The following is a 72,089-nucleotide window of genomic DNA, read 5'->3' on the forward strand; positions in this document are numbered from 1 at the left end:
TCCCCACTCTACACACTAATCACAAGTCCCAGGCTTCCCGTACTTCTGATTTGGGGGATTCCCCAAATCTTCTCCTTGGGTTTGATAATTTGCTAGAACAGCTTACAAAACTCAGGAAACACAGTTTACTTACTCTTGCCAGTTTATTATAAAGTATACAAGTTGGGAATAGCCCAATGGAGGAGATGCATAGGGCAAGTGACAGGGGAAGGGGACCGGAGCATCCATTCGTTCTCCAGGTGCACCACTTTCACAGCACTTCAATGTGTTCACCAGTGTGGAAGCTCTCTGAAACCCTTTGTTTAGGATTTTCATGAAGATTCTATTACATAAGCATGATTGATTAAATCATTGGCCATTGGTGATTTAGTATATCTTTAACCTCTTCCTCCTCCCCAGAGGTTGGGAGTTGAGCTGAAAGTTCCAAGTCTCTAAGCTTTGTCCCTCTGATGAGCAGCTCCATTCTGAAGCTATCTACAGGCCCCCCCGCCACCAGGCATTCTATTAGCATACAAAAGGACACTCGCCTCCTAGGACAGTCCAAAAGTTTTGGAGGTTTCTGCGTCAGGAACCAGGGATTAAGATCAAATATTATAACAAGAGATGCTTCTTTTACCCCATCACTCAAAAATTACAAGGGTTTTAGGAACCCTGTGACAGGAATATCTCCATTTGGGGATGAAGACTAAATATATATTCCTTATTATATACAGTGTTTTACCCAGCAGCACACTGAATCATGTTAAGTTAATTTAAACTTGCTAATTTGTAATTAAAATTACTTGCTTTTTTTTTCGTAATGTGTTTTTGAGTATTTTGATAGTTTGATAACTGTGTAATATTGTCAAATCATGACTAGGTAGAGAACAAAATTTCCATTGGGACATAAATTATTTTCTTACATGTTTGGTAAACATGATTTCTACCAAAATAGAGTGAGGCTCCCTGGGAAATAATTTATGTGTATAAATACATGTAAATATATTTATATCTATATATACCTAGACATACATATAGGAAAACACAAAGTGTATTTTGTGTGTGTGCTTTTGTGTGTGATAAGATATGTGACTAATAGCTGTCTTTCCCCTGTGTGATTACACAAATAACTAATTGATAATTTTCCACTCTAAAAGGATTCATAAGGAATATGTCCCAATATCTTTGATTGATTTTCTTAGCCATTGTGCTAAAACCAAGTTCAGTAATGACTTAAAATACCAGAAGAAAATCATTTCAACAAAACCCAAGGTAAACTATTCCAAACCAGATGAACTTATCCTATTATTATGTACTTAAGGGATCCCTGGAAACACAAAATGTTGTAAGTATGTCATTAAATATTTTGTAACAATTGCTTAAGCCTTCATAGTATAATTTCATTAAAACATTTTTTAATAGAGAGTTATTGTTATGAGTTGTGTTTCATGGAATAACTTCATGATTATAAATAATCTGTAGAAATGAACTTTTACTGTTTTCTTTATTTCCTTCCTTTCAGGTCAGAGCTGTTTTCTTTCTGAGTTTGAGGACGATCTCTACACCCTTGATTAGAAGAAAAAGAAATTTTTAAATAAAAGAATGCAGTGTACCTTCAACTAAAACAAACTACACAAATTTGGTTGAACTAATTATAGGTAAATGGCTAAATGTATCAGTTAGTTACTGCTACAGAATTGCTGCAAAACCAAAATTTCCCTACAATTCAGAAGCTTAGTATCACGAAACAATAACTCTTTATTTCTCAGCATCTGAGTTGGACTGGGGAGTGTAGGCTCTCAGGCTCTGGACTGAGCTCGTTTGCTTTTTTGGAAGTCACGTTGCTCTTAGCTGATTTAGGTTAGCCTCCCTTATTAGGACTGAGTGAGGCAACTCCTTCTCCCTGTCTCTTATTCTCCAGCAGGTTAGCCTGGGTATGTTCTGAAGGTGACAACAGAGGAACAAGAGTGAGCAAGCCTACCTGGGCAATCATTTTTGAAAAAATCTTCTTGTGTCATCCCAGCTAATATCCATTGTCTACAGCAAGTCACTTGGCTAAGCCCAGATTCATGGAAATGGGAAGGCCCCAGAAAGTTACACGATGAAAAGATGTATAGACAGAGGAATGAAAAATTGGAATCATACTACTCCAATTTATCATGGGACGGATTGTCTTTATTGTTTTATTTTTATTTTGCTCAAATTATTGACTTTATCCCATGTCTTTACTCTTTGTTTCTGTACCCAGAGACTATCAAATACTCACATAAGGGTTGCTTGTCATACTTACTTTTTACTTGATCATCAAAATCTCATTTATTTTATACTCTTTAAAGTGCTTTAAACAACATGTCTTATAATGTCATTATTCCTCTCAAACTGGTCTACTAAGCCCTCCTAAAATAACAGTATGTAGGAAATACATGAAAACTGGCAGAAAATAAACAAAATAAAATATGGTCATTGTTATTCAATTGCCAAGATTGCTCAAAGATTTAAAGGTAAAAACACTATTTTATATTAAAACTAATCAATGTATTATGAAGTAAATTGCAAGTGTCATACAGATTTGTAAAAAAATAAAATCTCAAAGAAAATTAGTTGTTGCTTCTAGGTATGCCCTTAGATCCCTGTAAGTCCATGCTGACTTTCTTCTACCTTCAGGATTTCATCAGAAAGGAAGAAAGAAAAGAAGATAAAAAGATATTAACATTTTGGCTATATTTGTTGATATCTTGTCCTTTAAATTATCCTTCAATTTTACTTATTTGGGACTTTTTATAATTAAATTTACCTTTTCGTAGAATCCTCCTCCCCTGCCTATAACAGTCTTTGTTCACTATTTCCAAACAAATTTTTCTCTATGTGATTTCATCCTTTATTTTGAAAAATTGGTGATAGTCACAGATTGGTTTAAGAGATGAAGAAAGAAGAGAAAGTAAAGGAGGAAGGGAAGAGGATATGGAGGAGGAAGACAGGAGGAGGAAAGTCCGACCTGCTCCATTCTTGTCTTGCAAGACTATAATGTCCTTCCTAAGATGCTGTAAAATAATAACCTTGATCTTAGCTTGTCCCTTGTATGTTTTTTTCCTTGTTTTTAAAATTACATGCAACTTTCTAGTTGAAACTGTTGAACAAATCTCAATCTAATACACTCTCTTACTCAAGTTTTATGTATATTTTTCAGGCCATGATTCATGTACCTATTCAATGAATATTCGTTGATAATTATCTATATATCAGTTCAAACATCTACCTAAGGTAGTTATCTCAACACATACCCACTATTTGCCTAATTATTCATCACTCTCTTTTTAAGAGTCCTCTATGGCTATTCTACATGAGCTTATTAAATATGGTTAATTATATAACTTATGATGATTCTGCTAGGAAATGTAGCCAAAATATTGGCATCTGCTTCTTTGTAATATGGGGATTTTGAAAATTTGAATGAAGTATGTTTTAGAAATAATTCATAATATTAGACTACATTCTTATTTTTACACAAAACTAAATGTATTCATTAATTCATAACACAATTTTAACAAAAAAGTGACATATTAGTATCATATGGACTAGTAAATGAGCTGCTTCTTTCAATATTTACACAAAAAAATCTTTCAATCACTCACTAAACAAATATTTATTTACTGCTTGCCTGAAACTGAGCTAGGTAATAGAGCCAACAGACAGAAGATTAAAATATGCTCCACACCTTAGAGAACTTCACAGAATGGCAGAGTGCACTAGAATAAATGATTTTCAGGAGCTTTCATCCCCCAGGTATACAAGGATACTAGTATTATTTATTTTCTGTGCCAGTGTCTTACAATTAATCATAAAAAATATCATGTATGGGACAATATTGGTGAAACTATTGTATAATCAATCAGTCATGTCTGAGAATCTCCTGGGCTGAGTAAGTATGTGTGAGAGTGACAAGGAAATTACAAAATTTGGGTTGAAGAGATATGAGAAGGTCTAGGAAATTTGTAATAATGGATTGTGAGTAAACTGATTTCCTCTTTCTGCAATGACCAGGCAGGAGCTAATTCACCAGAGAATATTCCATCTGTGACTTTCAGAAGTTAAATATTGAAGGCAGAAGCAATTTACCTAGATAGGAGAGTTTGATAGCTGCAGTGGTGACTCTCCAGTGAAAAGTGACTGAGGAGTTTTATTCCAATTTATTTGTGATTTTTGTTTCATACTGTTTTTTAGGAGGTGTCACAATCCTTCTGAAGGAGAGTGTAGACTTCTGATGGGAGTGGTTTCCCATTCTTAGAACCAAGAGGTGGAGGCAGATTTTGAGTGTTCTACTATGTAACCTATTAGCACTGCACCGCAGAAAAATGTTATGCTAAATGAACCAGAGTGCCAAGAATATTTGATTTGATCAACTTGAATTATTGAGAAAAGATAATATCAGAAGAAATGATAAAATCATTAAGTTTTTCTTTGTGGTGACAGGGGTAATATAAATATTAAGATATACTATTATGTAAAGTGAATAGCACTGTGTTATAGAAATATTTTAAGAACTGTAAGAGGTGAAAGATTAATCAATGATGCCTTGGTATATTTCCCCTGTGTCTCATTTCCTTCAATTTTCCCTCAGTTCAACTCAGCCCAGGTGGTTTACCACTACATCCATGAACGCCTTCCCAATGAGTTTACCTGGAAAAGTGTTATCACCCACTTCTGTGTTTTTATATTTTGCACTTTCTTATTTACTGCACTTATTACATCTGTCTATATATTATACATATGTTAATATTTTTACCTTACAAAAAGACATAAGAGAAAGAGCTCAGAACAACTGCCTCATAATTCCTTCTTTATTACTCATTTTCTGATTGTATTTCGTCATGTACCTTTACTTTGCTTAACCTTGCAATGGGCTTTTGGTTTGGTGTGCTTTCTTAAGGAAAGTTACTATCACTTATTCCTCAAAACCCAGAAAAATTTTTTCACACAAATTTCAAAGTAGTCGGATTTATATCAAGGAACAATGAACACTCATTTTTCTCTCTGTTTTCAGTCATCCAGCCAATGAACTCCTTCTAATGTAATAATGAGGATGTCCAATAACAATGTCCACAGAAAGAATTGATACATAAATGCAGCATCCAGCTTTTTAAAGGTGATTTTAAAACTCACTGTTAGAGAAGGTTAGGGTTTATTTTGCAGAAGTACCTCACAGACTACTGTGGAGGATATGGATGGGTGAGATTTGGTGTGGAGACAGAAAAATAAGACTACTTTTCACACCAACTTCAACCAGTGCAGCTCGATTTTTAATATGCTTTAATTTGGCCCTATCTCATGCTTCAGTAGAAATTTCATCTATTAAAAATGACAACAGTTGTGTCTGATCAGTCTCAGTTTTAATCCTGGCTCTGCCACATGGAAGCCTTGTGACCTTGAAATAGATATACTCTCTTTTCTTCTTTGAGGATCAGGTGATTTATCTTATCTGCAGACACATCCCATGGATAACTCCCACTCTTTCAAAGAAAATTTCTAGTCCTGAGGTTGACCAGCTGAAGATTGAAAATACTCATATATATTTCTGCATCATTGTACCTGATGGTGGTGTGGGCAGGAATATAATAAGCTTAAGCTAATTCCAAGTTTTCATGATTTCTTATAAAACATCATTTTACCAAGTGTGCTAATGCTGCAGTTAGTTGGTAAACTCCAAGATTCATTTCTTCTGTGATTTCTTAGTTAGATTTTTCCCCTAAGACACAATTATCAAGCCAGGTTCTCAGCATCCCTCTGCCCACAGAACATATTATTATTTATTTGGCTACTTGATGTGAAAGCTTGGTCTCTTACTCACAAAGATAATGCTTTGGAAAAGCTCCATAGGGTCACTTTCATTGAGGGGGCAGGGATATAAGACGATTTGTGTCATAAATGCACCAGATGCTTGATTTCATGTGAAAAGTTATAAATTGATACAAAGTCATGATTTTGACACATAGCTTAGAAGAAATTCTCATTCTGTATGAATTAGATTCAAATTTTAAGAGTAATGGCATTTGCATTTCTTTATGACAATTTAACTAGATATTTTAGATCTAAGACAAACAATGACTTTAACTCAAAAATTTAAACAAATAATAAAATAAATATCAATGCTTTCGTTTAACTAATGGAAAAAATCTAAAGAGATATATAAATGTCCATATTTTCTTTTAAAGTCAGAATGAATACAATATTTACTATTTCATGTTTAAAACATTTTGGCATTAAGACTTAGCTTAGGCAGTAGTAGTTCTTGTGAACACTGTAAATGCAGAGGAAACAGTCATGCTGTGAAAATGATGCTGTTATGACAATATGCTATAGTCATAGTAAATTTAATAAACAAATATTCATCTGTATCATCTAGTGATAGAAATGAAAATATAATGAAAAAGTATGTTATAAATAGAAATGTTATGATAGACTCATTAAGACCAGTTATTTTTTAAATATTTGAAAATATAATAAGTATTTGTACACATTTTTTCTAGTAATAAAGCGAAGACATAAATTATTTCTGGTAGAAACCAGTTATATATCAGGTGTAGCATTCTTAAATCGTGCTTCTTGTTCGTATATCATTTCACCATTATCTTCCAATTCCTCAAACTCCTTTTCATAATGGGCTTGAACCAAATTAACAAAGTTGTTAAAATTGTGTGGACTCCATAATTTCTTTTGGCAGACCTCACTGATTTTCAAAGTTATATGATCATTAGTTGCCAATAATATATTCTAATCCAGGTAAAACTGATTTTAGTTCAAGCTGTTTTTCTGTATTGTTTGAGAGACCACCGATTCCAGTCTAGAGGCTGATACATTATTAATTTTTCTCTGCTACTCTCTGGACAATTAATAATCAATTTTCTTCCTGCTCCTTTTAATTTATTTCATAACAAAGACAAAATGATATGTTTTGTATGACAGAAATATACTACAAGTGATAATTTTAGTGTTGATGGAAAACTTTTGTTTATGCCTTTGTATCTTCAAAATTCAAAAGTAAAGATCATGCAGTTTTAAATCAGTTTTAAAATCAATTATGTAGGCTGTGCCAAGTGCCCTTTCATTCTGGGTACACGTTCATTGCAACTCTATTGATTGCATCTGCTATAATTGTCTATAAACCAAAGGCATGCCAGAGGCTAACCTTCACATTTGGCCCAGTGTGTCTGGTAAGGTTAAGGGCAGTTTTCTGCAAGACAAAGGCTGTTTATTCCTGCTCTCTGATTCGATTGCATTGAGAGTGGATTTAAGTTTGAACCTGCATAACTATATCATGTTTTCTTTAAAACTTTAATGGCCTCATGAAGGTAAATGGCATACTGTCTTCATTTCACTCTGAAAGTCTACCACTGGCATTGCTTTCAAAGCCATAATGTTATTGATAATATATATGAATTGTGGATTGATGAAAGAGGAAAATAATACATTATTCTTAATTTTACTGTTTCTTTATGCCTTAATGACATAGACAATAATGTTTATGAAAGTTTGTAATAATAAGAGAACTTCAAATTTTATATCTGGACTAATAAGAGAGAAACATGGACAGACAGACAGAGACAGACAGAGGGACAGAAACAGAGCAAGGAGTAACATTCTACCTGCTGCTGCCAGGAGATAAGTTCATAACATATGCTCCCTCTCTTGCACCTAAGGGATTTTATCTGCACTATAATTCTCTAATTCTCTTCAGCAAATATTTATTGTCTGCTTTCTCAAATTCAATCAATTGATGCTTAACACAGAGTCTGCGTTTTCCTCCACCCAACTACCATAGAGAGAGGTATTACTAGACTAAATTACAGTAGTTTCCCCTCATTGGTGGTTTTGGTTTCCATGGTTTCAGCTACGCTTGATCAACCACAGTCTAAAAATATTGATACTCTGAGAAACAGAGAGAGAAACAACAGTCATATAAATTTTATTATAGTATATTGTTATAACTGTTCTAGTTTATTATTCTTTATTACAGTTAATCTCTCACTGTGCCTAACTTATAAATTAAACTTTATCATAGGTTTGTATGTATAAGAATAAATATAGCATCTATAGTATGTATGTATGTTGGTGCCCACAGCCACAACACTATGGGTGAAAAGAAGGGTTATTGGTACCAATAGTGGGAGTTCTCACCCCTCTGGTAGGATACATGCCAATTTGCCATCCTGAGAAAGAATGGTTGCAGGAATAGGTATCTTACCTGGCTTATGATACCATACTTTATCTGCTATCACTGTTGGATCTGTAGGTTCTACATGTAACAGTATAGGGGAACTCATAATTGGCCATAATAATACAAATGTGCTCTTTATTTTGAAATAGAGAGCTTATCTATTCCAGACCACATTACCTTTACTCGGGGAGGCCAGGTACTTGTCACCCAAGGTGAAACTTGCAAGCCTTCCTCTAATCCTTTCCCCCAAGGCCTTTTTAGGCCTACCCAGCATATATGGGAGGCTTCTATTCTCCAAGACCACTCCCATTGTACTGTCTGTCTCTGTTGCAAACAGGTTGGGCCGGTAAGAGAATATTTCCATTCTTGCCATATCCTGGCTTCAAAAGCTTATCTTTAGTAGTGACTTGCAGTCTTATAGGGGCTGTGGCCCTGTGTAACACAGCCTCCACTGGATAGGGTCTTCCCTTGTGGGGTCTCTCATTTACAATCCTGACTGCCAACCATAACCACCATGTCCACCCCTTCAGGGATAGGGGTTGGGCAGATAGCTTAGTCCCTTGACCGTTGTACCATTCAATCATTCCTGCTATTCGGGGATGATACAGCACGTGTAATTTCCACTGAATAGACAACTGGGAAGCCCACTTCAGTACTTCCTGTCCCGTAAAGTGGGTTCTATTATCATTCTCTATGACAAGCAGCTGATCCATACATGGCAATAGGCCATTTAACACCTTAATAGTGCTTACCTGGTCTGGGGCCTTACTAGACCATCCAAACTGAAGACCAGTAGCTGTATCAACCATTGTGAAGATATACCTGTAGTTCTCTGACTTTGGCAGTGATCCCACAAGATCCACCTGCCACCATGTTAGGAGCATCCTCCTCTTGGGTTTTCTGCCTATCTGCATAAGGCACCTGGTGAGACATCAAGGGTACATCTGTCCATCAGGGGCATTCTTTCTTGGGTTTAGGCAGCACCCAGCAAGCCATTGACCACACAGTCTTGCAGCCAGCATGCTGCATTCTCCAGTGCAGCCACCCAGCTACATCAGCTGCTGGTGCTCTCTCTAGTCATCTTACCTTAGCCAGTGCATCAGCTTCATCATTACCTGGACTGGCTAAGGGAAAATTTCCTGTGACATGGAAAAAGAGTTACTTTCTTTCCATATCCTAATTCCCATAACTCTTACCACATGGCTTGTGTCAGGAGTCAGTGGCCTACCAGCCATTGCTGATATTTCCAAGTACATATCCAAAGAGTAAGACCCTTATATAAGGCCCACTCATATTATTCCAAATGACCTAGCAGCATGGGAGCTGCCTTGGTTAAATCTGCAAGAGAATCAGAGGTTAGTAAGACATCACCCATGTAATAATGAAACATTGTAACTGTGCTGGGCCTAGTCCCTAGGCTGGGTACCCATCCACTAAACCATGACAGATGTTTGGGCTAGTCAGGTAGCCTTGGGGCAACACTAGAAAAGTCCATTGCCTTCTTTCCCAGGTGAAGGCACATTGATCTTGGGTATCAGCTGATATTGTAATAGAGAAAAAAGCATTTGCAAGTTCCAGTACATAATGATAAGTTCCTAGCCGAGTCATCAGCTGATCCATCAAGTCATGAACCAAAGACACAGCTACATGCAAAGGAGGCACTACTTTGTTCAGTTCTTGATAGCCCACAGTCATCCTCCAGGTACCATTTGGCTTTTTTCAATGACCTTACCAGGGCATTAAAGGGACTGTGTGTGGGATGAATGATGCTGACCTTTTCTCACTCCAATATAGTGGTGCCTATCTCTGCACATCCTCCCAGCAAGTGACACCATTTCACATTGACCACACACCTTGGCTTGGGTAACACCTGTGGATCATGCTTGACATGTCCCCACAGCACAGGCTTTACTGTCCATATTTGCAGCTGGAATTCTCCAACTGTCATGTGCAGGTGTAGCCTATAAAGTACATCTATGTTCAAGATGTATTCAGCTACAGGGGATACAGAGTATATACATGAGGGGGCAATCGCACAATGCTCAGCGGCAAAGACACAGCTTTGACTGTAACAGAATGTCCTCCATAGCTATCAACAGTCACTGTGGCCCCTGAAAACTTATCTGGGTTGCCATGTATCAGGCTACATTCTGTGCCAGTGTCCACCAACACCAATACGTGCTGCACATTTATCCCTGACCAAGGTATTATCAGTTCAACGTGAGGCCTCTGGTCCTCATCTGCCCCCAAAAGATGAGCACGTCAGCCTGGTTCCTAGCCAAGAGAAAACAGTCCATCTGCCTCCACAGAAGTAGCCATAAAAATCCCTCAAATACCCTGGGCACACCTTGCCGCCTGTTTCCGTATGTTTAATGAAATGCTGTTTGGGGTGCAATTGTTGCACAAGGCAAGCAAGACCGTATTTGGTTGCTGGTCAATTTTTTCCCTATCAACTCCTGCTGTAAGCAAGTCAAACCACATCTGCATACAGCTGGTCTTGCTCAGTTCTTTCATGGTAAAATCCCAAGCATTTCTTAGGGATTTAGTCTTACCACTTTTCAGACCCCTCCCCTCTGCTTCAACCAGACTGCCCATCATTGCTGTCACTTCATGTATGGGGCACCCAACATATGGGGCCAATATAGCCACCAGCAACCCAAAGGACATCGATGGAGCATTCTGTAGCACTATGTCCCTCATGGTGCCTGTGAAGTGTTCATCATCTGGGCCATGGGTGTTCACATTAAACATGGACTGTCGCATCCCTATCTCCTGAATTATTTGAACTAACTCGGCATATGTTTGTCATTTACTCACTATTTTGAGCAGTTCTCCAGGGTTTACCCACACAGTTTGAGTAGCTGCATTCACCCATTTTATTAAGGAGTGATTACCTGGCCCTTGTGCATATCTGTGGCTATTCTGTAGCCACTGCCTCAGGGATGGGTGCATGGTACTGGAGGCCAACTTTTCCATCTCCTCACCAGAGCACATCACACTGTCCACCTCCAGATCCCATAGCCGCAGCAGCCAGGCAGCCAGGGGCTCTCCCTGTTTACACTGGAACTGTCTGCCCAAGTCAACTAATTTGACCTGGGTATATGGGACATAGGCTGTGAATTGGGTCACCTGTGGATTGCCCACTGGTTGTCTGCCTGGTCCTATAGGCTGCTTGTGCTTCATTTTCTGATGCACAACATGTCGTGCCTGGAGATGCACAGTCTCCCCTAACTTACCACTGGGTTTGTCATCTTCCCTGGTGTGAGATGCAGGGATAACCCATCACTGCATGTCAGCCTCCAGGATAAGTATCTGTGCTTCAACAACTCTGCTTTCTGCTGCAAATCTCAATTGGCTTGTAGTATGGTGAGCAGCAACCAGATCCCGGTCAACAGGAAAGTGGCCACTGGGCACCACAGTCGGGAGTAGCCACATTTCCTCCTCCTCCCAAGGGGCAATTGGCTCCCATACCTGCTCAGAATCCTGCCACAGACTATGCCAATTGTTGGGCTGCATCACAGACCTTTCTACCCAGTCCTGTGCAGACTGGGTCACAAACCCTTCACATGCAGGTCCATGAGCTAGGTAATAGGAAAAGATCCTAGGAGCCATTGGTAAAAAATTAATAGGCTTTATTCAGAGCTAGGAGCAGCTACTCTTGTGGCCTCCCAGAGCATCCCAATAAGTGCCATGTATCAGAGCCATTAGTCCTTTATACTTAGGTCCGTAACCCAGGACACCTGGGTACCCATACGCAATTACATTAGATAGTAACCAGGAAACACTTGGGTGCATGTGGATATTTACAGCAAATGCTTGGCAAGATTCTGAACATCTGAAGGGCCCTGACCATTTTCGTATATTTTCCCTACAACAGTAAATGAACAAACTATATAATATATTAGAAACTAATAAGTGCTATGGAACAAAGGAAAGAAAGAGTAGTGAAGGGGAGATCTGGAGTGCTGAAGGGTAGGAAGGGTAGTTTGCAATTTTAAATAGAGTGGTCAGGACAGGCTACGTTGAAAAGACTTGAAGAAGCTGAGTAGTTGCCCATGCAGATATTTGGTGGAAGATATTTTCAAACACAGTTAAAAATGTGCAATTATGTCTGGCATATTCTAGGATTGGATGGAGACCAGAGTGGCTGTAGAGGAGTGAGGTAAAAGACGAAGTCAAAGACGTAACAGGAATTGGCAGATTTCAGAGGATCATATAAATATTGCAATGTCTTTAGGTTTTGCTCTGAGTAAAATAGGGATCTAGAGGAAAGACATGATCTGACTCACATTTTTAAAGGTTCACTATGTATGCTAGATTGACGAGACTATAGGGGAGCAAGGTTGCAAACAAGAATAGCAATCAACAGACTACTGCAGTTATACGTGTGAGGGAAGAGTGTTGGTAATTTGTCCAGAAAAGTTAATAGTAGAGATGGTGAGATGTTGTCTTATGTTGGATATATCCCTTCTACCTGAGATATGGGGGGGGAAACGTAGAATCAAGAAAGACATCAAATACTTTGATACCCAATACCAATATGGGGAAGGCTGTGAGTAGAGCAGATTTGAAAAAGATCAGACCACTTTTTAGAAATGATATATCAAATAGATAATTATGTCATGAATCAGGTATTTTAGAGAGATCTGGACTGAAGATTTGAATTTTGGGGGGTTGATATGTGGATGGAGTTTAAAACCAGGAGACTGCATGAGATCCCTGAGAGACTGAGTGTTGACAGAGAAAGAAGAGAAATGAGAATTGATTGACCAGGCCATTACACCATAGGTGAACGCTGGAAAGAATGAAATCTTGAAAATCAAGTAAAGCAGTTATGTCAAGGGAGTGAGGAAGAACAGCCATGCCAAATGCAGTTGATTGTCTGATTAAATGAGGAATGAAAATTATCCATTAGATTAGCCAAAATGGGAAAAATTGAAAAACTATAGAAATCACTTTGTTTTTTGTGTGTGTTTTACTTCGGTGACTTTTTAATGAAATAGGGACTGAAGACCAGGGGAGAAATGGGAGAAACTGTGTATAGTCAATTGTTTAGGGAATTTTGCTGCAAAGAGAGAAATATGTCTTTAAAAGTCATGTCCCCAATGAGAAAGCAGTATAATTTGTCTAAAAAAGATTATGCTAAAATTTTAATCTTGTCATTCTGAAAAAATAGATAAAAAAGGATGAAAAAAGTGATAAATAATATCTGGAAGTTGATAAGTAAGTAGTAGCATGTTATTAAACTCTATTTTTTTTCACTGAAATCTTTAAAACTAATATATTTGCATATATTTCTTACTCAGATTTTTAAAATAAAGCAACTCCTTTCACTTTTTTAAAAATATTGCACAATGTCAGAATTGTTAGGTATAAATATGGTTTCACTGTAGAAATATGACAAAAGTTTAAAAACACACAAAGGAAGTAATGTATGTCTCCAAAGGTAAAGTAACTTTCACATTCACAAAGATATAAGGCCATCAAAACTGCAAGAAGTGTTTACGTATTTCTAATTCATTCTTATATTGTAGTCATTAAATAAAACTTTATAGATACCACTGTTATTTTAATTCAGAGCTCATTTTCACCTTTTTTTCTAATAAATGACTAATCTTTTTTGTCATTATATCCCCAATTTAGAAATATTTTGGTGTTACAAAGACTTAATTGTTATAGATTAACTGGTGCATGAAATAGGATATGTTTGAAATATTTTTAAACAATGGAATAAATTTAGACTATTTTTAAGAAACCACCATTATAATTTTCAAATGATCAATACACACAATTGCCAATAGTTGTAGCATATTCTGTCAAATTTTAGCTGTGTAATAATCATAACTGTGCCATTTTCATCATGTCTTTTAGTCATGATAACACTTGTTCTGTTATAAATTCAGCTGTCATCTTGTTTATGTTTCGAAAATATTTCTTTCTAAATTTACAAAAAGGGAAAATAGAAAAGAAAAAGCAAGGAAAAGGTGCCAGCACATGTGATGATTACTTTTTCAGGAATTAAAAATTAGAAGGGAAAAATAATATCATACTAAAACATTACATTGTTATGTACTGCTATTTTGTTTTATTATTCCTGGAAGGTCAACTGGTTTGGAAATTACCTGATATTATACAAATAAACAAACAACTGTTACAAGTTCTAGAACTGCATCCAGAAGTTTAAAATATGAAATAATATTTAACTTTCTACTATCTTGAATAAATGAAGTGTGTCATGTTATTTTTTGACTACCATGGAGTTACTATTTTGTGACAATAATCAGATCAACAATTTTTAAAGACACAGAACATAATATAATGAAGTTAAAGTTTAAAATATGAGGGTACTTCAAAAAGTTTGTGGAAAAATAGAATTAAAAGATAATACAAATTTTTCCATGAACTTTGTGAAGCAACAGAAATAGTTGATCATATTTATAGTTCAAAATGCACACAGTGAACTTGCAGTTTATAACAGTCATCAATATAACATTAGCTAGTTATTCTTCAAACATATAAGATATGAGTTATTAGTTTATTTTAATTTAATGTAGGATAAATCAAGTTTACTACAACTCAAACAGCTCTACATTTCTATTATTTTATAACTATACACAAAAGCATCCCAATAATTTATCTTTATGAGAAATTTTCCTGGGTGTTAGACATTGAAAGATCAATTTACTTACAAATATTAAATGCCAACAATAATGAGAACATTAATACATAAATCAGCTTTGTTTCAAGTAATTCTGTTTTTATTTTTTGTAATCAATCATAAGAGAAAATATGATTCATAACTCATTCCTGAATGCATGCTTTCCCAAAATGACATTATTGTGACCTTTAGATACTAATTTAATTACTCTAATTCTGAAAAGTACATAAGAGTTTAAAAATTACTTTCCATTAAGTTATATTAATTATGCTGCATATTATTTAAGACAGTTTACTAATTACCTGAACTCAGGCAATCTTAAGGCAATCACATTTAGCTCTGAGAAATTTTAATACCTTGAATACTATAAAATATGAAATACATTAAAAATATGAATTTAATTTTTAAAAATAAAGAAAAATATTAAAGACATAAAATGATTAATTTGGGGGACATGGGGTAAGCAGCTCTTCAAAAAAGTTCCTTTATAATATATATGGTGCTAAAATGATAATTTTATTTTATTGTTTTACTTGTGGCCATACCATATTAATAGAGATAGTCAAATAAAAAGCAAATTACTTAGGCATATATATTTGATTATGATGTTGTTAGTGGCAACAAATTCCAGTTTCACAGTAAGAAAAACTGGGTTTGATCCAAAATTCTGTAACTTTCTAATGGTGTAAAATTGAGAAAGTTTATAAATATCTCTAAGACTAAATTTGCTCTGATATAAAATGGGTATAATATCCACCTGTTGCAATTGGGTAATACTTGGAAAACACTGAAATATTGTATGTGAATGAAACAGTCAATGATGATAATTCAGAAATGAATGTAAATAGAAGTTAAACTTAACTTAGAGAAATGCTTTGTTCTGCTGATAAATTTTAACTACTACCCCTTTCCTCAAATTTACTTAAATTCATCCAATTTGTATCAAATATGAGCTATATGCAGAGAAACGACATTATTTGGAGCCTCTACATTTCAAAAAATATGAAAAAGTTGACATTTTAAAAAATCCTTGAAACACAAAAATACTCATACAAGAACCAAACCTAAGACTGTAAAACAGACAATAGAAAAAGGTTTATATCTGATACATATTTTGGTGTTAGCGACCAAAATCTTTAAATCAATAATATAAAAAATTGAAAAAAAAATCTCATTAGAGAGTTAGAATCAATTTTTCAAAAAGTTAAATGTAAGTATCATAACTATAAAATATACAGAGAGCTACTTAAAAAGAACATTTTCTTGAAAAGTAAAAACCACACTCTTAAGATGTACTTCATTTTGTATTAAAATATGACTTTTAAAATATTCTGGTATTATTTATATCATAATAATTTTTCAGAAATTAGATTGAGATTTCTAATGTGGTCCAATTCTCTAAGCTTTACTCTGATTCAAAGGTATCGATGAAGACAACCATGATATTGCTTTGATAAAGACAGAATTGGGCAAATAAATTGGGACATAAACTTTTCTCATAAACTCTCAAACATGTTTAAGACATTTGAACACAACATATTTCAAGTGGGTCACCTCCACTCATGACAAAGCTTTCTTTGCACTGATAGTGGCTTCTGTGTGTCATAATTATCATTAGCAACTTTATTGACATTGTTATGAATAAAATACAGCATATTTTATTAAACAAATACACACTTTCTTTCAAAACTGAAAAATGAGATCAAGTGAAAATTTCAACTGAACCATTAGAATTGCTATTTACTTGCACTTTACCAAGAAGCTGTTAAAGTAACCTCCATCTCAGTACTTGCATGAACTGATAGTCTTAATCAATCATATTTTATGGCTCCTTACAAGTTTATGAAGTATTTTTACATAATTATAATTTATTCAATCCCTGCCAGGTATCATGCTGTTTTATAATCTTTAATGACATAGGTCCTATTAGTCCCATTTTTGCAGTGAGAATATTGAGGCCTTGGGAACTTGGGAAGATCACACGTGTAGTAAGGGCACTCAGTAAGACTGAGATTTGGTTTCAGTCTTGATAATTCCAAGGTCCTCCTTCTTAAGCACCATAAAACACCAGCATACACAGTATCCATTTGATCCTAACAACACTGAGAGATAATTTGAGTTTTTTTCTGCTGTTTTATAAGCATAAAAGGAATCATGAAAACAGTAAGTGATAATTAAGACATATTGTGGAGAAAATGTTTGCCCAAGTCAATTGACTGCAAATCTATTTTTCTCTTTTCTGAAAATAATTATAGCCTTTAAAATTGATTTTTACTTAGCCCTTATTGACCCTTAGCTAAATTAGGTCTGAGTTTCACACAGTAAAGTATCTCTTGGTTGAATGTTTGAGGCCAGAATCACAAGAAATCTTAAAAATTACATTCAGTATCAGAGTTGTGAAGGAGTACTTATTCAAACTGGATCCCTGCAACTGAAGGGCTTGAAGCATATCTTCATAGAAATATGACATTATGCTTTGCCTCCAAACTAAAAATTCAAACACAAAATATAATGGAATACAAAAATAAAGTATTTTTCTATTTTCAATGGCTAGAAACAGGTTAAAATTTTTCAAAATGAGAAAAATATAATTATACAAGTTATAGTTGGAAAGCATAATTTAAAAATCAGTAGAAATACTCTTGATTGACATGAGGGAGTATCACTCTTTAGATGAGAATGTTAATTCATCTTTTCTATTTTAAGGAGATCTTAGATAGTTTCCTTTCCAGGATAATTTAATTGTAGTTTAGTGCAAAATATTGATCAGATGGCATATTCAGAAACTTGTCTATAAGTTCCTATTAAAAATAGAAATATAAATACTTTTAGACCTTGGCATTGTCAATAAGACTAAATCTGAATTATCTATATATTCAAGGTTGTGAGCAATAGTCACCAACCAAACATAAAGAGCAAATAGATTGTTTCACAGAAATTAAAAAATATATATATATGAGGATTTTCCTAAAATGTTCTGCTATTTGAATAAAATGTGATAAATAATTTTTAAAGTACTCAAAATGCATACCCAATATTCTATAATGAAATTGAGAAACAGTAGAAAAGATAATACAACCTGGTATACTTTACAAATATAATCTGATTTGGATTTTGTATATGATAGTACTTGATTGACCAGAATTTCAGTTCCAACAATTACTAGGATCATACTAGCCTGGGCAATTTATTTATTGATTTGGATCAACCCTCACCATTTAAAGGAACTTACCAAACTCAGTCAGTAGGAAATTCATTTAAGTTATTCTTTTGGGAACTGATTGACAGGTCTCATTGGCCTACATAGGACCGGTGCTGGTGAGCAAGGGACCATGTTGTGCTTGTACTTGCTTCATGCACCAGGTTTCATGGGTGATTACTGTTGCTTTGGACTGTTAACTGATGGTGCAATGTGGCTCATAATTAAGAAAAGGCACAAAATACAGACAGGCCTCCTTCTGCTATACAATAAACAGATTGGAGACAGGCAGGCAAATTTTTACAGTGACAACAATTTTATGTTTTGAATTCCATACTAAGGTCTTGAAAATCAAAAAATACCAAAAAATATATGAAACTTATTGCAAATGTTATAGCAAAAAATAGAATATAATAATGGAGAGAAAAGGTAAATAATCTTGTTTCTGATCCCTAGACAAGGATCAGAATCTTGGATTAAGATTTTAAAAGATTAAGAAGATAGAATAAAAACTGAGGGAATACTGGGAAAGAGGTAGTCAGCCAAATTACTTTAATGTCAAATTGGCTAGTGCCAGATACTTGGGGAAGGTAAGACAATTCTATATTGTCCAGATTAAATAAAATGAGATGCAAGTTTGATTTTTGTATTACTGAAACTTTGCATTTTTAGACCAACATCTTCACATTCTTCCCACCCCCAGCCCTTGGCAACCACCATTCTACTCTCTGCTTCTATAAGTTCAACTTTTGTAGATTTCATATATAAGTGAGATCATGCAGTATTTGTCTTTCTGTGCTTGGATTTTTTCAGTTGACCTAAAGTCTTCAGGTTCATTCATGCTGTCCCAAATGGCTGGATTTCCTTCTTTTTAAAGGCTGAATATTATTTCATTACACATGGGCAGATGAATGAGGAGAGAAAAATGTGTATATATACCCGTGGAAACATACGTTTATTCCATACCTTGTCTATTGTGACCAATGCTGCAATAAACATGGGATGCAGATTTTTCTTTGACATAGTGTTGTTGGTTATATGAATCATATATAAGTGGGATTGCTGAATCATATAGCAGTTCTATATTTAATTTTTGAGGAACCTCCACACTGTTTTCCATAAAGGCTGTACCAATTTACATTCTCACCATTAATGTATACGAATTCTCTTTTCTACACATCTTCACCATCAATTGTTACTTTTTAACTTTTTGATAATAGACATACTATAAAGTGTAAGATAATATCTCATTGTGGTTTTGATTCCCATTTCCCTGATGATTAGTGATGTTGAGAACCTTTTCATAAATCCATTGGCCATTTGTATGTCTTCTGAGAATATCTATTCACATCCTTTGCCATTTTTTAATAGGGTTATTTGTTTTCTTGCTAGTGAGTGTCATATATTTTGAATATCAACCTTTTATAAGATGTATAGTTTACAAATATATTCTCCCATTCTGTAGGTTGTCTCTTCACTCTGTTGATTACATCTTTTGCTGTGAAGCGTTTCATTTTGATGAAATCCTGTTTGTCTATTTTTTACTTTATTGCCTGTGCTTCTGAAGTCGTATACAAAAAATCATTGCCCAGACCAACATCAAGAAGCTTTTTTCCCCTATGTTTTCTTCCAGTAGTTTTACCATTTCAGGTCTTATGTTTAAGACCTTAGTCCATAAGTTTTAGTAGATTTTAATTTTTAGGGCAGTTTTAGGTTCACAGCAAAATTGAGCAGAACGTACAGAGATTTCCCATACGCTCCCTGCCCCCGCACATGCACAGCCTCCCTGCCTCATTGTTAACATCCCTCAACAGAGTGGTACATTTCTTATAGTTGATGAAACTATATTGCTATGTCATTATCACTCAAAGGTTATAGTTTAATTAGTTCACTCAGTGTTGTACATTTCATGGGTTTGGACAAATTTATAGTGGCATGTATTGGCCATTATACCCTTAGCATCATACACAATATTTGTACCTTACTAAAAATCCTCTGTGCTCTGCCTATTCGTGCTCCCCCACCACCCTACAAATTTTATTTGATTTTTAATTGAAAATTTTAATAATTTTATATTTATGGGGTAAATGTGATGTTTTGATACATGTATACATTGTGAAAAGATCAAATTAGGCTAATTATCTTTCACCTCACACATTTACCATTTCTTTGTAGTGAGAACATTTAAAACCCACTTTTTTAGTAATTTTGAAATATACACTACACTGTGATTAACTATAGTCACAATGCTGTGCAGTAGATCTCCAGAACTTATTTCTCCTAACTGAAACTTTGTACCTTTTGACCAATATTTCTCCTTTCCTCCACCCTCACCCTCCAATAACCTATTTCTCCGAAACTGACTTTTTTAGATTCTCCGTTTACATGAGATCATTTGGTATTTTTCTTTCTATGCCTGGCTTATTTCACTTAGTATATCATCCTCTTGATCTGTCACAAATAACAGAATTTCCTTCTTTTTAATGATGAATCATATTCCATGGTGCATACATACTATGCTTTTTAAAAAAATCCATTTATCCTATGATAAGCACTGTAGTTTCTGTATCTTGGCTACTGTGAATAATGCTACAATGAATATGATGTGTGTGAAGACATCTCATTAACATGCTGATTTTAATTCTCCTGGATATATATCCAGTAGGGGGTTGCTGGATTATACAGGAATGCCACTTTCAGTTTTTTAAGGAACCTGTACAATGATTTCTATAATGGCTGTACTACTTTACATTCCCACCAACAGTGTTCAAGGGTTTTCTGTTCTCCACATACTCTCCATCACTTATTTTCATTAATCTTTTTGTTTATAGATATTCCAGCATGTGTGAAGTAATAAGTCATTGTGGTTTTGATTTGTATTTCTCTGTAGGCTAGTGATGTTGAACAGTTTTTTTTATTTACCTGCAGGCTATTTGCATATCTTCTTCTGAGAAACGTCTATTCAGGTTCTTTGCCCATTTTTTAGTTGGGGTATTTGTTTTCTTGTTATTGAGTTGAGTTCTCATGATTTTGGATATTAACGCCTTATCAGATTTTTGGTTTGTAAATACATTCTGCTAATTCATAGGCAGTCTCTTCACTCTGTTGTTTCCTTTGCTGTGCAGAAGCTTTTTAGTTTCATACAATTCCATTTATCTATTTTTGCTTCTCTGACTGTACTTTTGGTGATATGCCTAAGAATCATTGCCAAGATCAATGTTACAGAGCTTTTCTCCTAAGCTTTCTCCTAGTAGTTTTACAGTTGCAGGTCTTAAGTTTACGACTTACATCCATTTTGAGTTGATTTTTGTATGTGGAGTGAGACAAAGGTCTAATTTCATCCTTCTGTATGTGGATATCCAGTTTTTCAAATGCCATTTATTGAAGAGGCCATCCTTTTCCCATTGCGTTTCTTTTCACCTTTGTCAAAAATCAATTTATTCTGGCCAGTTAGCTCAGCTGATTAGAGTGTGACATGGAGAACACCAGTGTCCAGGTTTTGATCCCTATCCCAGCCAGCCAAAAAAAAAAAATCAATTGATGATAAATGTATGGATTTATTTCCTGGCTCTCCATTATGTTCTATTTGTCTATATGTATGTTTTTATTCCCATAGTTTATTATTTGTGTTATTATAGCTTTGCAGTATATTTTGAAATCAGACAGTGTGATGCCTATAGTTTTTTTTCTTCTTGCTGAAAATACCTTTGAATATTCTGGTTTATTTGTAATTTCAATGAATTTCAGATTTTTTTTTCTATTTCCTTAAAAATTGACACTAAAATTTTGATAGGAATTGCATTGATTCTGTAGATTGCTTTGGATAGTATGCACATTTTCACAATACCAACTTTTTTCAGTTCATGAGCACAGGATATCTTTTAATTTATCTGTGACATTTTCAATTTTTTCATGATTTCTTAAAAACTTTTCACATGTAGAGATTGTTCATCTCCTTGGTTAAATTTATTCTCCTTTATTAATTTATTGCTGTTAAAAATGGAATTGTATTCTTAATTTCTTTTTTGGATAGTTCATTGCTAGTGTATAGAAACACAACTGATTGTCATATGTAGATTTTTGTTTCCTGAAATTTTACTAAATTGCATTAGTTCACACACTTTTATGGTGAATATTTAGTGTTTTCTTTATATTAGGTCATGCTGTTGCAGTGAGTTACTGTGAACTTGCAGGGAGAGGCAGGAAACACCAAGGCTTAAAATGGGAAACAGAGTTTATTGATATGCTGGCATTGTCTCAGCGGACTCTTTCCAAAGGCTGAGCCCCGAATGCAGCAGGGCTGTTATTTTTATATTTTAGCATTTCTGGGTTTTTATAACAGGGCAAGAGAAGTGATCTTATGATCTTATGTGGTTATGACTCTGTCTCAGGGTGGAAGAATACAGCAAGAAAGAAGTGGAAGCGCGGTGGCAAAATTCTGTTACAGCAGCCTGTGGTAACTGCAGTGTGGGAAAAGGTGAAGCTGCATTTGCAGCTGGGCCTGTATGACATCTGGGTGGGGGTCCTGGCTAGAACATAGCATGGCACAGCATGGATGCCAAACAGCCATAGCCAGGAAGGACACCGCCGGGTAAGTACAAGTGCCTCATTCCGTCCTTTGATGCATGACCAAGACCTTAGATGGCCTGGTCAAACAGCATCACCTTTAGCTGGCTTTCGGTCTAGGGGCTGGTACTGTCACAGTGAGAATATTTTGGTTGTGTTTTTTTTCTTTTCATTTTATTATGGCCTCTAGGGAGGATGTGACTGTGTGTATTATCAGAGGCAGCAGGCAAGGGAGGATGAGATAGGTGTCTATTAAGAATTAATAAGGGTTTTGAACCCTCTAAACATGTTAAACCAGGGTTTAAACATGAAGAGGGTTTTGGGGTTTTAGTTTGACCACTTTTGGACCAGGACATGAATTAGGTTTTTTATTTCTTGTCTGGGGGATCCTCAGGCTTCTGCCATGTGTGGACTAGTCAGCCCTTGGAGTAACGAGACCAGCGCTGTTGTCATCCAAGGTCTTCATGGTGGTTTCTGGTCCTCTCTTTGGAGAGTTAACTTGCAGGGTGAAGTGGGGTGAGAAATGCAGTCCCAAGAGGTCATGGCTGGTTTGAGTTTGCTGTGATGTATCCACAGAGAGCTCAGCTACTTTGACTGCAGTAGGGTTAGACAACAAGACAGGAAAGGGGCCCCCCACAAGGGTTTTAGGGGCTGTACATTTCATTTTTTTCTCCAAACAGAGGTATCTGACTTGTGGAGGTATACAGAGGGGTTAAGACTAACAGGGAGTTGTTTTTTACCCACTGGTGAATGGCATGCATGGTTTATTTTATTTTATTTTATTTAGAGCCAGGAGTTGCTGTTGCAAAGTTACATGTCCAACCTCCATCAGATTATCTTGAATAGCATTGATGAGAGGGGGAAGGTCTTTCATACAGAAATTCAAAAAGGGAGAAGCCCATGTCCAGAATAAAACCATGGGAAGGATTTCATTCCAGTGGAGGTGGGGTTTTTCGTCATAGAGTTAACTTGTCAGTTTTGGCTACCAGAAGTGCTGTGGCCTCTACTGCCTGGAGACATGGTGGTCAGTCTTGGGCTACTGCTTCCAGCTGTTTTGAAAGATATGCCATTGAACAATGCCAGGACCTCAGAAGCTGAGTTAGAACTCACAACGTAAAGTCCTGTCTTTTATGGACATGTAGAAAGAAGGGTATTTTTAAGTTAGGCAGTCCCAGTCCTGGAGCACTTGTAAGTGCGCTTTTTATGTCTATGAAGGCCTTTTGTTGAGCTGTTTTTCAGATCAGAGGTTTTGCTAGCATTGAAAAGTTAGGGATCCAGAGCCTGCAGAAACCCAGTGGCCCAGGAACTCACAAACCTGTTTTCGGGTGTTGGGGGTCAGGATGGAACAGACAGCCTAGGATGGAACAGACAGACTATTTGTGCTCCAGTCCTAGTTAATGTTGTCTTTGGGAGATATGGTATCTCAAATATTTGACTTTTTTGTGTCATATTTGGGCCTTTTTTTAGATACCTTGTATCCTTTTTTAAAAAAAAAAGTAGGCTGAGGGGGAGTTCAGTCCCTTTTACATATTTTTGGTGGGTCCTTTTGGCCAGCAACAGGTTATCCAGGTATTGGAGCAGAGTACCTCCATTTTGTTTGACTGGGAAAGTCTGTGGATCAGAATCCAGGCTTGTGCCAAAAATAGAGAGTTTTTGAATTAATTGAGGCAATTACATTCATGCTAATTGTCCTAGAGTCCCCTCAGGAATGTCCCATTGGAAAGCAAAAATGGGTTGACTCTGGGGAGCCAGTCTGATGCAGAAGAAGGCATCTTTAAGGTCCAGACAAATGAAGTAAGCAGCATCAGCAGGGATTAAGCTCAGGTTAGAACAGCAGGGTGCAGGGTGACGGTTGATTGGTTGACTGCCCTGAGGTCTTATTCTGGTCGGAAGTTCTTAGTCCCTGGTTTCTGAACTGGCAGGAGAGGTGTGTTCCGGGTAGACTGGCACGGCCTTAGAAATCCATATTTGAGGAGTCTATCCACATGTTTTTGTACCCCCTGTTGAGCCCCTCAGGGGTATGGTATTGCTTTTGTAAGACTGGCATCGCCCTCTGGTTTCACTTCCACGGGACTGGGGGAATGTCTTTGGCCAGACCTGGTGGGCTGTCTTTAGCTGACACTCTGCGCACTCAGAAGGAAAGCTCCAGCAATGTTGGTGTTGTGGCCTCTAGGCTGAACAATTCCATTTCCCCCCTAGGGAACAGTGAGGGACAGGATCTGAGCTCCTGCATCTCCCAGAGTTAGGGACATCTCTCCAGTCTCTGAAAAAGTTATATGGCCCTGTAACATACTTAGCAGATCTTTTCCAAGTAGAGGTACTGAACAGTCAAGCAGGTAGAGAAACTCATGAATGATCTCTCTTTTCTCTATGTTGCACATTCTGGGCAGCAAGAAGGAGAGTCTCTGTCGGTTTTCTGTGACTCCGACTATGGTGGTTTGCTTCAGAGAAAGAGGTCCAAGAGGCTGTGTGACTATTGAGTGCTCGGCTCCAGTGTTCACCGTGAAGTTTCTGGGTTGGCCCCATACCATCATTTGGACAAAGGGCTCCTGGGGGTCCAGGGAAAGGGAGCCCAGTCAGTCCTATTTACTTGTATTGTTTAAGCTTAATCAAGCCAATAAAACCTTGCTGGGGTGCCTTGGTAGCCAGTTTGCCTCTGTTGCGGTTTCCACAGAAGGCTTGACTCTTTCTCGGGGGCTGGAATTTGCTCTTAGCAGTGGCCAAGAGTTGGGCACATTTATTTCCTTGAATGACCATTTTTATGACAGTAGGCATATTTGTTGGTTCTTAGAGTAGTCTGGAACTGGGTGCGTCCTGTGGCTGTCCTCTGGTCTGCTTTTGGCCTCAGCCCTGGGGACCATTCAGAGGTTCTGACTTCTTGGCTAGTGCAGCAGCTAGGAGGTCCACCTGTTTTTTAATATTTTTGTTTGCCTTGCAGCAGGCCTCCAGGTCCAGGTTGAACATCTTGGTTGTAAATTCTAGGAGCTGGGTAATATTCATGACAGCAAACTCTTCCAGTTTTTGTAGCTTGTAGTGTATGTCCCCCTTTGCCTGTCCCACAAAATTGATATTGACCATTCTCTGGCTTTCAGGCTGTTTGGGGTCAAAGGGCGAGTAGAGGCAGAATGCCTTGCATAGCCTCTCATAAAACTGACTGGGGCTTTCATCTGGCTTCTGGAGGACTTCAGAGATCCTACTTATATTGGTCGTCTTTTTCTCTCCTGTCTTTAAGCCTCCCAGAAGAGCTTCTTGATACTGTTCCAGCATCCGTAGGCCCTGATCTGTGTTAAGGTCCAATTGTGGATCCTCATCCAGGAAAATGGGTCTGGGCATACACTTGGGCATTCAGCATCCTGACTGGGGCATGGTCTCAGAGCCACTTTAGAGCCACCTGGCTGACACAGTGTCTCTCTTCTGTATTGGAGAGAGTCATTAGGTGCTGCCTGCAGTCCATCCAGGTGGGTCGGTGAATCTAGATTATGGAATGGACCAGACCAAACATAGCCTGGGGCTTTTCAGTATACATGGGCATATGATGTTTCCAATTCAGAAGGTCAGTCATTGTGAATGGCTGATAGATGAAGGTGGGGTGTCCTCCCTGCAGGTGCTCATTCTGATCATAATATAAGGGATCCTGAGTCTCTCTGAGAAGCATCTGGAGAGCCATTCCCTGTGGTGACACAGTTGAAGGCTGGGTCTGGCTTAGACCATATCATGTCAGGATAGGTGGTGGTGGGGTCTCTGGAGAGTTGGGAGCCAAAGTGGTCCCTTCTGATGGGCCAGGAGAAGACATAGGGGTCACCATTGGAGTAGGAGGCAGCGACAGACGCCATAGGGGTGGCAGAGCAGCTGGCTCAGTCAAGTAGAGAGGTGGCAGATTCTCTGCAGCTGAGGGCAGAATAGCTGGCTTGGGGGCTGCTTGGAGCAGTCACCTCCAGGTATGAGTCTGTCACTGACATTTCTCTGGCCAGGAGAATTTGGCAGTGTTTTTCCATGCATGCCTTTAACCAGGAGGGTGGAGAAAGAATTAAGTCTTCCTAAGAATTAATGTAGGAATATCGGTCAGGGTGGCCCTGAGGGTCATTTCCATGTTGGCCAATAATAACTCACCTGACTTGATGGATAAGGGAAAGGTCAAAAGACCCCTCAGAGGGCCATCCTATGTTGAAAGGCGGCCAATCCACCTCACAGAATGCCCTGACTTTATCAGGAGGTAACTTGACACCGTAGTCACCAGAAAAACTCTTTTTAAAAGTTTCTTAGCGTACAGGCAAGGGGAGTTTGTTTGCTAGGTGTTTCTCCCATGTTTGCCACCCGTGATTGGTGCCACAACAGACACTCAATTCTAATTGTTTCATCTGTCTCCAGCCACTCACCTCACAGTGATATTTCAGTACCTTTTGGCTTTGGTGAGATGGTATATATCCCAGGCCAGGACATCTCTTGCGGGAGTCACCCTTAGCTGTATGAGGTTGCACGGATCAGATCGGGACTCTACACTCACTTCATATCCAGGGTACGTCTCAGCCACACACATTCACACGCTTTCATTCACCACCCCAAAATTCCAAAAGTCCTGACCTGAGAGTGTGGTTTCTCCCATGAAATGGAGTTCACCACCCCAAAATTACTGAAATCCTGACTTGACTGGGGAATGTGGTTTCCTCCGTGAAATGGAGTACTGAGACATTCCCCCCTTTGGGAGTTAATGAGGATCCCCTTCTACTCTCATAGGAGTAGAAACCTAGTGGGACCTGGGTCCTTACCTAGTCCGATGAGTAGAGCTCCCCTGGTCTGGTTCCTGCACCTCCTTGGGTTCCTTTGTGCTCAGGGTCCAACCTCCAGGTCCACCTGGCAAAGTCTGTCTCACTCATGGAAAGCTCTCTGTTGGCACCTGAGTGTGGTCCACATTGTTGGGTGTCCCAGAGGCTGAGACTGAGAGACAAGGGAGGTAGTCAAGGTACCATTTCCACCATCCCAGATGAGCCCCCAAGAAATGTTGCAATGAGTTACTGTGAATGCATAGGGAGAGGCAGGAAACACCAAGGCTTAAAACAGGAAACAGAGTTTATTGATATGCCGGCCTTGTCTCAGTGGACTCTTGTCCAAAGACTGATCCCTGACTGCAGTGGGCTGTTATTTTTAATACATAATATTAAAATTATATATTAATATATATAATATATAATAATAGCATTTCCAGGTTTTTGTAACAGGGCAAGAGAGGTGATCTTACGATCTTATGTGGTTATGACTCTGTCTCAGGGTGGAAAAATACAGCAAGGAAGAAGCAGAAGCAGGGTGGCAAAATCTGTTACAGCAGTCTGTGGTAACCACAGTGTGGAAAAAGGTGGGGCTGCATCTACAGCTGGGTCTGTATGACATCCAGGTGGGGAGGTCCTGGCTACAGCATAGTATGGCACAGCATGGGTGCCTAATGGCTATAACCAGGCAAAACACAGCCAAGTAAGTATGAGTGCCTCAATGTCATCTACAAACAAAAACATTTGCTCCTTTCTTTCTAATTGGTATGAATTTTATTTCTTTTTCTTGCCTAATTGCTGTGGCTAGAACTTTCAGTACTACATTGAATAAAAGTGGGCATCCTCCTCTTGTTTCTGATGTTAGAGAAAATGCTTTCAGTGTTTCACTATTGAGTATGATGTTTGCTGTGGGCTTGTCATACATGACCTTTATTATGTTGAGATACATTCATTTCATGCATAATTTGTTGAGAGTTTTTATCATAAAAGCATACCAAATTTTTTCAAATGTTTTTTCTGCATCTATCAAGATGATCATATAATTCTTATCAGTTCTGTTAATGTGTAGTATTGCATTTCTTGATTTGCATTTGTTGAACCATACTTTGATTCCAGAAATACATCCCACTGGGTCATGGCACTTGATTTTATTAATGTATCATTGAATTTAGTTTGCTTGTACTTCATTGAGGATATTTGCATCTGTGTTCATTAGGGATATTGGTCTGTAGCTTTCATTACTTATAGTGTCTTTGTCTTACTCTGGTATCAGGGTAATGCTGTCTTTGTAAAATAAGTTTGAAAGCATTTCTTTCTCTTTAATTTTTTAGGAAGAATTTGAATAGGATTGGTGTTCTTTGTTCTTTAAATGTTTGGTAGAATTAACCAGTCAAGCTACCAAGTCCTGGTCTTTTGATTAATGGGAAGTTTTTAACTACTGGTTTGATCTCCTTACTTGCAGTTTGTCAGTTCAGATTTTCCATCTCTTCATGATTCTGTCTCAATAGGTTTGACATTCCTAGTAATTTATACATTTCTTTCTAGATTATCTAATTTATTGGTATATAATTATTTAGAGTATTCTCTTATGATTATTTTTATTTCTGTAGTATCAGTTGTAATGTCTCTTTTATTTCTGATTTCTTTGAGTCTTAGCTCCTTTTTTCTTAGTTTAGTTCAAAATTTGTCACTTTTGCTTATCTTTTCAAAAACCAATTTTAAATTTCATTGATCTTTTCTATTATTATTCTAGTCTCTGTTTCTTTAATTTGTGCTAAGATTTTTATTATTTCCTTCTTTTTGTTAACTTTGAGTTCAGTTTGTCCTTCATTTTCTAGTGCCTTGAAATGTAAAGTTAGGTTGTTCATTTGAGGTCTTTCTTTTTTCTTAATGTATGTGCATGTCACTATAAAATTCCCTCTTATAAGTGTCTTTGTTGCATCCCACAAGTTTTGGTATGTTATGTTTACATTTTTGTTTGTCTCAAGATGCTTTTTAATTTCCTTGTTGTTTTCTACTTTGACCCATTGGTTGTTCAATGGGATGTTCATTAATTTCTACATATAATGTGAATTTTCAGAAATTTCCCTTGTTATTGATTTCTGGTTTCATAACATGTGATCAGAAAGGATATTCAGTCTTCTTAAATTTGTTAAGAGTTATTTTGTAGCCTAAAATAATCTAGTCTGAAGAATGTTCTGTTTGTTCTTCCAAAGAATATCTATTCTTCTGCTATTGAATGAAATGTTCTCTATAAGTCTGTTAGGTCTATTTGATCTTTAGTATTGATCAAGTCTGCTCTTTGTTTGTTTGTTTGTTTGTTTGTTTGTTTCTTTGTTTGTTTGTTTTTCTGTCTGGATGATCTACCCATTGTTGAAAGCAGAGTATTTAAGCCCCCCACTTTTATTGTATAATTGTATATTTTCTCTTTTGTTCTGTTAATATTTGCTATATTCATACATATATATATATAATATATGTATATAATATATACAAATATATATTTATTCCAATGTTGGATACATACATATTAACAATTGTTATATGCCCTTGATGAATTGACCCTTTTATTATTATATAATAAATCACTTTGCCTTTTTGCCTGGAGACAGGGTCTACTGGAGTGGGTCCATGGTGCTTGACATGGTGGTGGGCCATTCCTTAGGTCTGAGTCTGAGGGGGACTAGCCTGGCTAGGTGCAGACCTGCCACCAGGATCCACAGGGAAGGGCCTGTTATTGCATCTGTGAGGGCTGACCCTGTGTTAAGTTCCTATAGGTAAGATTTATACCTGGGACCATGGGAGTCGGCTCGGAGCCTGGATCCAGAGGCGTTAGCCTGGCTCTGGGGTGGATCTTGGAGCTTGAGTTTTCAAGTCTGTTTCGTTTTCAAGAAAACCAACCTGAATCCTGGGGCCACAAAGGTACCAAGCTGGGTGCTGGGACTGTGGGTGATGGTCAGGCTCTGGGGTAGGCCTGGAGCTCAGGTTCTCAGGACTGGGTCTAAAGCCTGGGTCCATAGGCCAGCCTGATTCTGGGGCAAGCCTAGGTCCTGGGTCCAATGGCCAGTCATGAAATCTGTGATCATGGGGGCTGACCTGATGCTGGGGCTGGCCTACAGCCTGGGGCTGCAGGGGCTGGCTGGGTCCTGGGTTTTACTGGAGCAGGTCTGGTGCTGACGTCAGTTATTAAGTTGGCTGATCACTTCACTCTCCTTCCCCCATTCAAAAGGTATTTCTTTCCTTGAAATGCAGCCTTGAAGAAATGGTAATAAGAGAACATGAAACTGTTTTTCTACCCTCTTCAATGTGTCTTTTCTTATTTCTGTGCTCCACAAAGATGCCAAAATCTCTCACTTGGATTTCTTAGTTCTTGTAAAGGTACTCTTGTTCATAAATTGTTGTTAGAATTGATGTTTTTGTGAGGGGATGAGCCCTGGAAACTGCCATCTTATTGACATCACTCCCTTTTTGGTTTGTTGTTATTTGGTTTTATTCTTCCAAATTTTATTTTATTTTGTCAATATACAATGTGTTGATTATTGTGGCCAATTACTGAAACTTCCCTCCCTCCTCCCTCTCCCCCCTCCCTCGCAACAATGTCCTTTCTGTTGGCTTGTTGTATCAACTTAAAGGAATTGTAATTGTTATGTCTTCTTCCCTCCCCCCCCTCTGGTTTTTTGTGTATTTATTGATTTATTTTTAGCTCCCACAAATAAGTGAGAACATGTGATATTTCTTTCTCTGTGCCTGACTTGTTTCACTTAATATAATTCTCTCTAGGTCCATCCAGGTCGTTGCCAATGGCAGTATTTCATTCTTTTTTATAGCAGAGTAGTATTCCATTGTGTAGATATACTATATTTTACATATCCACTCATCTGATGATGGGCATTTGGGCTGGTTCCAACTCTTAGCTATTGTAAAGAGTACTGCAATGAACATTGGGGAGCAAGTATAACTTTGACTTGATGATTTCCATTCCTCTGGGTATATTCCCAGCAGTGGGATAGCTGGGTTGTATGGTAGATCTATCTGCAATTGTTTGAGGAACCTCCATACCATTTTCCATAGAGGCAGCACTATTTTGCAGTCTCACGAACAATGTATGAGAGTTCCTTTTACTCTGCAACCTCACCAGCATTTATCATTCACAGTCTTTTTGATATTAGCCATCCTAACTGGGGTGACAGGGTATCTCAGTGTGGTTTTGATTTGCATTTCCCGGATGCTGAGTGATGTTGAGCATTTTTTCATGTGTCTGTTGGTCATTCATATATCTTCCTTTGAGAAATGCCTATTTAGCTCTTTTGCCCATTATTTAATTGTGTTACTTGTTTTTTTTCTTGTAAAGTTGTTTCCGTTCCTTGTATATTCTGGATATTAATCCTTTGTCAGATGTATATTTTGCAAATATTTTCTTCCACTCTGTTGGTTGTCTTTTAACTCTGTTAATTGTTTATTTTGCTCTGCAAAAGCTTTTTAGTTTGATATAGTGTCATTTGTTTATTTTTCATTTGATTGCTCATGCTTTTGGGGTCATATTCATGAAGTCTGTGTCCAGTCCTACTTCCTGAAGTGTTTCTCCTATGTTTTCTTTAAGTAGTTTTATTGTTTCAGGGTGTATATTTAATTCTTTAATCCATTTTGAGTTGATTTTAGTATATGGTGAGAGGTATGGGTCTAGTATCATTCTTCAGCATATTGATATCCAGTTATCCCAGCACTATTTGCTGAAGAGGCAGTCTCTTCCCCAGTGTATAGGCCTGGTGCCTTTCTCAAAGATCAGATGGCTGTAGGTGTGTGGGTTGATTTCTGGATTCTCTATTGTATTCCACTGGTCAGTGTGCCTGTTTTTATGCCAGTACCATGCTTTTTTGGTTATTACACCTTTGTAGTATCATTTAAAGTCAGGTAGTGTTATGCCTCCAGCTTTATTTTTATTTATTTTTTCTTTTTGCTCAGCATTGCTATGGCTATGCATGGTCTTTTTTTATTCCATATAAATGTCTGGATAGTGTTTTTTCCAGTTCTGAGAATGTCTGGAATTCCAATTCTGAAGAAGGTCATTGGAATTTTGATGGGGATTGCATTGAATTTGTATATCATTTTGGTTAGTAGGGACATTTTCACTATGTTGATTCTTCCAATCCAAGAGCATGGGATATCTTTCCATCTTCTTGTATCCTCTCTAATTTCTCTCAGCATTGGTTTGTAGTTCTCATTATAGAGATTTTTCACATCCTTGGTTAACTAAATTCCTAAGTATTTTATTTTTTTGGTGGCTACTGTAAAGGGGCAAGCTTTCTTGATTTCTCTTTCTGCATGTTCACTATTGGAAAATAGAAATGTTACTGATTTTTGTGTTTTGATTTTGTTTCCTGCTACTTTGCTGAAATCATTTATCAACTCCAAGAATTTTTTTGTAGAGGCTTTAGGCTGTTTGATATATAGGATCATGTCATCTGCAAAGAGGGACAATTTGACTTCATCTTTTCCAATCTGGATGCCCTTTATTTCCTTCTCTTCTCTGATTGCTCTGTCTAGTACTTCCAAAACTATGTTGAATAGGAGTGGTGAGAGTGGGCATCCTTGTCTAGTTCCTGTTCTTAAAGGAAAAGCTTTCAGCTTTTCCCCATTCAGGATGATATTGGCAGTGGGTTTATCATATGTGGCTTTAATTATGTTAAGATACTTTCCATCTATACCTAACTTGTAGACAGTCTTTATCATGAATGAATGTTAAATTTTATCAAATGCTTGTTCAGCATCTATAGAGAAGATGATATGGTCCTTGTGTTTGATTTTATTGATATGGTGTATCACATTTATTGATTTGCATATGTTAAACCAACCTTGCATCCCTGGGATGAATCCCACTTGATTGTGCTGTTTAATTTTGTGTATGTGTTGCTGTATTCTGTTAGTTAGTATTTTATTGAGGTATTTTCCATCTATATTCATTAAGGATATCAGCCTGTAGTTTTCTTTTTTAGTTGTATCTTTACCTGGTTTTGGTATCAGGGTGATGTTTGCTTCATAGAAGGAGTTTGGGAGATTTGCCTCTATTTCAATCTTTTGGAATAGTTTGTAAAGAATTGGTGTCAATTCCTTTTTGAATGTTTGGTAAAATTCTGCTGTGAATCCATTTGGTCCTGGGCTTTTCTTTGCTGGGGGTCTTCTGACAACAGCTTCAATCTCCTTTATTGTTATTGGTCTGTTCAGATTTTCTACATCTTCTTGGCTCAGTTTTGGTAGCTTGTGTGTGTCCTGAAATTTATCCATTTCCTCCAGATTTTCAAATTTGTTGGCATATAGTTGTTTATAGTATTCTCGAATGATTCCTTGTATTTCAGATGTATCAGTTGTAATATCACCTTTTTCATTTCTAACTTTTGTTATTTGGGTCTCTTCTCTTCTTTTTTTAGTTGGCCATGCGAATGGTTTGTCAATTTTATTTATCTTTTCAAAAAACAATTTTTTGATTCATTGATCTTTTGTATTGTTTTTTGAGTTTTAATTTCATTAAGTTCTGCTCTGATCTTAATGATTTCTTTCGATCAGATAACTTTGGGTTTGGATTGTTCTTGTGTCTCTAGTTCTTTAGGTTGAAGTGTTAGGTTATTCACTTGCCATCTTTCCGTTCTTCTGAAGTAAGCATTTAATGCAATAAATTTTCCCCTTAGTTTGGAGTTTGCAGTATCCCACAGGTTTTGGTATGATGGATCACTATTTTCATTAGTTTCAGTAAATTTTTTGATATCCTGTTTGACTTCTTCTTGGACCCATATGTCATTAAGTAGAATGCTGTTTAATTTCCATGTGTTTGTATAGTTTCCAGAATTTAATTTGTTATTGATTTCTAATTTTAATCCATTGTAGTAGGAAAAAATACATGGGATAATTCCAATTTTTTGAATTTGTTGAGACTTCTTTTATGACCTAACATGTGATCTATCCTGGAGAATGATCCATGTATTGATGAGAAGAATGAATATTCTGAGGTTGTTGGATGGAATGTTCTGTAGATATCTGCCAAATCCCATTGGTCTAGTATGTTGTTTAGATCTTGTGTTTCTGTGCTGATTCTTTACCTAGATGATCTGTCCAATATTGACATGGGGGTGTTCATGTTCCCTGCTATTATGGTATTAGTGTCTATTTCCTTCTTTAGGTCTAATAGAGTTTGTTTTATAAATCTGGCTGCTCTGACATTGAGTGCATATATATTTATGATCGTTATGTCTTCTTGATGGATCAATTCTTTTATCATTATGTAGTGGTGACCCTCATTATCTCTTTTTATGTTTTTTAGTTGAACATCTCTTTTATCAGATATAAGAATAGCTACTCCAGCTCATTTTTCTTTTCTGTTTGCATGGTAAATCTTTTTCCATCCTTTCACTCTTAGTCTATGTGAGTCTTTATAGGTGAGGTGGGTCTCTTGAAGGCAGCATATAGTTGGGTCCTCCTTTTAATCCAGTCAGCCAGTCTGTGTCTTTTGATTGGGGGAATTTTAGCCTTTTACTTTAAGTGTTGTTATTGAAAAGTGTTGATTTACTACTAGCATTTTATTAATTTTTGTTTGGATGTCTTTAGTGTCTTTTTTTCTTTTCTCTCTGATTTACTGTTTGTCTTCTGTATTTGTTGGTTCCTTGGGTTGTAGATAAACTTTTCTTTTCTCTCTATTCATTGTTGGCATTTTTATTTTACTAGTGGGTTTTGATTTTTCTTGAGTTCTTATGGCAGTGGTAGTTATTTTTCAGGTACCAAACCCAGTACTCCCTTGAGAATTTCTTGTAAGTGTGGTCGTGTGGTAGTGAACTCCCACAGTTTTTGTTTGTTTGAGAAATATACTATTTGCCCTTCATTTTGGAAGGATAGCCTTGCAGGGTAGGGTATTCTTGAGTGGCAATCTCTGGCTTTTAGTATTTTGCATATATCATACCATTCCATTCTGGCTTTTAGGGTTTATGATGGAAAGCCTGATGTTAGTCTAATTGGGGCTCCCTTATAGGTGATTTGATGCTTCTCTCTTGCAGCTTTTAAGATTCTCTCTTTGTCTTTGAGTTTTGCAAGTTTGAGTATAACATGTCTTGGAGAAGAGTATTTGGGTTGAATATAGTTGGGGATCTTTGAGCTTCCTTAATCTGAAGATCTGTGTCTTTTCCAATAACTGGGAAGTTTTCTGCGACTATTTTGTTAAATATGTTTTCAATGCAATCTCCTTTTTCTTCCCCTTCTGGAATACCTATGACTTGGATATTTAAGCGCTTAAGGTTGTCTGATATCTCTCTTAGATTTTCTTCAATGCTTTTAATTCTTTTTTCTTTCTTTCTTTCTTTCTTTCTTGTTTTTTTTTTTTTTTTTGTCTGCCCTTGTTATTTCAAATAGCCCATCTTCAAGATCAGAAGTTCTCTCTTCTACTTCTGCAACCCTGCTGGTTAAACTCACTGTTGTGTTTTTTATTTCACTGAATGGATTCTTCAGCTTGGCAAGCTCTGCTACATTCTTCTTCAGGGCATTGATTTCCTTGTACATTTATTCTTCCAGATCCTGTATACTTTTCCTCATTTCATCATGTTGTCTGGCTGAGTTTTCTTGTATCTTATCCAGTTTCCTTAGAATTATTACTCAAAATTCCATGTCAGACATTTCAAGTGCTTCTTGTTCTATAGGATCTAGAGCTTGAGAGTTATTACCCTTTGGTGGTGTACTTTCTTGATTTTTCAAATTTCGGTATCTTTCCTTTGATGTTTAGTCATTGTGGCAGGGGGTTTTACAGTACCCTGTTTGACACTATTGTCTGGCTAAGATGTTGCTGGGTTGCCAATTTGGTATGGCTACCTCAGTGTCTGCTCAGTTGGCCACTAGTGCCTTGTGTGTGGTTGCCTCAGTTCTTGGGCCTCTTGGGCCTCTCTGGTCAGCATGCACTCAACCGAGCTGGGCACGGAGTCGAGTGGTGGTGGTGTGACCTACCTGCTGGGTCATGTGCCAGCACTGCAGGGCATGTGGTCTCTCCCTTTTTTGTATTCTTTAAAAGATATATATTCTCTATGACTGTCCATTTCTTCGGAAGAGCTTTGGTTTTAGGTTGTAATTGAAATACATTTTTATGGGTACTTAATTTCTTTTTGATATAGTCAATAAAACATTGTATCAAATGTTGCCTTATTCATAAGTAGTACAGGTATAAAGTACATTTTCTTGATGGTTATTTTTAGTCACAAAAGGAAGAAAAGAAAAATCAAATGAGTATATAGAAAATCATCATTTGATGTTTCACTTTTTTCAAACTAAATTGCAAATGCTTATAAGCATAAAAAGAGAAATCAGATATAAATTCAAGGAGAAAGACAAGTATGGAGAAAAAGAGTATAAAGACAGAAATTGGAAAAAATTTAGAAGTCACTGCAATTAATTATATAGAGGAGTATTTGAGTATTTTAGCCTGTTGCTTTTTGACATTTGGAAGGTCCTTAGGTGCATAGTAATTTGTCTAAATATGTCAGCATTTATTCTCATATTAAACTTTATTTCTAAGTATATATTCATATTTCTTACTAACACATTTACTTATAAACAATGAATCAGTATTCTTTGTATGAAAAGAATATTAAAAGTGTTTAAGTATCTTTGTAGAAGATAGTGCAATATTTTAGCATTGACTACAAATACCCATACATTTTAGTTTCTTGGTTATGAATATGCTATAGTCACAGAACTGTCATCACCTCCAGCTCAATCCTGCTTCACCTATCCAAGAATTTCACACTTGTAGCTTGTTAGAAATAAATAGCGTGAAAGACATTCAGTCTCAATGTGACTACAACCTTGCCACCTCAATCATGAGAAAAATCTTTCCATCTTTTATTATTTAGATGGATTTTTTCTGGACCTAATTACCTTTATTTATTATTTTAAATACATACTATTTTACCATACATTTTGTTTTTCTATTTAAATCACAAATAAAAACAATATAAATCTAGGTCACACATCAATACACAGTAGAATAATCTTCAAATTACTTTTCTGATTTATTAAGGTTTCATTTAACACAAAGAAAATGTTAGAAGAGGTTATAAGAAAAATCAAAACATTAGAATATTAGCATTCATATATCTATCTTAGGTAGTTGTTTACTTGTATCCATAGTGTATAAAGAATTAGAGCTTTTGTCATGCTTTGCATAGGGAAATATATTTTGCGGATTTCAAAATATTTTTTCCTTCAGTACATGTCACAAACTCCTTTCTCAAAGATTAAGCAATAGAAAAATAGAAAAGATTCTTATTCACAATAGGAACATTTGTGCTAAGTTATTCATGGAGGATCAAATACAATAAAACATGTTATAAATCACCTTGCAGTTCCTCAATTCGGTTATGTACTAAGTCAAATCAGGAATACTAAAAACTTAAGTCTGAGACATAGTTGTTACTACAATAATACAACATTAGACAGAAATAGCTTTCTTTACCCAGGCTTCTTTGTATTTCTCAATATTCTGAGAAAGGTCTAAAAAAAGGCAATTTACAAATAGAGAACCTCTCAGCTGGTGTGACCTTACAAATATAGCGTGAAAGGGTAGCTGAAAGCTACAAATGATATTTCTGAGGTAGAGAACAGTACAATACAAGAAGGCAAACTGTGTAATGGAAGCACATACATCAATTTTCAGGACTCATTTTACTCATCTGCAAAGATGGGGGAGATGATAACAACTCTAACCTCCTATGGGTTTTGCCAGGATAAATGTAATGTGAAATAAAACATTAAGTCCAGTTTCTGACACAAAATATTCCGTAAATATTAGTATTCATATCACATTAGAATATGCTTCTATCATATTTTTAGAAGTAATTTTAGAATTTTTATTCACACTTCCATTTATCAAAACATATAAACTTTCTCCCCTCCTTTCAAATCTCTAGCATGTTTTTTATGATTATCACCATCATCTGATCTAGCCTGGCTCTCAATCAAATTTCAATTATTTTATTTATTTCTACTTATAGGGATTCATAGTTTCCTATTTTATTAAATGAGTTAAAATCATTATTGAACATTTACTTTGATGTTCTATTTGTCCCAGATTTGTCTAGTGAGAGCACATTCAAGCCTGTTCCTGTGTCCTTTTGGCATGTCCCCATTATAATTTGAGCACTTCACTGCTTCCTGTTACAAAAAAATGTCACAGGTTCGTCTTGTATGTACCTTTCCCAGCCATGAAATTAATTATTACTCAGAAAAGTTCTTGTTCCTTTTAATAGTCTTTAGAAGTTAAGATCTGGATGCGAGATATACTTATCACTATTGGGGTGTCACTATTTCTTGGTCTTGTCAGTGGACAGCTATACATGCTCTCATAAAATTTACCTCTATATTTATTTTAATATTTATCTATACATTTTAAAAATCATTAGTTCATACGAATACCTCAAATCACAGTTCAATATTATAGATATTAGTCCAGTATCTCCTTTTTTGTATTTGTAGCATCTTTCTCCTAAGGCAATACGAATACATTTACTCATTTGATCAATCTCCCAGTGAATTTCCCGTCTCCATTACCAACCCAATTCTAATAAGCTGTCTTTATTCCCCTGCTTAGTCTATGACCCAGACACACCAAGTCAAATCTCCATGTGATTCCCTCCCCAATCTGCTTGGGCTATGACACCTGTTCTGGGCCACTCCCTTCCATGCTCTGACTAAGATAAGAAGTCACCTGAGTTGACTCTATCCTCATCCTGCTTTGGCTCTAACTCCCTGTTCCAAACCATCTTGCCCCTCACCTCCCACTTCTGGCACATATGTCTGTCTTTATCTGCCCCATCTAATGGCTTTAGGACTGAATTGCTCAAGAAGAGAAGAGAAGACAAAAGAATAAAAAAGAATGGGAAAGAGAGAGACGAAAGTGATTACTATTATATTTTGATAACAAATAATGGAAACATTTCCAGTATGATGTATACGTAAAGGTATTGTTTACATGAAATTACATCATCACCAAACTCTCAAATTTATTATCCAAAAATATATTGTTAATTACAACACATACTACACAAAATGTCATTTTTGTGTACTCGGTCTAATGCTTTTAAAGCGTTATCATGTCTCATTAACTTGTTTTGGAGAGCTTTGAACCTCTGGTTGAATTAGTAATTAATAAATACAGTTTGACACTAATGATCCTTTTTGAGTACGGCTGGTTACCAGCCTCTTAGAGAAGGTATTGAAAAATTCTTAATAGATCGCAGGAAGGGGGCGGCTTAGAAGATGAGAAGAGTTAAGCTGGCTCCTGGTCAGTGAAAAATTCAGAGATTCTGCCAAACATGTCAAACTCTAGGGATGTAAGTGTATGGATCATTATTCAGAATCAATTTTAATAAGAATCCCTGGTAGATTTGTTTTAGGAAGTAATTACCACCTACCTAAAAGATCAAGGACTTTTCTCTCTTTAACCCAAAACACCATGGGTTGAATTCCAGTATTATATAAAAAGTTGCTCATTTCTTTCTGGATTGACATTCATCACGAAAACAAAGTATTTTAAAGAGGCCACTAATGTGATATAAAATTTTTCTGCGAAGTCAAGTGTACTCATATGTTATAAAGGACAAATAATTATAGATCTTGGGCTGAATCTAACTCAGCCCAAGATCTATAATTATTTAAAGTTCCTAAAATAAATTATTTTTTTTGTACTTTGTGATATCAACTAAAAGTTTGAAAACTCTGTCTGGTTCAAATTATTTAAAGTAATTTCTTGATGATACTCTATACATGAAGATTCATAGTCAGTATATCTTGCAAAATTAATTGTGTAATTAATAATTCACTTATTGTCCCTCATATCAAATAAAATTTGTTTTTATTATAAAGTAATGTGTTTTTCTATTATTTTAAAGTCATAATGATAATACATAGGTACATATTTTGGTAAAACAGCAAAATGATCTTCTTAGTTAAAAAAAACTGTTAGAATAATGGAATATATTTACTGATTTCTCTTGTGTAGTAGACATAAAATAAAAATACACAGCTTGACTGCAATGACTACAGGCCTGGATTTTGAAGAAATTTATCATTTCTAGATTGTTGGGTTAGCATCAGACTGATGGTAATATTGAAGCTTATCTGTTATTATGGTCCCGTCATACAAATCAAGTCTGATTAACAATTACCTAGAACTGACATACTCAACAGAAAAATAAGAAAAAGTGATAGAAATCAGAAGAGTGTTTTCCATGTTGTACAATAGATCTCTTAACTTATTCTTCCTATAGTTAATAACAATGTATTTTATTCTTGAAAATCATTCAAATTTTATGTATTCTCACCAGAAAACATCACTATATGGAATAATGCATACATTACTTAGCTTTATTAAGTCATCCCACAATGTACATGTATTTCAAAACATCATGTCATGATAATTACATACAATTTTTATCTGTCAATTGAAAAAATTAATTAATTAAATTTTTAAAAATAATGTTTTCCTATAGGCATTGTGATCAATTGGAAGGGGCCATGAGGCAACTCTGGAGTGATGGCAATGATTTACAACTTGACTGCAGAGGTTGTTATATGGGGATATACATTTATTAAAACTCATAGACTTTTCACTATATATAAATTTTACCTTAACTTAAAACAAAGGTCATAAAAAGCCAGAAAATGTTGTAAATGACCACCATATCAAACATATAAAGTGTCTTATTAAATTTATTTTATCACTGCCTTTAAAAAAAACAGAATTTATTTTTCAGCATTTATTTTCAGTGTGAGATAAGTATTTGTAAGATCATTTCAATACCGACTTCTAGTACCACAGACTAAAAAGTTACCTTATAATAAATCTGACATCTCATTCTTGAAAATAATAAAAACACAGTTTTATATCATTAACAATTAGCAAAATTTCTTAAGTCTCAGGCTCTGTGTGCCAGAGTTGGTACACAGTACTTCACATAAAGTGTTCTTTGCTATTATAATTATGTAAGGTAGATATGTAATTTTAATTTTATAGAGGAAGAAATTAAGACTTAAAGTCATTAGTTTCAGAATGCAGAGCTCGTAAATAATAATGCCGGGATTTATTTAAGTGGTTTCTATTGTGTACCAATGTTCCTGTACTTCCCACTACATATAGCCAATTGTCTAATGAAAACTTATTAATTTATTCTGAGAAATAGATTATATGGATCATATATTTATGTCCTACTCATGTGTATTTTTTTTTGCCTTTGCTTACTTCATAAAAATAGATTATTTCAATGGTGCTTAATGGTCATAAAATCAGAACATGGGTATTATGAGTTTCTATATAAGTTATGCACCTTCCAGGTAGAATGGACTTGCTATGTGCATCCTCTTTCCTGATAGTGTATAAAAGGCACTTGAAATGCTTAATTAAAGGAAGATATCTAATGGGTCATGTTCTGACTTGACAGAGACCTGTGTATAAAATAATCATATTGTTATGAAATAGCATAGAGCCAGAAGTAAACACAAACTGCCAAGACTTTTACACTGAAGTTATTTCGTGGTCCTCCTCCAACATTCAGGGTATCTAACTAAGTGAAGCTTCCTTTGCATTTTTTAGCAAGAAAATACAAAGTAAGTTGTATTAGTCCATTTTGTGTTGCTTATAACAAAATACTTGGAACTGGGTAATATAAAGAAAATGAAATTTAGTGCTTACAGTTTCTGAGGCTGGGAAGTCCAAAGTCCATCTGGTAGTGGTGACAGTGACCCAAGGGTCTCACATTGCAAGATGGTGGAAGCAGAGAGAGCAAAGAGAAAGCAAGAGAGACATACTCCCCTCTTTAAAAGCCCTCAGAACCATGCCTCGACCCCCATTTTTAATCCTTTCACTACTGTGGGGTCCTACAACCCAATCACCTCTTCAAGCCTCCACCTTAAAATTGCCATAATAGGATTTCCCACCCTCTTAACAGTCACAGCGAGGGCTAAGTTTCTAATACCTAAAACTTGTGGGACACAATTCAAGCTTCAGGGAGTTTTGGGGGGACACAATTCAATCCACTACATAAGTTGTGTTGACTATAATGTAAAAACAGCTGTCATTCAATGCCAAGGTCAATGACGTACTTGAAACTACTTCATTAAACCATTATCTAACAAGTAATAGTGTGTATCATTATTACTCAGCATTGATTCTTTAGTGTCTTGCATAGTTTTAGGTCCATACTGTCTACTTAATAAATGTTTAACTGAAGTTTACTTAAGTATGTGATTTTAGGAAGTCTCCATTTAATCTATAATAACTAATCTTGATTGGGCATTATAATATGCCAGTTTTTTGTTTTACATGTTTCTTTCTTCATTTAATTCTCAAATAATGCCATAATGTAATTACAGCTATATGCCTCCATTTACAGATGAGGAAAAGAAAGAAACCTAAACAAATTTTTCATATTTTCACAGCAATAAAGTTGTGATACCATGATTCAAACCCAGACATTTTAATTTTAAAGCCTGACACCTTGGGCACTTGGCTACTTTAAATATGAGAACCCTCTCTTATTACACTGTGATGAAACAGGAAAGTTGCCCCAGGCGCTCCTTGTGACCACATGTTAGAGACAATGTTTAAAGACACTATGGAAAGAGAGCAAGTATAAGTGCATCAAAGTTATGGGCAGAGGTAGAGGGATATTTCAATAGTGATTTATTCATAAATAATAAAAAAATTAATATGAATTGAATTGCATGGTGTTTAGGTGTCAGACACTCTTTTAAGTTATTTGCATGTCATAATTTAATCCATAAGACAACTTTATAAAGTTAGTACCAATACTCTACTTGGGTTATAGAAGACAAAGCCAACACACAAGCAAATTAAGTACCCTGTTCATCGTTGCAGTCACACAAATAGAATGGGATGGGGAATGTATGCTGGGCACAAGTAATTTGGTTGAAGCCTCCCTGACCTTTTAGATGGCTTTGCTCATTTGGAGGAGTGAGATCTATGTTTGTACCTCTGAGGTTTTCTCTTGAAATTAAGATCAGATGCTGCTGGTCATTGGCCCCTACAGAATTTCTTTATACCATTAATTTAATTTATTTATTTTTATTTTTATTGATTGTATATATTCGTGGGGCACAGAGCTAACTATCAGCACCTGTGCCCAAAATGTGGTCATCAGATCAATACTATCAGCATGCCCACCACCACCTCAAATTGTAATCATTCCCCTTGTACCCCATCCAACCTCTCCTCAATTCCTTCTCTCCCTCCACTGCCCAGCAATGCTAGGTCTGTTCTTTCCCACTGCAAGTCAAAAACACTACCATGGTCTTTCTTTCCTTCCTTTTTTCTCTCTCAGTTTCCACTTATGAGTGAGGACCATGTGGTATATCACTTTCTGTGTCTGGCTTATTTCATTTACCATAATTTTCTCCAAGCTCAATGTGAATGGCAGAATTTCATTTTTTTTTTTTTTATGGCTGAGTAGTATTCCATTACACACACACACACCATTTTCCTTATCCAGTCATCAAACGATGGACATTTAGGTTGGTTGTATATCTTGGCTATTGTAAACAGAGCTGCGATGAACATGGGAGAGCAGGTATCCCTTCAATGCACGTGACAGGAAACCCTTGAAATGACTGAAAAGGGATCCCAAGTAACAATCTTAAGGAAACTCAATGAGGTATATAGCATTAATTTTATATTTGAGCTACAATGATACAGAAAAGGTTGAAAATACTTACTTTTGAACCAAATCAGAATGACTTTTTTTTAATCCCATTTTTTTACTTTACCATCAACCAGTGCCCTTGTGTAAGTTAGCAAGGTAAGATGAAAAGAAGTTAAAATCCAAAATTTAAATATCAGAGTATCTGGATTTTAAATCTCAGCTCTGCCACTTACTAATTTCATTATTTTGGGCAAATTTCTTTAATGTCATAGAGACAACTAAAAGCAAATAAACAAAACCATTGTCTTTGTAAAGCATAGAGAGCAGTGCCAGTCACATAGTAAATGCCATAAAATGTTCACTGTTATTCATCCAAGTGTACATTTTCTCATCTATGCAGTGGGGATAATATATAGAATATATCTCAAAAGTTATTATGAGGCTAAATGAGATCATCTAATCTGTGTTGTCCAATATAGTAGCTACTAGCCATAGGTGGCTATTGAGCACTCAAAATGTGACTAGTGCAATTTAAGTACTAAATTTTTTAATTTATGTGAGTAAAATCATCCAAGATTTTCCTAAAAGGTGGCAAATAACTCAGATTAACTCATCATGAATAGGAGTTAGAAAGGGAAAGATCCTGGGCCAGCCCCATGGTGCACGCGGGAGAGTGTGGCGCTGGGAGCGCAGCAGTGCTCCCGCCGCGGGTTCGGATCCTATATAAGGATGGCTGGTGCACTCACTGGCTGAGCGCGGTGTGGCCGGTCACAAAAATGACAAAAAAAAAAGGGAAAGATCCTGGAGAAGATAATGCCAATTTCATAGAAGTAAACTGTAGGCATGACTTGAACATAGGTAGTAAATTAGAAAGATTGAAAGATGAAGCTATTACCATCAACTGTTTTTGGAATTTTTTGTACAACAGTGGTGATGAACAAGGCTAATCATTTTTTCCATTGCCACTCAACCACCCTTTTGCATAACACACACAGCATTTGTGAAATACCCTGACTGAGTTGGTGCTGTAACTAGGAGTCTTGGATTAAGGTAAAACTAACACTCATGTGAATTTAAACCCGTGGCTTTGAAAACCAGCATTTTTAAGTAATCAGTCAAGTGAATTGTTGATGGGTCAAAACAAAAATTAGTAATGCCCAATCAACCTCTTAATACCACTTAGAAAGTAAAGTGCCAATTTGTGAAGAATTATATTTGACATCCTAGTCTGAAAAACAAGGTTTAATTGAAGTTAAGGAACGATGTTGAGCAATAATGTGAGAAAGGCACAATGACAGGGACCTTGCGGTAGGCAAATGTAGTTGCTGAGGTAGACATCGACTGTTTCATTTTCACTGAACAGTAGTACCCTTATTCTGGGATATTCTCCTTCTAATCGCATGAATTAACTTTTACGATACATTTTCAATAACACTCATAATATATCCTCAGTACCCTGAGGCAATATAGTTCATTGACCCAAGGGACTGGTATAGGTATGAGCAAATTACTCCAGTAGGACTAATCAGAGCCTTTCGTAGGAATTTCAGTTTGGATTTGGAAATAAAAAGTGCTTTCTTTACCTGAACATAGGTGTTAGACATGGCTAATGACAATGACAGTATCCAACAATTAAACAGGGGACTTACACATGTACACAAAGCAGCAATAGATGTGATTGAGAAAACTAGCTGTATATTTGAATTCCAGATATTTGTTGTTTGGTACTCTACCTATCTATCCTTACAGCCATGCATTGGTTTAACTCTGGCGTCACCAACTCCCCACCCCTTCACAGCTCCCTACACCAGATGTCTACTCTTTTTAGAGTTAACTTCACTCTGGTATAGAAAGAATTAACTTGAACTAGGCCTGAGAAGCATCAGATTTTATTCCCTGCCTACATTATTCATTTAGAGATGGACATACGAAGCAGTCAATAAAACACAGAGAGACTTTTGCTGGGGCTCCTGGTAGAGAAACAGGAGCTTTATTTTGCCTATCTTATGCCTGACGATGTAAGGCTAAATTGCTGTAGCCAACTTGTTACCATAAGAAAAACAATTTTTACAGTTCTCCATGTGGAGCCTAAAAATGAAACCAAGTTTGTAGAAAGGAAAGGCTAGAAATGTAGGAAGCAAGTGTAGATGAGCCCTTAACATGTGGTTATGTGTACAATAGAATACACCCATGAATTTTTCAGGACTATACGCTAGTGAGTCCCCTCTCTCTCTCTGTCTCTCTCTCTCTCTCTCTCTCTCTCTCTCTCTCTCTCTCTCTCTCTCTCTCTCTCATTTTAAATTGAATTTTCTCTCACTTGTAATTAAAACAGAAAAAAAGAATCTTTACTGATATGCCAATAAACGTCCCAAACTCATGTATGAGTGTTACATAATGTTGTTAAGGGGGACTCTAACATGTAGAACAATCTTAAGAAAAGTGAGACTATAACACAAATTATTCTGGGCTTAGCATACATGCTGAAATCCACAATCCATCTCATCTGAAGTAAATTCTATCAGCTTTTATCTCATAAGTTTAACATAGCCTGAAATTATCCCCAGCCAAAAAAATAGCAGTGTATAACTGCTCAGGGTTTGCTGAATTTATTACAATTAATATCACTTCCTTTCTTCCTTTTAAATTCTTTTCACAATTTTCTTATCCATATAAGACCTTGGGCATATGAGCATCATTAAATAGTTTGATTGGCATTAACTATTGGCCCTCTAAGCATCCAGAAACCTTACACAGAGAAAATGGTTACTTGCATCCGGAGAGTGACAGGGAAAAGAATAAACTCTGGGTTGTTAGGGAAACTGAACAAAGAATTGAAAATACGTTGCTCTATATCCAGAGAAAGAGAATTATCTCAAGAGAAGTGCTCTTGTCAGCAATGAATCAAATAAATGGTTTGCCTTACTGAAGTCATAGTAAAAAGAGATTCTCAAAAATATCAACATGAACCTATTATTTAGTTGGATAAATAACAAAAACTTTTGTCCCCTCTCCCTTAGTTCTATTTTTGACAATGAGAATATCATTCAATTTACAGCTGTTTGGATTTGATATGTTTTGTAAAATGCAGATGAATCTATGAAGTTAGAGTATAGCATTGAAAACATACTGCCATCTATAAATTGACTCTCTCGGACTCACACTTTACTAAAAACCTGACTGAAGATGATGCTAGGAATAGCCTCCTTCTCTCTCTCTCTCTCTCTCTCATTCCCTCCCTCCCTCCCTCCCTCTCTCTTTCTCCCCCATCCCCCCAACTCTGCACCCCATTCTGTTTAAGATTTTGAGCTTTCTATTTTCTGAATTACATTGCGAGGTTGTCACTTAGTTTCACTTTACAGTTTGAAGCCTTATAAACAAAAGCTGTTTGACAGAGTTTGGATGTGTTGTCCCCACCAAAACCCAGCATCCACCCAGATTCCAGAGGATGTATGGAAAAGCCTGGAGGCCCAGGCAGAGCCCTGCTGAAGGGGCAGAGCCACAGCAGAGGCCATCTACTAGAGCAATGCTAAGCAGAAAAGTGGGGTCACAGCCCCCACAGAGAGCCTCCACCAGGGAAATGTCTAGTAGAACAAAGGCAGCAGGGCTGCTGCCAGGACCCCAGAACTGTAAGGCCACTGGCAATGTGCAATGCAGGCCTGGAAAAGCTCCAGGCACCAGCACAGCCCAGTGAGCTGCACCCAACAGAGCTGTGGGGGTTGAGCTGCTCAAGGTTGCGGGGGTCCTGAGGTTGAGTTGTGCCCAGGATGAAGGACTTGGAATTAAAGAAGATTATTTAGGAGTTTTAAGACATAGTGTCTGCCCCACTGGGTTTCGGACTTGTTTAGGACCTGTTTCTGGCCTATTCCTCCCTCTGGGGATGGGAATGTATACACAACGCCTGTTCCACCATTGTATCTGGGAAGTAGGTAAATTTGTTTTTGATTTTTACAGGTTCACAGCTGGAAGGACTTTTGCTTTTGGTCTCAGATGAGACTTTGGACTTTTAAGTCGGTGGTGGAACAAGCTAAGACTTTTGGGACTGTTGGGATGGAATGATTGTATTTTGTATGTGAGAGTGACATGAGTTTTGTTGGGCCGGGGGCAGAATAATGGAGTTTGGATGTACTGTCCCCACCAAAACTCATGTGGAAATCTGATCCCCAGTGTGGCAGTGTTGGAAACTGATTGAGTCATGGGGACCGATCCCTCATGAATGGATTAATGCTCTCCCTGGGGAAAGAGGGGTAGTGAGTGAGTTCTTACTCAGTTAGTTCCCGCCAGAGCTCGTTGCTTAAAAGACCCTGGCACCTTCTCTCTTGCTCTTTCTTCCTCTCGCCCACCATGTGACCTGCTTGTACCCACCGGCTGCCTGCTGCTTTCTGCCATGAGTAGAAGCAGCCTGAGGCCCTTGCCAGATGCAACTGTCCCAGAATCGTAAGCCAAATAAACCTCTGTTCTTTATAAATTACCCAGTCTCAGGTATTTCTGTTATAGCAACACAAAATGTAGTAATACATTGTTTTAAATTATTCCTCTGGAAAATTTGCTGAAATGGCTACCAATAAAAATAATATAAATATTCATTTACAGTTACACTGTATTATTATCTAGAGATTACTTACATTCAAAATTATATTTTATCATTTGATGCATTAAAATTAAGGAACTTCTTTACAATGAGGAAATTATCCTCTAGATAAAATTTGTCAAAATATATAAAGTATCAATAACAAAAGAAAATTAAGACAGTTCTTTGTATTATGCAAATACTTCCATCTTGACAACTATATTTTAAGAATATTGCATGTGAATTAGAAACAAGTAGGGTAAACTACTTTCTGGAAAAAAAGTCAAGTAAACTGAAATTTTTTGTCTCCTAATTGAAAGAATTTTCAAATATCTGACGCTTGATTTAAGTATATCACCCCAAAGTCAGTTGTGAACAGTTTAACAATTGATCCCTATCATAAATTTAATATTTAGTAAAAATGTATCCAAGCTATGACATTTATATATTCCTAATTTTGCTAGTACTATCTTCCCACCATCCCAAAATTTATCTAATTATTGATGAACTTGCTATTTTTAAAAATCTATGATATTTGAGGATAATATATGTAAATCCCTAATGGATCCTAATGCAATGAAGATTGTCAGTATAATCTTCAGAAATTAAGTTGATTTAAAACAAACATAAAACAATGAGTATAATTTCAGATTACATATATTATGTATGAGAATGTAATATATATTCCATACTATTCTTCTGTTAAATATACTTCCCCTTTTAAATCTTTCAACAGTTAATGAACATTACACCACATCAATACAGTGCGATTCAACTCATTGTTTTAATAAACTGCGTAATGTTACATACAATAGATGTTAGATTGTTTTCCTTGATTTTTTTATTTTCTCAAATGAGTATATTTATAAATATACTCATTAATAATTCTATGAGTACTTCTAATCATAGTCCCTTAAAAGCTTATTTTGTCTACTATTATAATTCTCAAATATTTTTTCCATGACCAAAACAAAGTAGGTGTTCAAAATTGCCTTCATTTCAATTAAATTTCTTCTCACAAAATAACTATCAGTTTGTAATTGTTTAGATTATGCAAATGTGAAAGTATTCATTACAACAAATATTTATGAAGCTTAGCACCGTGCAGTCTCCACCTTGAACAAGAGCCTTGCCTTGACATGTTTGCAATCTAGTGAGAGACCTGTACCAACCAACTCTAGGTGAAGATAGAATTTTAACATGCTAAATTATGCTACAAAGAGTATTCTATTAGAGAACAAAATAGGGAGAAATTAATTATTTTACAGTAGGGTGGTATGCACAGAAATCATTGTTCGATGTGCTTTTCCTTTTCCATATTGTTAATTCTGCCTGTTTCACCTCTACTCTCAGAATGTTTACAGAAAATTTAAAAAATACATATTATAATAAAAACTTCATCAGCAGCAACTGCAATTACATCGACAATACTGACTTTTCTCCATATGACCAGAACTAGTTGATAAACAAAAGAATTGAGGTTTCCGAAGTTGAGAGAAGGTAAGATATTCAAAGACTGTTTCACATACAAGTAACTTGTGGTAAAGGAGATCAAAGAATCGTCTCATGAATTGTTATCAAAAATAGAAAGGAAAAACTCAGTTGCCAAATAACAGTAATACAGATCATTTTAACGTCTTCTTTTCCTTGCCAAATAATCTTTAAAGACATTATGGAGTCATGAGATGTTAAAACAAGAAGCAGTCAGAAGAAGGAAGAACACACTGTATTTTATAATGTGCCTAATTTGATCTCAATTTGTGAAGAATAGATTCCTAGAAAGCAAAGGGACATGTCAATTTGAAATTGCCTCCTGTACTCTAAGCCATACTAAATAGAAATTCATATCCAAGACTTCCTAAAGATGCCATCTAATCATGTTTTCTTATTCTTAAAATGAGATTGACTATTTTCTAGACTATCTAACCATTTATGAGTTTAATTCTTTAGACTTAACCATTTATAGTTTAATGAATTCTTTCTTTTGTAAATAGGAGATAACAGAAACATGGTTGTCTATATATACTTACTAAAGTACTGGGAATTATTAAGTACTTTCAGGCATTATATTTTTCAAGAATTTACACTTACAAAGCATTTTTATGTATGTTTTCTCACTAAATTCTTAGACATTAAAGCAAAATGGATATTGAAGCTCATAACTGAAGAATTTCGGTTCACATGTTAAGTAAATTGGCCAACATCATATAGCTAAGTATCCAAAAGTCAGACTATAAAACAATCAGAGTCTTCAGACCTCAGGGTCAGTTAAAAACAAAAACGAAAAACCTAACTCAAATGATTGTTCTGATTTCTAATTATCTTTGATCTTTGACATTATTCTCGAATTATCACACACTGTTAAGAAATGAAACAAAAAGCCATATTCTGATTATTTATTTTTTCCCTGAAAGGAATATTTCTTAATTTTTTTAATTTAAAAAAAGGGAGGGGGCACTTTTTTCGCTTTCTTAGGAAGTGTCAGAGGAAGTGTTAAAGCAGTCAAACTTAAGTCTCCTAAAATAGCCAAGCCATGAAACAATACATAGTCTGTTAATTAGAACCGTTAAAAAATAAAATTAATTCAAAGGATAAGAAATTATTTGTTGCGTGAGATTGGTAATATAGGGATGTATTCTCACAGGATATTTTAGAGTCAGCGAGATCTTCTCTTATTTATTTGTCCAAATGTTACATATTGAAAACATAAAAACAAGACATCTTTTACAGTTAAAGTAAAAGAACCATTGTATTTCTAAATTACTATGTTAGCTAGTATTAAAACATGCAATTGGGTCAATTTTTAAATATGTTTTCTCATGGTAAAAGTTTCTACCTTGTCATTATAATTACCATACATTTTTATAGTTGAAGTACATTGGCTATTAATCAGCACTCAGATCAGTAAAATGTGGTGCTATAGATTTCACATACATCAAAATGTCTGAATCATTTTACTACTGTAAATATAAAATGTAATTTAAATGTAATTCCACAGAAAGTAGATTAATAAATTAAGCTATCTATCTCTGTAACATCAAAGCTTCACTAAGTAGATGGAAGCAATTGGCTAACTTTGCATAATTGACATTTTCTAATGAGTAGAATGGAATGCCACTGTGTCCAGATGATTAAGTGGATATCAGAATGTGCAAGAGAACACATGTCTCTTGATGCCCCTAATGGCTTTTGTCCATTCAAAGAGCATACACTACAGGAGATTTTAATCTAGTTTATTTTGTGAGCTCGGGAAGTGTGATTATTTTTAGAATTGAACCTCACAGTTGCCATGAGATTTGCTTTGGTCAGAAAAAAACAAAAACAAAAAGTGACATGTTTTATGATGCCTCCTAATAACTCACCAAACCGTTCGCAGGGAAAATATCCTTTGACTCATCAAAAGATATAATGGATTCCCTGCCTTTGTGCTTGAACTTGCAATTGGTTGACAGAAGCTCTTGAGGTTGTGCCGCACAAATCAATGAAAAGCTGTACTTGAAAAGCAGTAACGTCACAAATGTAAGAACTAAATTTCAAACCGCGCCTCTAGCTCAACTGTAAATGAGATCAAAATTTATAAACTATTATCACTATGCTTTTTAAATGTCTATCTAAATGTTTTCACTGGTGATTAAGTTTCAATAGAGCATATTAAACAACAGTACACATCTGGAAGGCTCTCTTTAGCAGTTTAATTGCAGCATTTCCCAAAGTCTGCTCACACCAATTATAGTTATTTCGGACATATCTCAGAATAAGCACATTGTGGACTTCTGATTTCCCATCTGCAAATGTAGATCACTTTTATTTCTAAAAGACAGACTACTGGGGAAAAAAAGATTATATAAGCATAACTCTCTAAAAGTCAAATTAGTAACAATCTGATACACTATCAGATCGCTTCTTTTTGAGCATCACTATAATTTATTTTCCTGCTTATAAACTTTAAGCACCTTTCCATTCTGCACACTTCCCCCATTTAAAAATGTCCTTTTTCCATATCCCTCATCCTAACATTCACAATTTTTCTATATTCCAGATCAAGCTGTTTTCTTGCTGCCTTTCACTCTTCCCCACACACCGCACACCAGCCACCTACTCTGAACACACTTTGCACTACTCCTTCACTGCCCTTTCATGTCTGCTTTTGCCTTTGGGGGGAATGTGCACATCAAAGTTCACTATTATGAACCATGATTAAACCAAGTCAAATACCATTTTTTTTTAACAAAGCATTTGTTCCCAACGTTTCCAGCTGAATGTGATCTCTTCTTCCTCTGAATTTCCATATGTTTTATAAATCATGGATCTCAAATTTATAAGGAAGGAGAGCATAGCAATTTTTTTCTAGTTTTTTTCTTTTGTTTGATTTGGTTTTTCATAGTTTACATGAGCTTTAAGCATTGCCTGTAGGATATAATACCAGGATTTTATTTACAGGATTGTAAACTACTATTATATTTTTAAAACTAAATTTAATTTAAACATTGCTGAAATTATGGCAATTTTGTCATTTATTTAACATTAAATATTAACGGTAGCTAACACACAATATTTACTAGGTGCCAGTCAGTTGTTTAATCCTCCCAAGTTTATTGGGTATATATGTATACTCATACAGAAGAGGAAACTGAAACTTGGAAAAATTAACTCAAAGTTAGACAATTAGCAAAAGCCAGAGAGGCACTCAGATCCTTGCTCAATTCTGTATTATTCACCACTTTACTAAACTGCCAAACCTTTTATTAGATTTCGGTGATACAATGGTGGTAAATATTATTGTAGGATCTAATCTCAAAGTTTAGTAAAAAAAAAAAAAAATGGATAAATAACTGGAGATTACACTATAGACTGATAAACACTGCAGTTGGGGAAGTACTTGTTGATAATGTAATTCAATGCAGGAGCAATCAACATAATCAAAGGAAGTAAAACATTTAACCTGTTTTGAAAGTGGAACTATGTGGGCAAGGAAGGGAGCTTGACATTTTTTTAAGTGGAAAATTCTGAAACTTAAAAAAATTAAAAAAGTTAAACGTTATTATCGACTATAATCTCCTTAAGAGCTATGCCATATTTACAGTCTGGATTTTAAGGATTAGAGAATCCATTATAAAACATGGTATGATAAAATATTTTGTTGATTGGGTTGATAAAAGAAGCAATGTATAAATAAATAAGCAATGAATTAACAAATAAATCATCAACCAAACAAACAATATAACCTGAAGATAATGTCTTTGCAAATGACCCCCAAGTGCATCAAAGATAACTGTAGATGGAGCCATTGTTTCTCCAGGTATCTCCCGCACATTTAATTGACCATCTCCATGTCAAGGAAGTGAAAATCCTTTTGCATTTTAGAATAAAGTCGTTTTTCCATCACTTTTTAGATACAATTAACAAATACAAAAAAAGAAGATGAAAAATAAAATAAAATAAAGAAACAGAAAAAGTCACTAAATTTTCTGCAGGAAATACAGTATATAGTTTGCCATTAAATTTTTAGTCACACAAAATGGAGGCATAGCACTGTCATCTATACTTTGGAATCAAGTGCCAAATACAGGGTTATCATTCTGTTCTAATTGGAATATTTTCCATTATTCACCTTATTTAATAAACTGTCACTTGAAAGGGGGTCTAATAGGCTTTTTCACAATGAATAAAAGAACTGCTCTGCCTTCTGCCCTTATTATGCATGCTACATTTGAAGCTAATGAAGCATGACCTCTGAGCTGATACTTTTATAGATAAAAGAGACATCATGTCATTTCTTCTATTTATTTCGTCAGCAACTCATAGTCCACACAAAACACATTGATTGCCTTGTACTTCATTTCTGACAGATGATGGACATTCTTTTTGTTATCTTGTCTAATAGTTTACTAGCATATGCATATTTTACGTATTAACATGAATGAAATTTCTAGGAAAAAATAATCTGTAATATCAATGGTACATTTAATTTAAGAGGTGTAGTAAGTATCAACTTGATGATTAAATTTTCAGAATTTTATATACCTTTTCCCTAGAGCAAATACTGCCTTGAAATAGTTATTCCTAAGTGTAACATCACTTAACATTATTTTCATGACACTTTTATTATTTATGAAAATATCTTCAAAATCAGTTCAGGTAAAACTACAATATTCTCTGCAAGTAGAACTGCTTCGTTATTAATGGGCATCAAAAGGAATAATTTATTACTAGAGAAATGCATTCCTTACAATAACACTAATCAATTCAGTGTGGAATAAAATTTTAAGCACAAACTATATTTGATCAATAACATGGTATAGGAACTAAATAGTCTTTACTATTTATGGAAGCGTGTAAACATATGTAACACAAAACATGCTTTACACGTGAGGTTTACTGGCTTTTAAAACGTTTATTTTTATTTTATTTTATTTTTTATTCAAAATATTTTAACATTTGTACATATTTTGTGGTACAGGGTGCTGTTTCAGTACATGCATAGACTGCACAATGATTCACTTAACGTAGGTACCATAGTTTTGTACCCATTAATCTTTTAAAATTGCTAATGTGGATTACACATTTTTAAAAATTGGTTCCACAAATAGAATTTCAAATGTGTAAAATTGCTTTCACAATAGTGTGGTTTTATCATTTTAAGTAGAAAAACAGCTTTTGCTCATATGAACAGAAAGTAAGTTTTACACACACACACACATATTCACACATTACTGGACAAGTATAGATCCCTCACTTTATAACATAATATACATCTTTATAATTATTGCTTGCCTGTTTACTCAATAAGTCTTACTTGTTCCAAACACAGTGTTACTTTTGAAAGTGAGGAAAAGTATTTGAAGTAGAATTATAGCATACTGCAAGGCATCACACACACATTATTATAAGGAAATTGTATAATTACTATCAGAATCAAAACTGAAGTGTAAAAGCTATGGTAAGACTAGAGCAACCAACTGGAAAATTGTTCTGTGAAGGCATGACAAAATTATTTAAACCTACATAATAACATGTTGTTATAAGTCAGTGACAACAAGATGAGTAGAGGGCAAACATCCCCAATGTACAAAATCTATATGAAGTCTCTTACTGCAGACAGCTATCGTCAAGGATAGTCACAGTTAAAATGACTACACAAAAATGAATGAAATAATCTGAAATTTAATCACCAATTAAAATGGACTCCAAATTTGACATAGGCACATATAAGAGAATGCATGGAGTTCTTAAACTTGCTTTAAAGAAAGTAAAATATGGAAAGTAAAACCATTTTTCAAAAAAATGAATACTATCCAGTTCAAGGTAAAGTTCGCTTTCTGTTCTTTGATCTCAGCAACGCAAATCAGTCTAAGTGGTATAACTTACTGATTTAGGATTTGTTGTGATTAAGGTCTCACAACTTTGTAGCATACAATTGAATTAGTTTTCAGCTTTCATTTCATGATGAGCTGGGAGAGTCCCCAAAAGACCATCTGGTTCTGGCTTTGTGTTAAATGGGTTTGTTTCTAAATACAGTTGTCAAGAGCGCTATGTTAGAAATCAGAAGCAGCCCATTCTATTCACGGCTCATCAACTCTGGGCCAATTTCCTTTTTTTAAAAAATGTTAAAACGTAATTGATTATACATATTTGTGGGTTACAGAGTAGAATATCAGTACCTGTGTATAAATGGGTGATGATCAAATCAGGATAATTAGCATGTTCACTATTACAAAACTTAACCATTCCTTGTAATAAAAGTATTAAATAACCATTATAGCTCTAAAATTTAGTAATTCTCTGCTAACCAATACTACTAATTTTATTACTCATTTTTAAAGAATAGATCAGAAATCCAGAATATTTAATGTATGAATGTATATTTTCTGTATAGAAAACACTGTCTTATCAAACACAGCCTTCTTAATGTACAATCAAACTCTTTATTGCTGAAATATGTCCAGGTATTCCTATTATGGTATTATCATTTAAAAAATCTACATTTAACCTTTATGCATTTTCCAAATTAAGAAAGCTATTACATGGTCATCTTTTAACCTTCAATACAAAAAACAATCTTTTCTATTAAAATTTCATATCAGACTCAATTTAGAATTCTCTGAAGCAATTACGTTGTCAAGTCATTCTGACTCATCAAATTTCTGGGAATCTTGATCTCATCAGAAATACAATTTTCAAAATTTTTTATATCTTATTATCTCATTATTTTCAGCATTGTGATAATCATAAGCCTGATTACATTCAGCATAAATCAGCTATCTAAAGTGATTGCAATTTTAATTATGTGTCTATGGATTGGTTAGTACCTATGTTCAGCTTTTTGTAATTGTTTAAAATCATCCCTGACTGTCTAACTCTGGCCCTCTAAAAAAGTATTTGTCCATGTCTTCCTAAAAAATATATTACAACATATAGAATAATAAGAGGAGAATTAAGTTATTAAGTCTGTAGTTTCAAGAAAAAAAAAAAAACTTAGTTGGATTGATTTCTTGCTCTGTATTTTTGTGTATTTCTAGACTTTATTTTCCTGTATGTAAAATGCATGGCAATAGAATGTATTCCATACAGTTTTCATGACAATCATATGTAATAAAATATGTGAACTACCTAGAATAATCTCTGGTACACTATTATTGTTCTTTAAATAAATGCTATTATTATAGCTTAATTACATAAATATTATGGTACATATACAATGCTACTTATTAAGACTATATTAAATTATATATTATCATCTTTGCATATTTGATGTATCTTACTGATATTGTTTAATAATATACTATATAACATACAATTAGTATAAGCATTTGTATAAGTATAATTAGTGTGAGTATAATTTAATATACATTAAATTACTTTACATAATTAAGGAAAAGAAATGATACCTCTGAGGCAAAACTCTACGTGTTTAAAAGATTACATTTGATATGTGGAAATGTGCTTGAGTCTTTATTTTACATTCCAGATATTTATATGGTAAAGTAAAACTTTTTTCAAGTTTTTGGTATATTCATATTAAACATCTCATCAACTAAAAATACATGTTTTCCACAAGAATGAGAGTGTGCAAAAGGGTAAATTTATCTCATTTACAGTACAAAAATATAAATATGCTTATTTGTAGCTACTATAAATCCTCATTTAAAAACTGAATTACAAACAAGATTTTGGTTAGTTTGATCATTTTCTCTTTCCATATTCTATTTTTCAGAACCAAGTCAGTAAGTCTGGGCTACATTCAAGGGGAGGAACATTAAGCTCCACTTTCTAGAGGTGGAAGCATCTACATGTATTATTCTTAATATAAAATTTTGGTATAAGTTTTGCTGTAATATATCAGCACCAGGTCCTCTAAGAAGGAAGAATAAGTCATATCTCACAGTGGCATTCCTTGAAAATAACCAGATGATAAAATTTATTTTTTAAAATATTTATTTTAAAATAAACATGGCAAAAGAAAACTTAGGGTAAAATTACACCAGAAGAAATTGAATTATTTAGGCATGTTAGAGAATCAGAGGAGTTTGCATTGTAACTCCTGCGACTTACCAGCTGTGTGATGTAGGACACTTAACATTTGAAATTCTCAAGAAACAGCAGGAAAAAAAATGCAGTACTATTATTACAATTAATAAATAAGTTAGGGATTTATTCACTGTTCAAATTACAAGAAGTCTTACTTCTTGACATTAGCAGCAAATGGTCCTTTTTTGAGAATCCCTCTTCCCATCCTCTGAGGGCACTTTCCTCCTGACCTGTATCCTTAGACTGTCTCCACTTTCTACTCTGTACTCTCTTTCATCAGAACTGGATGTCACATGGGCATAGCACACTATCTTCACCGAGCTTTCATTCCTTTGTCTGCTGATATATGACTCTTCACATAGTACCAAGAATTCTCAGTTTTAATCTTTTTGTTTCCTATGAAAATCTGCTGTCTTTTTTACATCCATCGAATGTTCTTAGATGCCATATAAATATGCAGATCTTGGTTTGGATGAGTGAAGCTGAGGAATGGAGCTATCAGTATACCGCACATTCCTGGATGATTGCCCCAGTGGCTTTAGGTGATGCTTATTATCTTTTGAATTGGAATGGAAGAGTTAGCTATGCTCGGTAAGGATTGCTTATGCTTAGGGAAAAAAAAAAACAAAAACCAAAAAAACACCACTATGTAATATTTTATGCCTTTTAAAAAAGGACAGAGTAAAAACTATTAAACAGAATAGCTGAACCATGAAGGTCAGCCTAGTATTTTATGTGAGTTAAACATGTAACTTCTTGATAGTTTTTCTAATCTGATTCTAACACATGTAATTTCTTGTTAAGGTTTAAAGGATCTGAATGGAGGTCTATTATATGTGTAAATCGATAGCCCAAGCACATTTTTTTGGCATTTATCTAGTTCAAAATAGTTAGTAAAAGATAATGGTGAATTGTACTGTATGTTATTTCAAATGAGATGCTTCCTAACCCACTGGCAGTAGCAGCAGTCAGAATAATCAGGGTTTCAGCCAAGAATGAAAAGACGGATGTTTACTGATTTGCTGAAGTAGATAGTGCACACACACGCACACGCACACGCGCACACACACAATGAAGGAAGACCAAGATCTCCAACAGTTTTCCCAGTGCAAATGTAAAGGTGATAAGCAGGAAAGAAAAACTTTTGTTAATTTAATTTATGTAAGTCTTTTTATTGTGAAGGTTTTCAAAATTTTTTAAGTTGGTACTTAATTTTATGTTTTTCTTGATCATCTCTAACCTTCTTTAAAGAAGAGACTAAAGGGTGGCAAAGGGCTGATAGCTGTTGAATTACTCTATCTTTGTGTTTGAAAACATTCATTAAAAAAAAGATTAAAAAGAAAATGTGGACAGTACTTGCTTCCCATTCCATTATAATAAGGCTTCCACACATTACTCACAATGAAACCATTTCCAATAGTCACTGCTAAGCTCTTCGATTCTTTCTCTTCAGTTTCTCTGGAGCATTTGAAATTCCTGCACATTTCTGGCCTCTTGACTTCTGTTATAACAGGAAGAAAATTTTGATTCTCCATCTATCTCTATGATTACTTCTACACAGTTTCCTTTTTGAAACCCTCTCCCATTACTTTCTTCTTCTATGTAATATTGTTTAAGTTATTACTCTTTGCCTTATTATCAAAATCTCTGAGGTTCCATCTCATGTTTTCCAGTACCAATTTTATGTTGTCGGTTCCCAATTCTGTATCTCCATTCCCTCCATAAGCTCTGAGCATCAGAACCAAATTTCCAAATGGATGTGGACTATAACACACGTATATCCATCACCACCAGAAACTGTGTTCAAAACTAAACTCATCCTTCTCCTCTTCTCCAGACTTATTCCTCTTTTTTTATTTTTCTTCTACCTGTTCCCTAAACTGCACACCTGAGTGGTCCTTTACTCATGTATCTCCTCTCTTCTTGATCTACCATTTATTACTAAGTGCTGATGATTTTCTACTCAACTCTCCCACATCTGTAGACCCCCTTCAATCCTACTGGAACAATTTTCTTTCAGATCTCATGATCTCTCACCTGAATTGCTTTCTCAGTCTAATTGCTCTTTCTCTTCTCTCTCACCATTTTTCATTCCATTTGTGCTGTGGCACCACGGCAAGGGCTGATGTCGGAATCCTGTTGACAATGCCCAAGCTAGGGCTGGGTCTGGAGCTCCCAGAGCCCTCAAGCCCATTCACAGACTGGATCACAAACCTTTCACATGCCAGGCTGGGTCACCAGACCTCTTCACACAGGTCTATGAGCTAGGCAACCAGCCAAAAGGTTCTTGGAGCCATAGGTTGGAAAGCATGGCTGTGCCAGGTGGATGCCAGAGGCAGATGCCTGCCCTAATGCTTCACTGAAACACACTACTCTCTCTCTCTCTCTCTCTCTCTCTCTCTCCACTGAAGAACACAAGAATAGCAACAAAACTAAAAAGATACATTGGTGCACATGTGCACTAACTCCACCCCCCCACACACAATTTGCTTACAAAGGATGTGCTAAAACCACACCCAACTGGACCCAAGGCAAGGGCCTTGACCAAACTATTCTATTTTCCCAACATGTGCTGTCAGAGTAATCTTTCTAATATACAGATTTTAGCATACTTTATGATTACATCTTATGATTTCCACGGACTGAGCAGGATAAAGCCCAAACTCTAACCTGGTCTACAAATTTCTCCAAAATCTGACTTCTGTCTGCCTTTTCAGCTCACTTTCTTATTACTTCTTTCCTCTCCTTTATTTAAGTCCTTCCTGTCAAGTTTGCTGTACTTTTAATAATTTTTCATAATCAAATTATTATTTTACTCATTTTAGAGGCAATGAAACTCAAAATTAGAGCACTTGTATAGATATTGGCTAAGTTATAGAATTAGAAGGCAGTGAAGGTCTTCGGATGCCAAATCCAAATCATCACTTTACTACCTAAATGAAAGAAATCCAAGCCCTATCAATATATATTTTTTTCATCAAGAGTAAAAAAGTGGAAATCATTTTCTGTAGATATTTAATCTCACAGGTATGATGTTTCTATGCATGAGCTTCAGAATAAAATCTTGTGATTAAGTTTTACCTTTACTCAATGCTAGTCTTGAAACACTGAAAAAGTTCTTTAGCCATTAAACCCCAGTTTCCACATAGTGAAAGAAGGATAACAAAATATCAGACTCAGAGCATTTCTAATATCATTGAATAAAAAATAAATATATTTTCTTGAGATAATTCAGTTATATTTTAGTTTGAAGAATATGAAGAATATGAAATACATTAAAGAATTTTCAAATGCTTCCAAATTCCTTAAAAATAAGTTGTGATGTATAACCAAGGGTAAGTTAGAGTTTTTGATATTTTATATGTTTACCAGCAGCATGCTATTAGAAGAACATGTGTACAGCATTTATAGCAACTCATTTTTTTACTAATAATAATAGGTAACATTGCTCATTGGTTGTGGAATAAAGTGCACATTTAACCTTTACAGTAAATAGGGGTTATTTCTCCTATTTTCTTTAAGAGGACACATGCCGAAGGTCACACAAGTGTGAGAAGGAAACCCAGAGTGAAATTCAGTTACATACTGCTACAAAGTTCAGTGTTCTCCCTCAGTGTTATTCAATGTGAGATTTACAGAAGAATTACTAAAATCTCCTGCCTCATCCACTTCTGGAGGATTTCTTCTTTCTAAGGAATCACTTAATTTAGAAATATTTAAAACATGTCTTTTAAATTCATTTTTAAATAATTTTATTTTAAAATAATTTGGTCTAGTTAATATAATTTTTTCAGCCCTTGAAACACTTGACCAATTTCTCTGCTATAAATATTTCTAAATGACATAGATTAAATACAAAAAGAAATATTTCTAATGACCACAGGCTGCTTACTCCAAATGCTCGGAAATGTAAATAAATACATCAAGAAAATCAAACATGATTTTTCACTAAATATTACTTGGAGTTGTAGAGGATTCATAAAGCAAATGTACCTCACAGGGCCTGGTTTTCCAAAGCCTTGCAGTTTCCAATATTGACCTTGCAAAGGACATGAAATTTCCCCCAGGGCATTGAGTCTCTGTTGCAAGATAAGAATCGTAACACAGCAAGGCTGCTGGTTCTAAGACAGACAAATTACTAATTGATATGTAAAGTTACTAAAAAGCTGCTAGAGGGAAAAGGAATATCGGCTAAATCAAGCCTTTGTTAGTGGATCACTTAATTACCTAACAGAATGTCATCTGACTTGTTTTTACTGAATGTTACCAGCTTCTATTGCAAAACTTGTTAAAGGGTACTTAGCAAAACCCCAACTATGTCTCTTCCTGTAACTTCTTGGTCTGGATTAAATGCAGGAAGAGAACCCCAATTCATGGTTAATTTCCAAAATGGAAGGAATGCCTCATGCTTGAGGAAGTTCCAGATTAACCCCTTTCTGTGGCTTCTCACTGCTCAAAACAGATGGGCTTTGAGTAATGTTTGCCGGCTCTGTCACCCAGGGGAAAAGAAGTGACAAATCCGTGGGAGGCAAAGCAACATCTTGGTGTGTATAGTGCCCCACAGAGTTGGTTCAGGGCAATTCATTTCATCTATAATGAGAACCAATGGGGTAACTTTGTAAGCACTGAATACACATAAGTGACCCTGCTGATTACCTAGTGCTATCACAGCATACTTCCTTCTGACAAAATAATCAATCAAATTACAATAAGCACAGTCTAGGGACTTACAGAAACTACAAAAGAAGTAGTTTATTTAATCTTGGTAATTATTTCCTAAGTGCATTCCTTTCAATATTTTCACTTGAATTTAGACTTTGCGTATGTGTGTGTCTTGAAATACTGTGAGTAGAAAACGTTGTTTCAGCCTAGAGGTATTGTGTTTCATGGATGGAGGTCTTCAAAAAGTTTTAGAGGCTGGCTAGGTAGCTCAGCTGGTTAGAACTCAGCCTTACAACACCAAGGTTGTGGGTTCAGACCCCTGTATCGGCCAGTGGCCAAATAAATAAAGCTTTAGAAACTTTGGAATATTATATCATTCATGGTGCGTTCTAGGCAGAGAATCAAACTGAGCAGCTTTTTCTGAGATCATGGATCTGCATTAGCGGGTTGTTTGAGAATGGTTGAGAGGTGAACTGCTGTATTATAAAGAGGCATTCCTATGTCCAAAGATCCAGTAAAATATAATTTCACAGATTTAACCACATTAGCACCAGGTACTATGGGGATGTGGTATTTCCTATGGGGATGTTGATACACTGTTCCTAGAAATGGGTCTGAAGAAAAAATCCACCAGCTGTGACACAGTAACATAGTTTTGACTTCTGGAAAAAAAATCACATGTTAGTTTTCTAGTGCAAAGAGATAAGGTTATCAAGAGACTTGTAATGTAGTCCTAACTGTAACAAGGACTAGCTATGTGACTCTGATCCTGATAATTTTCATCCATAAAATCAGTAAGTTTGAGGCTAGTACAAACATGATATGAATCTCTCCCTTCATGGGGGAAGACATTATTTGGGAAAAGCCTCCCGTCATTACACTTTATGATAGATTTGGGGAAAGGCTTTGCAACTGACCTATGATACCTGCATTGCCTTATTTTGCTAAATGGTTCTGTAGAGAAAAATATAACTTTAACATGCACAATTTGCTTCTGTACTAATGCTTGCTAAAAAAACAAGAAAACATAACTAATGCCATTTCAAGTAAAGCAGCTTCTAAGGCGCCAAGCAGAGTCAAGGCGGGCCCAGGCACGCTAGATTCCAGAAAGGAAGGGACCACCACCCGGTTCCAGGGACCAGCTCCTTATCTAGAGGCCGCCTTGTCTGACCACAAAGAAAGATAAACGGCTGGGAAATATACTGTTCCTTATCAGTGTGCCAGAACACTAAAGACCACCAATAAATCTAATCTTATGGGTCACCTCAGATAACCCATAAGCAGTATACAACTCATGCTGTTGCAAAAGTCTGTCTAAAAAAACTGTATAAAAAGCTTGTGTTAAGGGCTCAGGGTCGCTCCTGTCCAGGAGACTGAGTGACCCCAGCATGCTGGAATAAACTCCTCTTGCTCGATTGCAGCGGTCTCTGTCTCGTGGTCTTTGTGAAGTGAGCCATCCTGACGTGTGGGATTTGTGCACGGTGCACAGGTCTTACATTTCTCCATCTACCATAAAATTGATAGTGGGTACACACAAAACTTTCACTGAAAAAACATTAACTAAGTTCCAAGCATTATTTTGGGTGCAGAGGGTAGAAGAAAAACATAATATAGCCCTTGCCTTAAAGATAATAAAGAGAAAGCAAAACATGAAAATAAAGCATCCATTATTTCTTGTATGTTTATTATTCACCAGGTTGTTCAATAGTTACTCAGTTAATAGATGAGCATAACAATTTGTATTCAGACCTAGATTTGACTGACTCCAAATTCTGCATATGGTCAAAAATACCATAATGGGGAAAGCAGTTAGCAAATATTTATGTGTGCTACTGCCATTCCAAGCCCTATTTAGCTGTGGTCCCCGATGTCTTTAATGTACGGGCTTATCCCATCAAATTTCCTAAACCAACCCCGATCAAAACAAACAGCTTATTCTCTGTCCTTGTTCCTTCCAGTTGGGGGATTCAGAAGTTAGTCAAATGGCCACACACCACATGTAGCATGAAGGGAAATCCTCATTAGTGTCCCTCTCAATTCACTTGCCTAACAAGACTCTGGCACCTTGCTTTGCCTAGGCCAATTTCCTCCCCCAGGAAGGTGGAACTGGCTCTGTAACCAGAGTCAACATCAGGAGTCGGAATTACTTTTTTGGAAATTGAAGCTATATGAAGGCCAATACTATCTATAAGCAGACAGAGATGTTACTTTCTTTGAACTTGATGCTTAATCTTAAAATGACAAAGACTGTCCTGGCTTTTGCTTTAAAGATTATTTCTTTTGAGGCCAGCCATAAAACTGGGCTTTCTCTTCGGGTCAGCCCTGGCTCATCCTCAATTTATTTCTTCATCCTCTGTCCAGTTGAGGTCCTAGGAAATTGTCAATTTTGTTTTTCACTTTAAGCAATCTGTCACTATTCAACTTGTATTAACATTATATGCAGACCCGCAATACAATATCTCTTGCCTAATTAAGTTAAATAACTAAAATAGGGCTGGCCAGTTAGCTTAGTGGATTACAATGTGGTGTTATGACACCAAGGTCAAGGGTTTGGATCCCCACACTGGGCAGCAGCAAAAAATTAAATTAAATTAAATTAAATTAAATTAAATTAAAATAAAATAAAGTAAAATATAAAATAAAATAAAATAATAAAATAAAATAAATAAAATAAAATAATGAAATAATGAAATGAAATAAAATAAAATTAATAATAATAATAATAAACAATAACAATATTAATAAAACTTTACAGTGTTTAAACATTTATCTGTTTATCTTTGAGGACTGGAATACAAATGTCAACCTTTTGTTGAATAGATTGTCTGGCTGTGATCTCCATGGACAATGGAGTCTATCACTCTGGGATTAAATTGAAAATGTTTTCGTGACTAAGCAATTGAAAACACCCTGTGCTGTACAGGGTGGCATGATCTAATTAGCCTTAATCTCTGGGAATATGAATGTTATTAATTAATGTTGTACAGACACTACATTTGTAGAATGAATGTCTTAAATAAGTATACAGTGCATATTCTATACGCCACTGTTTTGGCTTCTTTTAGATGCAACTACATTCAATGAGTATAAAATGCACTTATTTTTGAAAAGTTTTATTACTGTAAAAGAGAGAATACTTTGTGTAAAAACAAAACCATGTATATTTATTATAAATTTGATGGAAATTCTTAGAATTGATATGAAATATATTTTCTCCTCATAGGTTTTTTAAAAAGAGGTGCATTTTAAATATCAATTACATAATAACTATATTCACCAGTTATGTATTTAGGGGTAACAGCACCATTCATTATAATTGGGTTAGGATAATACTATCTCACATTGCTAGAATTTTAAAATCTGCATTGTTCTTTAGAACATAGGTCTTATAACATAAGGGACTTAGATAGGAAGCCTATTCTATTATTATATTTTATTCTGCAACCTTACTATAATCACAATTCTTCAAAACAGTTTTCTATCTTCAAATTGAAAAGACAAACCTACCTCATGTAGTAGCATTAAGCTTTATCTGCATTAGGATAGGTACAAGAGCTTATTTTTGTAGACAATGGATGCTTATTATCAATTTCTATTTCAACAAATTTTATCCTCAAAGCAATTCTGTGAGATTCTCAATCACCCAAGAAGCTCACTGTAAAAGGAAATATTTTAGACCTAGATATCATCACGAGAAAGTAGTGGTAGTTGGTAAGTTCTTTGGGGTCTTGAGAAGCACTGGTGGGGCACATGTTGCTGGAATAGCAGATAATACGTGGGGATAAGGAAGAAAAGCATTTGGAGAGAGAGGATGAGAGTTGTGTCAACATTTCTGAAAGACAAATGTTTTCACTGTATGGAATAATCATATTGGCTATGGAAAAGTGGAGACTCCAGACTGACTCCAGACTCTGGCTTTAAAAACCCAGAAGACAATAGAAATTTTATACTGAAACGTGCATAAAAGGTACTATCTTACTACTTCTTGCAGATTACTTTTTTCTTTCTATTGTTTTCAATCTTGCTCTTCTTCAATGGCCCTCCCCCTAAAAACTTTTGAATACTTACATGTCTCATTTTTCAGGTTTTTTTAAAGAGTACATTCTCTTGAATTCACATTATTTTATTCAATGATTTTTATTCTGCCATTGTTCATTTATTTTCCTCTCATTTTTGCAAACCAGTAACTACACCCCCTGTCTTAAATTTTTATTCACTCATTCAATATTTATTTCTGTGTACTCCAGCTTCTATACTCAACACTTAACTGAAGTTACTGTGATAAATTATCCAGGACTTCCTTCTGACAAAAGGCATTGGCCATGTCTCAGTTTTTATCTTAATCTAATGCTCTGTGACTTTTTATTCAATTGACTACTGATTTATTTAATAATTCAGGAATAGATATCATATTAATTTAAATATCAAAATATTCAGAATTAACATCAGGTCTCATTAAATATGGTTTATTAATTGAATAAGTCATGCATGGAAGAATAAATGGGTGAATAAATCCCCCAATAGAAATTCACAGCTAGTAATTGCAACTCTTTTTTTCTGCATATTTTTCTGACTGCCTCTTACTGCTGTTTCAGCCTTTCTTATTGACTCTTTACCACCTTTTGCATCCTAGCTATAAACTCACTTTTATCACTGTACATTTTTTGTCCTTTATGTTACTGAATTCAACAACTTAAGTTATCCAATATTGCCTCTGTGCTGAAGACTCCCTAAGTTTCTTCCCAGTCCTGATCTTTGTTGTTTTCCAGTTTCAAATCTCTAATTATCTCCTAGGTAATCCCACTAGATATCCTCTCTTACCCTCAAATATCCCATAGCTAAAGTGGATTGATGGATTACACTGCCTTTAACTTTTTGGATGACTAACACCAAGGTTGGCCTTTGGCAAAATAAAAGCAGCAAAACTTTTCTTCTACACACCCTGTTTTAATTTGTACTCCTATAACAAAATACCACAGACTAGGTAATTTATGAGAAATAGAAATTTATGTTTTACAGTTCTGAAGCCTGGGCAGTCAAAGATCAAGGAGCAGGCAGTTTCAGTGTCTGTAGAGGTCTGTTCCTCATAAACGGCAACATCTAGGTGTTTCCACACGGTAGGAGAAAGAAAGAGGCAAACTCTCCTACTCAAGCTCTTTTGTATGGCATTAATCCATTCATGAGGGTGGAGCCTTCATGGCTGGATCACCTTCTAAAGGTCCCACCTCTTAATACTACCACAATGGGGCTTAAGTTCAACATAAATTTGGGAGGGCACACATTCAAATCACACCATATCCTGACTTCAAAACCCAGTGTCCACCTCCTGTCACTATCTGTAATTAACTTGTTCCTCACTATTAACCAAGAGCAAGTCCACAGAGTGTCATTATGTGAGGCCCTCTCTATGACAGCTCTACTTCTCCACTCATATCTTTCTTTTCCTTACAGCAGGTATAAAGGTCTGTAATTTTTCCCCATCACATCTACATAGCAGTAGTCCTAGGGACTGGCTACACAATGGCATTAACTGGGAAGTTTTAGCAGACTCTGGTGTTTAGTGTGCATTCTCAAGTATTCTTATTCAAGCGATGAGAAAAAAAGACTCAAGCATTTCAATTGATTATAAGCTCCCCAGGTTGCTTACCTGAGGATACAGTGCAAAGTTTAGTAAGTTTGACTACCAACAACTCAGAGTAATAATTGCTATTTTAGTCTATTGATCTTGACTTGTGTTAAATGTGTCCCCTTATGTTCCCATTTCTGGAGGTAGAAAGTGACAAAAGAGTGAGTTGAATGAAAAACTAGACTAATCTCACATTAAAATAAAGGAGTATTAAATAGAGTAAAGCATCCATTTATGTAAAAGTGAAAATAATGGAATAAGAAATTTCCTAACATTTAAAGTCTTCCTTATCAACAGTGTCACCTAAGATTAAATTATTTAAACTCTTTATTATTTATATTTCCAAAAATTTATTTCTCTGTTTTTTTAGATTCTGAGACTTGCTGAAACACCATATTTTATTTTTGTTATTCACTCACTCATGCCTCAAATTTTATTTAGTACTATGTATTAGTACTGTGTATTTATTTAGTCTACTATGCATTAGACTGTCATTTATTTAAATTCAGTAATTCTACAAGATAGGTATTATTAATCCCATTTTACATATGAAGAAACTGACACTCAGAGAAGTGAGTGAAATTTACTATCAACACACTGCTAGTAAATAAAATAATTTAATTTTCATATGAGTATCTTCACTATTTTTTTTCTAAGGTATGAAACCCCCAAACATTCTTAAACTACTTAAAGTATTTCACAATAAGTGTTAATTAAAAACTTCTACTTATAAGGCAAATAAAAGTGACGAGTTGAGATTAACATAAGAACAAAGCAAAACAATAATGAAAGCCAAAGTAATAAAAATTCAGAAATAAACTTACCCCCAAACAAATATAATGTAAGGGATCAGCTGTGTGCTGAGAAGAAAATAATAAAAGATACAAAGTGATTAATAAGACAATACCAATTTATTGAGCACCTACAAGGGAGTGTGTGTGTACACATACATGCATATATTACACACACAGACAAATATTTGTATATTATGTCAGTATTTGCACACGTATATGTGACTCAGTAGACTACACACTGATGTGTGTGTGTGTAGGTATTTATACATATATATGTGTGTATATGTGTATATGTACACACACACACACACAATTAGAACAGTGCCTGGTAAATAATAAGAGCAATACAAATATTAGTCATTGTTGTTATTCTTTCTGTTATGTACTAGCCATTTTCTATGACCTAGGGAGAGCTTGAAGGGACATGTTAAAGAAGGATCCTATGACTGTTCAGTAGAGAAAACTGCAGGGACACAGGATGAAAGTGGGGAAAACAATGATGTGGTAATTGCAAGGGAAGAGTTCAGATGTGATGGTAATTCGGAGTATGTAAGTAGAGGAGTGGCAAGAAATTGTGACTTTTACATATATTCTAAAGAAAGAGTCAATAGAATTTGCCAATGGACTGATTAAAGAATACTAAAGAAACAGAAATTTCAAGGATCTCTTTAAGGATAAGAATGATTAATGAAGAACAGGTAAAACACAGTAGAAATTCAGATGAATAAAATATCTGCATCCAGCTGGAAAAAATAGGAAAGGCTGCATCAAGATAGTATTTTAGTTGGCCCTTTGAAATTATCAGGTGAATAAATGTTTTACAGAACATGAAGGTGAAATACATGTCCATATTATGTATTTATTTTTCGTAAACAGTTTTACCTTCTTCCAACCTCCCCAACTGGTGAGTGGTGATAAATGCAATTCAAGCTTCTTGTACATCTCCCAATGTATGTCCATGGGATATTATGTATTGACACAAAGTTTACAAGGAGCTAGAAAATTAGGCATGGAGAGACACTTGGTCAATGACCCTCACAATTACTTCCATTACTCTTTTCATTCTAATACTCTAAATTTTTTCTGGGTGATAACCCACTGATGTCTTTTAGGAACTCTGGGACAGGTGCCTTATGGAGGTGTACCCTATAGACCATAGAGTGACAACTTTGGAGGGGCTGCTTCTGGAAATGTCCCATGTCTTCAAACACATGCAGAAACCCAACAAAGTATCAAACGTCTTAGACTTCAGGAATCTCATTCCACTTAATGTGGCCCTATTTATTTGACATTTTCCCCAACAACAGCAACAACAACAAAAACCTGTTCAGTAAGGATTGTTTTCTAGGTACTCAGAAATATCTGTTTTTTCTTAAAATATGAAAGCCAATAAACAGCATCCATATATCCTATGACTTCCATTATCACTCACTGCAATGAACTAAAGTCTAGAACCAGAATTTGTTACTTCTCTAAAAGGGAAGAAAATAAAAATAGCAAAAGAAGAAATAATAAAACAAAAAATTACTAGACCTATGTAAAATTTAGTTTTTGGCACCTGTGGAAATTGGGAGAAGATACTGAAGGTAAAGGAGAAAACATTGCTAAAATACTAAGAAGAGAAAGAAATGAGTTACGATTATCCAGCAATTAAAATTGGCTTGTACTAAGAGTGAAAGATCTTTGAACTTGATCCCCCTTATTAAATAATACTAAACCTAGTTCCCAGTTGGGTGATGAAATACAAAGTAAAAATTTTTTTCCTTCTATTGAGCAATTTTTATTAGAGGTTTGTCACATACAGAAGAAGAGTGAACACATAATAGAAATAGTAAGGCTATAGATAGCCATAGACAAATATAATTGTAATCATAGAGAATGTTTCTACTCACCTAGAACTTCTGGGCTGCTATGTTAGATAAAGACAATAATTCCATCACGAATTAAATTCAGGAAGATACTACAAATTCACAATAACAGAATTATGCATACTATATTTCACTCTTTAAATGTCCCATTGTTTCAAATATTAAAGGAAAGATAGTTTTATAATTTTTAAAACTGTTCAAAACCTCAGTGATTTCTAAATCTGATTCTTACCCGTATGTGTCATACATCCTATGCTCCTTATGTAGATGAGGAAATGTTGAAATGTTACTAATATGTTCTATATGTACAGTAAGTTAAAACCTTGCTAAATGTAATGTGGAATAGTTAACCTGGAAAGAAGACAGAGCCCAGTTTGGTTGTTTTTTTTCCCCTCTTTGTTTCTGAAGCCACTTGACAAGTCTGCAGCAAGACGTGTTAACCTTTATTCCTCTCCCTGGAGTCTCTAGTAATACAGCAAATGTGAGGCTTCCTATCAAAGATGAGCAATGTGTCCATGGGCCAGGGGGCTTGCACTTCACCTTCAGCTTGATTAGTCTTGATTGCTTGGATCCACACATGAGTTTGGAAAACACTTTTCTTTCTGAAATGCAGTAAAATAATGGAGATGGATAGACTTTTAGTGTGTGTGTGTAATAATAGCGTGTGTGCATGCATTTGTACAATGAGCCGAGAGTGGCTAGGAATTACAATCTCATGTACTAATTACAAAAACACTGCAAGTGAGAGTTCAAGGAAACCCTTAGGAAATCTTTGCTATTTGCAATAGAACAATAATCCTTAATTCATCTTAAAATAATGATGGTAGAAATATATTCTTCATTTCCCCCTTAGATTCATTTTCCACCTCCCTTGGTCCTATAATACCATATAGTAGACTGACTGCGGGCCACATCACATCAGATGACTTCCCCGTTGGTTTTAGATAATTGGAGGCACTGGGAGGAAATCACTGGGAGGAGAATGAGG

Source organism: Cynocephalus volans, chromosome 16 (assembly GCF_027409185.1).
Source record: "Cynocephalus volans isolate mCynVol1 chromosome 16, mCynVol1.pri, whole genome shotgun sequence".
Lineage (NCBI taxonomy): Eukaryota > Metazoa > Chordata > Mammalia > Dermoptera > Cynocephalidae > Cynocephalus > Cynocephalus volans.